This window comes from Labeo rohita, chromosome 13 (assembly GCF_022985175.1).
Source record: "Labeo rohita strain BAU-BD-2019 chromosome 13, IGBB_LRoh.1.0, whole genome shotgun sequence".
In the NCBI taxonomy this organism is placed as follows: Eukaryota; Metazoa; Chordata; class Actinopteri; order Cypriniformes; family Cyprinidae; genus Labeo; species Labeo rohita.
In genome coordinates, this window is record NC_066881.1 from 13,059,022 (window position 1) to 13,115,661 (window position 56,640).

A 56,640-nucleotide genomic window follows, 5' to 3' on the forward strand; every position below is an offset into this window, starting at 1 on the left:
ACGGCATGAGTATGAGTGCACGATGCCAGCATTTTCATGTATCCCTTTCAAGTTAATTCAAAAATGTTTTTTATTGTGACAGACTGGTGACACTGGTTTACTCATTTCAACTCCTTCACCCTTTTCATGCTCTTCCAATCCAAGCACAACAAACTGAAAACATCTCTCAGTAATTTCCCCCAAACTCTGCCCCGCTACGTTTTTCACAGTGACTGGTGTCCATTTATCATTTTCAGCATGTGTGAACAATAAAATGTGTGAATGTGATTCAGTTCCAGGCTTCAGAATTCAGTAGATTACTAAAACTGAGTCAAGTTCGCACATTTAAAAAACACAGTAATGGAAGTGCAGAAGATCTCCGAAGCACCCAGAGGCCCCTGCAGCTCTCCTGACGCTGTTGCTCCAGGGTTGGCCTCAAAGGACCTAAGAGGGATTTTGGATTATCCGTCCTGGCTTTAGGGATTGGAGCTGCAATGTGCTGGATAGCAGAAATCTTAATTCTGCATGGTAAATAGATTATTGAGCATGTGAGGCACCGACAGACATTCCAATTTAGATGCTGCCTTCCCTCTTCCCTCCTTCGTCTCATCTTTCATTGTTTCCTTTTTCTGTAAATCTTTTGAAAACTTTATCCCTCCCCTCTCTTTGACTTTTCTTCTCACTCTAAGACTGTATTGGTGTAAATGAGAAAAGAGAAGCGGGAAAAGACAAAGGTCTCAGATTTACAGCTGAAGTGGTCAGCACTAAATACAGGTGTAAACGGGGACCCAAAGACGGTTAGGTTTGAAGGTTAAATTTGTGCACCAACTCTAACCTGCCCTGATGCATCCAGTACGCTAGCAAAGAACTGTCTACTCACTTTTTTATATGGAAAAATCATATGATCAAAAAAGCACATCAGTTTGGCAGCACTCAGAGGTCAGAAACTTCGGCCTGCTCTGTTCAGTCAGATCCCCCCTAAGATGTTTTCTTTTTGAGAAAGTGTTATGCAACACTCATGTTTTTCTTCTCTCAGTACTCTCAAGGCCTTTTCACACCAAGACGAATGTTTGGTGTGTAAATGCGGTGCAATAAACAATTTAAATTTGAACGGACGGGGCTGCTTTTCCCAGAGGACGTTAGAGAAATTTGTACTTTGATGTACTTTGCAATTTTAATCCTATCCGAATCTGCCAAGTCTGTTTTTCTCACAAAACCTCTGTACAAATTCCAGAGCAAATTACCTAATGTTTTTCAGCAAACTCATCTAATCCTGTCCGAACACAAATGTCTGATATTGTACTATCCCAGCACTTCTCCTTGTGAGTTTTTGACTTACCTGAGCTACTGTTTACTCACCAGTCTTTCACCTTTCAATACAGATGGTCTCCAACAAAAATATAAAGTAATAAAATCAAGAAACTAATTGTGGAAGCTGCAAATACTGGCCATTTTATCACATTGCATCAGGTAAAATACATGTCTAGATTTTTCTGTTGTTTTATTGTAAGCAGCCACTTCTATAAACACATTTACTTATAATAAATTTGTTTATTTCTTGCAGCTGTGAGTCATATAGTCAGAATTGCAAGATATAAACTTGCAATTCTGACTTTTTTTCTCAGAATTGTGAGATACAAACTCGCAATTGCGAGTTGTAAAGTCCAATTTTGAGGGGGGGGGGGGAAGACTGATATAATCTCAGAATTGCAAGTTTAGGGCCTATGTCTCACAATTCTGACTTAAAGGTGCAGTAGGTGATTGTCTTCAGAAACACTTTTTGTTATGCTGGTTGAAAGTCTCTTCTAAACTTGGTCTAAATTTATTTAGCATTGTACATATTTATATTGTTTGTGGAAGGTGTAGGACCATAAAATGTTTGTCCAATCAAAATGTTTGGACCGAACATTACGATAGGCTGTCCTGCCTGCCTGTCAAATATGTATTTGCATACCTCTGCACACCCTGTCTGCGCAGACATGATAGATCATCAGCACGTTCCAGCGAGAATTAAAGGCGTTATTATTGTAATATCATGCGCTTTGTACTGTACTGTTTTGTAATGAGACATGAGGTAATCAGACAATGCTGCATTCAATCCTCCACTTCTCTCATCATGGTACGAGTTAGTCTCTTATCTGCCTGAACGCGTTCATGTGTTTTGGAGGCTTTGCAAAGCGATTATGCAGGGAGGGTGGGGATCTTGCTTTCAAAGCTGGCTTGTTATCGCTAGCCTTTCTGAAATCACTAACCCTACCTTTAATAACGTACAATTGCGTGTTAAAAGTCAGAACTGCGTGATATAAACTCGCAATTCTGAGAAAAAAAGTCAATTGCAAGATATGAACTTGCAATTCTGAGAAAAAAATTTCAGAATTCTGAGTTTATATCTCAGAATTGTGAATTCATGTCTCGCAATTCTGACTTTATAACTCGCAATTGCAAGTTTATATCTCACAAAGTGCAATTATGTGTTATAAAGTCAAAATTGTGAGATATAAACTCTGACTTCTGAGAAAAAGTCAATTGCGAGATATAAAATCAATTCTGAGGAAAAGTCAGTTGCAAGATATAAACCCTTAATTCTAAGAAAAAAGTAACTTGCGAGATATCTTAAAAAAAAAGTAAATTGCGAGATACAAACAAAATTTTGAGAAAAAGTCAATTGTGAGATATAAACACTTCTGAGAAAAAAGAAGTCAATTGGCGAGATATAAACCTAATTCTGAAAAAAAAGTCAATTTACAAGATATAAACACAATTGTTATATCACGCAATTCTGACTCATTTCTCAGAATTGCAAGTTTGTATATCACAATTCTGACTTAACATGCAATTGTGTTATAAAGTCATAATTGTGAAATATAAACTTGCAAGTTTGCGAGTTAATATCATGCAGTTCTGAGAAAAAAGTCAGATGTGTGTTTATATCTCACAATTCTGACTTTATAACATGCAATTGCGAGTTTATATCATGCAATTCTGACTTAATGTGCAATTATGTGTTATAAGTCAGAATTGCGAGATATAAACTTGCAATTTTAAGAAGAAAAACATTTGCAAGATATAAACTCTTAATTCTGAGAAAAAAGTCAATTGCGAGATATAAACTCGCAATTCTAAGAAAAAGGTAAATTGCGAGATAAATAAGGAAAAAAAGAAATTGCGAGATATAAACTAAATTTTGAGGAAAAAGTCGATTGTGAGATATAAACACTTCTGAGAAAAAAGAAGTCAATCAGTGAGATATAAACTTAATTCTGAAAAAAAAGTCAATTTACAAGAAATAAACACAATTCTGAGTTTATATCTCGCAATTCTGAATTTATTTCTCAGAATGTAATATTACGCAGTTCTGAGAAAAAAGTCAGATGTGCGAGTTTATATCTCACAATTCTGACTTTATAACATGTAATTGTGAGTTTATATCACGCAATTCTGACTTCATTTCTCAGAATTGTGAGTTTATATCTCACAGTTCTGACTTAATGTGCAATTATGTGTTATAAGTCAGAATTGCAAGATATAAACTTGCAATTCTAAGAAGAAAAACATTTGTGAGAAATGAACTCTTAATTCTGAGAAAGAAGTAAATGCGAGATAAATGAGAAAAAGGGTAAATTGCGAGATACAAACTCAAAATTTTGAGAAAAAGTCAATTGTGAGATATAAACACACTTCTGGAAAAAAAAAAAAGTAAAGTGCGAGATATAAACACAAATGTTATATCACGCAATTCTGAGTTTATCTCACAATTCGGACATTATAGATTTTATATCTCACAATTCTGAGCAAAAAAAAGTCATAATGGCCAGATGTAAAAAACGTAAGAATTATGAGATAAATGTCACAATTACGTTTTTTTTTTAATTCAGTGGTGGAAACGGGCTTCCATAGATCTCCCTTCCAACGCACTACAAAAAACTAACAAAAAAAAGGCCAACCAATAAAATGATCATTTTGGCCACATGTTCAGAGGTTACGGTTGTTACGGTTTCTGAATAAGCCTACTATCCTACTATATAGTAGTCAAAAACAGCATGCCAAAAGAGTAGTCTGTCCAAATTCACAGTATTCCAAAAAAAAAAAAAGTAAGTAAAAAGTACCTGGAAGACCAACTACTACTAGTAAGATTCTGAGGTGCACATCAAATGGACACTTTACTGTGTCCCATGATCATGAGGCCACAAGAGAGGAGCTACTAGCAACGCAGCTGACACTGGAAGGTCACTTGACAACATGGGATATGTACAGGGGTGCACATAAGTGGTGCACACAAAATAAAAAATGCAAAATATGTTCAATGACATGGTTGACAGCTGGTAATGCACAATGACCTTTTCAGATCGACTAACTATAATAATGTATTAGATTTCTATTCGAACTGAATGCAGAAATCTTCCGGTTTCAGAGCAAAACACAAGCACCACTGCATACGAAGCATGTGACATTTTCATTCTTACTAGCTATATTCATATTTCGGATACAGCTTTGGTGGCGCTAGTTTTCCTCAATGCGATGGAAAATAGATCAGAGCACCAATGCATGCAAATGTTTGTCTAAACATTAACAGAGAGCGTTCATTAAATGTAAAATGTCTGGAACAGAAATTAATCAAACCGAATTTGCATTTAACATTTGAGTTGATGTTAACAGGCCTTCAGTCTGCAACAAAACAGTTCTAAACTATATTAAACAGCAGTTCAAACCTCAAAAGCGCAAACGGCATAATCGTAAGACATCGTTCCCTGAGTAGCTGGGCAGGATTTAATAATTGATGGCAAAGGAAGAGTAAGCAAATGTGACTGTTGCAGAAAAACGAGAGGCTTTAGAGTACAGCTGGTCTGTTTGTTATGGCCTCTGAGGGAACAGCAGCACAGAAGACCCCAAAGCCTTTGTACAAACACGTCCACACCCTCAAATTCTCACACTCGAACTCTCTTACATGAAAAAAGATGACAAATCCCTATGTTTGGGGTGCTTTTAATATTCCTTTTCACTTCGGGCCTCAAATGCATCCCTATGCGATCACATGTATAGAGGAGTGGAACCGAGCAGCCTCTGTTGTGTTTTGCAATCGATCCTTCCGGCAGGCTACAGTCCTCCCACGGGCTGCAATGAGCCAGCATGAGCAGCCAGCGTGATTAGCATCATGGGACGGCAGAGCTCAGAAAAACAAACCCATTGTGGAGCTCTCGGAGCATATGGCGTGTCCACCCACAGCAAGCTGGGGGAAAAAAGAGGGTAGAATCCAGTCAGATTTCTAATTGGTCACAAAACATTGACTGTGCTGGTGTGATAGCACTGTAAAGGTGAATGTATGGGGTTTGTGGGAGGAGAGGGGCTGGAACGTTACACTTTATAAATAAATGATGAGCTGTTCTTCAAGCCTGATTACTTCCCCCATCCCCTTTCTACCCCAGCCAGCCCTGCGCCCCCATCCCACCATGCTTTAATGGAAAAATGTGACTGATGCCCCCATTGACCCATGAGGAAGCGCTGGAAAGTCTGGCATAAATCATGCTATATTTAAATGATTTAAAAGAGTCTGGTTTTTTTTTTTTTTTTTTTTTGGAAGCTACATATTTTTTGCCGGTAATGCCGTTGCTATCTTGTAAACAAATGATTAACTGCCTTACGAATGATTAACTTCCCTTTAAACATAACCTCCAAACCTGTTTTGATAATCAACAACAAGGTCTAGGCAAATAATCCAAGCCCAAGACGAACACGGCCATGCTTGATTTATGGGATTTCTTTGGATCCGCAACAGCAGAGATCTAACAATATGTAATCCCCGTAATCACACACAAGCACTTGATGCTTCTTTTTAACGAAGTGGCAATTATTTATGCCTAATAATGGTACTTAGTAACATGTCTTTTACCCATTCATGCATGAAAAATTTATGAAGCACATTCTAAAGTTTCAGATTGCTCATGTCACTTTAGAAAAGTGATCCTTAAACTTTTTGACTTCATTACAATATTGAAATGCCCCATGACTTTTCCAGTTATTTGATTTACTGGATAACGATTAGGTTCTTTAAAATATATTAGGACTGGCATGATTCCTTGGTTCCTTGGTGCGTGTAGGTGCATCTCAGACAATCAGTTATCACTTATATGTGTGGAGAGTCTCATCAGATTTGTAAGGTAAATCATTTATAAACCCATGCAAACACAGGAGATTTATGTTACCTCAAAACATGCTAACATGTTAACATGCTAAATGTTTATTGCGATTTCAAAATAAAAGCTTAAACAGAGTTTACACGTTTTGATGCCCACGTTCAAAACATGACAGTGGCTGTAGCATCGTAAAGAAATGGACAAATATTAAAGATTAAGTAGACGTTTGAATTAAATGTTGTTTAGTCAGTATTAAACGAGTATTAGATGGCACCCTCAGCGGTCTTGTCACAATGAGTAATGTATGTTACTTCTGTTGTTTACAATGCGTTACTTTCACATTATCTTTAGTTCAATAAAACCATATGATTACTTGCTTTTGATACTTTATTTAAAATTTGACTTTGACTTAAGTTTATTTGACTTTATTATATATGTACTTTAAACTATTTTAAAGGCAGTTGTTTGCTTAGGTTTAGGTTCTCAGAAAAATTATTATAATTATCCAATTACTCAATTAATCGTCAGAATAATTCACTGATTCCTCAATTACCAAAATATTAGTTAGTGACAGCCCTTATAAAATAAATATATTTTTACTCACAATTTCTGTTTGATAAAAGATTTCAGAGTTTAGAATGACTATACAAAAGGTAAAATGTCTAAGGATTTATAACAACCACATTACCCAACTGACCCTTTGCAGGGAGCTTGATTGACAGGTGATCTGACCAATCATAGTGCTGAATCTGCTATTTTGTCTGACAAACAAATCAGACATGAGAGTAGATTCAACGGTTAGTTCACCCAAAAATGAAAGTTCTAAAGGAGAAGTTCACTTCCAGAACGAACATTTTAAAGATAATATACTCACCCTCGTCATCCAAAATGTTAATGTCTTTCTTTCTTCAGTCGTAAAGAAATTATGTTTCTCGAGGAAAACATTTCAGGACTTATCTCCATATAGCGAACTTCAGTGGTGCCCCCAAGTTTGAACTTCCAAAATGCAGTTTAAATGCAGCTTCAAATGGCTCTAAATGATCCCAGCCTAGGAAGAAGGGTCTTATCTACCAAACTGACAATTTATATACAGTTTAACCTCAAAGTCTTGTCTAGGTCTATGTGAACTCTGTTTTTTCCAGGTCAGTACAGGGTATGTCGAAAAAATGATTTTGAAGTTGAAGAAGAAAATGAGATGGGAGTTTTTCGACCTACCCTAACTGTATTGACCCAGATTACACAGAGTTCACATGTGCATCGCAGAGATGAGACAAGACGAGCATTTGAGGTTAAAAAGTATATTAATTGTCAATTTGTTTCGAAAATGACCGGTCATATGGCTAGACAAGTCCCTTCTTCCTCGGCTGGGATTTAGAGCCGTATTGACGTCGGTTGAATATAATGCAGAGTGAAATAAAATACCTTCTGATGTCCACTCGTGTTTATTTCATGCTTTAAGTAAATATGAACTGAGGTGCTACCGTGATCTGTCACAACACATTAAAGAAAACGTTATTTGTTATATAAAATGGCAAAACTTGAAAGCTGAGACCTTGTTTCATACCAGAAGTAACCTGCTCTGACTTGTCTGTCATTGCATTGTCAGTTTCCTCTTTGCTCCTCGATGTATTTTTCACTGCGTGAGAGTGGCATGGCTTGTCAGACATAGCACCAGCATCAATTACAAAAACACACTGCGTACACTTTTGTTTAAACCAGCATTTAATACTCTTTTGAAGCACATTTATTTTCATTTCCAAATGTATGCAGTCCATTCGGTTTTCTTGTATAAAATATGTGAAAAAATGTCACCAATCGTCCTCTAGTCTCACTCAGTTGAGTCTCTTGGAGTTTCTGAGTGCACAGAAAGGCTTTCCTGCATGCCTACAGTCACAAACAGGAAGTTTTTCAGCATGTTCATGACAATCGGTGTTCCACGGTGACCACAGTCACCGTCACCGACTAAAACAGGAAGTATATCTACACCGTTATAAGACTGTGTAAGAGGTGTGTGTAGGCACCAATCATCCTGAACATGCTTCACATGTGCTTGAATGCAGGAAGTAACATTATCTGACAGGAAGCAGAATCCAGAAGTACTAGCTCATGACATGCTTGGTGGAAAATCTTTGAAGCCTGGATTGAGTTTTTGTACTGATCTTTTCCAACCTACCAAAAATTAATGAAAGTTTTAATACATAACTGTAAACATAACAGATAAACAAGATCCTCTGGCCTCTAAGGAATGTAAGTAACACGTCAAACCATAATCGGAGTTCCCAGTCACATGGTTACCTGTGGAGCGGTTCAGCAGAAACTTAAGCCCAAAACCGTAATGTGCAGTAGAGGTGATAAATAATAAACACACTCCATCCCTCTTTTTTTAATAACAATATTCCCCATCTACTATTAATAAAACTGTAGAAGTTTAATAGCAATGTTAAAAGGAATCTTTACCACGTCATAAAAACCAACCAGATTCCAGATGCCCTAAAGGCAGGAAGAGGGGAGGTGAAAGGAGTTAAAACTAACTCCATTTACAAGCGATCATTATCTGCTCCGGGTCAGAACCCTCTGCAATTATCCAAAATCTGTTTGTAATTTTCAAAACTCAACTGGGTCCCGCCTCCACATTTCTCAAAGAAAGGTTCCCTTATCATGTTTTACATAGGGACAGAAAGGGTTTTAATGCTTAAGTTGGAAGAGATCGGTGTTTTGAAGCCGAGAGGCTTGCATTGCATGCTAGAAAGTGCTGTCCTTTTGATTGTGATTTTAATAAGCCTGATTTCTAAAGACAGGCGGGAAAAAGGTCTAAAGGTGCGGTCACATTTGCCATTGTTTGGCAAAAATTGTGGGCAAAGTCCAGTCATTTTAATAGGAATCCACGCAATTGAGAATTTCGCATGAGGGTGGACCAGGGTTGCCAGGTTTTCACATTAAAACCCACCCAACTGCTACTAAAAAAAAACCTCAAAACTATCCCAAACGCATTTCGAGGGGGAGGTCCCCCATTAAAAATTGCATTCTAGGGGATAAAATACATTTGTCAGGGAACCGTGGGAAAAATGTGGACTTGGCAACACTGGGGTGGACAGATCTTGCTTCTCATCTCTATTGACAATGGACCTGTTTTTGCATGGAAAATTTTGCCTAAATTTCACAAATGTGACCAAACCTTAAGGAAATGGGCGAGTTATTGGAGATAAACCAGTGATGCAGTGGAAGTTAACTGGTGACGTATGGTTTAGTGGAAGATTGCCCATACAATCCATAGAAATCAGGGTGCCTGTGGCTCTGTGAGGCGTCGATCCAGTCGTGCATGGAGAGCCCCTGTAAAGGCTGGGACATTGAGGGAGTTGAGGGCAGGGGGTGGGTGTAGTCCTGTGTCCAAGGGAACGATCCCGAGCGCGGGTATGGAGGATGGCCGCGGTGATTCGATATGGAGGGGACACTAGAGCAGTAGCAGTTGTCCATCGTGCACATGAGAATCTTACGGCCGCCATACTGCGGCAGCATGGCCTGCTGGGACGAGCTAGGGTTGGGGTAGTCGGCAGGAGTAAAAACGGAGCTGGAATGATGGACAGACTGGGCGCTGCTGCTACTGCTGAGGCCTACAATGTGCTGGGTGGAGCTACAGGGAGCCATGGGCGGCTGCGATGTTGGCCCGTCTGTGGAGTTGGAACCTTGACCCAGGAACTGCTGTTTGCTCATGGGGCCGGATGAGGACTCCAGCAGGCTGGTGCTGCTTTCAGGGAAGGCCGTGGAGTGTTTGCGTTTCTCACCCCCGGCGGTATTCACACTGGAGGGGTGGACAGAAATGCTCTGGAGGAAGTGCGCGGGAGTACTGAATGGTGCTGGAAACAAGGAGGACAAAGAGTTTGATTTGTGGGAAAAACAGTTTGTTGAACAGAAATATTTTTACAAGCAAAATCGGTGATCTCGAATGGCTGTGCTTTAGGACCTAGAAGATTTACATGATGTGCAACCAAACAAACCAACAACCAAAAGCCCCTTTCACACAGTAATACCAGTAAATTGATGTCAAATTACTGAACGGCTATACTGGTAAATACAAAAATGCGCTGTTTATTCAGGTAATGATGTTCCGTCTTTTTACCAGTAAAGATCCATTCACATATCAGTTTCTAAATACCGGTAAAATCTGTGACATCATTAACCAGAAATGACCTCTAAACGGCTGCACCTCCCGGTGTTGTGTAAACATGGAGAGGTAAAACATCAGTGTTTTTGTTTTAATTTTTGTGTCAACGTTCACATTCATGCAGCTGCTTTTGGCCCAGAGACATCGTATTGGACAGCGTGGAGTAAATGTGTCAGCTGCTTCAGAATTTTATGATTGGCCCAGAACTGTTGAGTTTTAAATTTCAACAGCTCTTGATTGACCCAGCGTAGACATCTTACATCAGTGCGTTCTGAATTCGTACATGCTCATACCGGCAGATTACCGGAATGAATATACCGGTATTTTTAAAAAGGTCCGGTTCACTTAATGGTCTCTTAATGGTAATTTACCAGTAAAGACTATACATGTAAAAGGGGCTAAAATTCAGTTTAAAGTACAATATTTCTTGTTACTTGCATGTTTTTATTGTTTTTTTGTTGTTGTTTTTTGAGGATGATGGTCGATGGTGAATAAGATATAAAGAAACTGAAAAATAATTTAAAATCTAGTTTAAATCTAGTCAGTAGGGCTGCCCTTGACTAAAATTTTTACTGGTCGACTAGTAGTCATTCATTTTAAGCATTATATAATAATTATATAAGATATAATAATATAATAACAGATATAATAATTATGAATGTGTCATGGGAAAACATTTGCATTAACGTTTTAATAATTTATTGATAAACTAGTGCTTTTTTTGTTTTTCATCTTAAGAGATGAAGTCGGCAACACTGACTCGTCGTCTCCGCAGTAGTGATGCGCCTGTATGCATGTTTCAAATGGATTACTTAATCTGAGAATATCTGTTTTTTATTTGAATTGGTTTATTTAAAAGTAGACATTTCACTCTCTATAGATACATTTTTTCATGTCTGTAAGGCAAGTATACACGGAGTTCGTAGTTTCGCGCTCAAGTTCACAGAGGCCGAGACGGCAGAAAGCGCCTCCTGTTTGCCTGAATTATTTTACAAAAGCACGTTTCGTTGTTATTGTAAGTGCACACAAACAAACGTAAATAAACAAGTCTTTACAGATTCGAAAAATGTATTACTTCTATCTGTATGACCAAAAATGACAGAGTATTTTAAGAGCAAGTGACCGCACAGCGCCTCCATTTGTCATGCGGTGAGCATGCTACTGTTCAGCTTCCACACTCTGCATTAGATTGAACTGTGATGTAAAGTTGCTACTACATACATCTAGATGAAAAGCCATATTTAAGGATGATGAATGATAGGCGAGTGTTTGGATGTCCTGCCTGAAGTACTATATTACCACAAACACCAGCTGTTAACAATCTGTCCGTTATGGACCGCGTGACTTTGGCACTTCCTGGGGAATTTTTTTTCTGCGACTAAGCAGCTAATACAATTTTTTGTCAACCAAGCCTCTTCTCATCGACTAACGGTTGGTCGACTATTAGGGGGCAACCCTACTAGTCAGTGTAATTCTTGTATTCATGGTGGTTTCATATGGGGTTGACAAACCTTTTTTCAATATAATGACCCCAATGCCAGCTCCTGCGTTAGCAGTATCACACGCATGTTTTGATATCAATGCGCGTCAAAGACTTACAAAGAAGAAAAGAAATTGTTAAATAAAGCTGTTATTTTTGTTTTCTTTGCGCACAAAAAGTATTCTCATAGCTTCATAACATTACAGTTGAACCTACAGTTGTCACATGGATCATTTTATCGATGTCATTACTACCTTTATAGGCCTTGAAAGTGTCAGTTGCGTTGCCGTCTATGGAGGGCCAGAAAGCTTTTGGATTTCATCAAAAATATCTTAATTTGTTTTCTGAAGATGAACGAAGCTCTTACGGGTTCAGAAAAACATGAGGGTGAGTAATTCATGACAGAATTTTCATTTTTAGGTGAACTGTTTCTTTAGTGCATTAACTAATGTTAATAAATGGGGCCTAAATGTAAAGGTGTTACCAAAGTATTTTTACAAATACCATGAATTATAATAAGTATATACAAGTTTCTAGGGAGTTGCACAGAATGACATTTCACAACCTGAACTAACCTTGCTTTGTCATAAAAAGGTAAAATAATCTTATATTTAAGACAACTGCCCTGTATTTTATGCCATCAAAAATATCTAAATTAATTTTAATTAAGAAATTCCCTTTTTAAATTGCATTTTAATGTAAAGGTGCAAAAAAAAAATCAACATTAGTATGTTTACCTTGGCTTGCTTCTACCAAATGACATAAACGTGCTGAAAAACGTATTATGGCTAGTGGCATTTTGTTATCATTGTTTTATTCTAGAGTCCGCAATTAGAAAAGATGTTCGACCCTAAACCACTTAAGTTTTTCTTACCTTCCAGTATTTTTCTCAAGTTCTTTTCCTTTTTTGAGACTTCAGACAGGAATATTTTGGAATTAAGATGACCCACTTTGTACGGAGGCAGAACACTGCCTGTGCATGACTGTGATCTGTAAAAAAGACCATTACACATAACCAGATTACTACTTATTTAAAATGTGATTTGGTATTCAATTTATATACATTTCTGCACTTCGGCTCATACCTGTCCATGAGTATTTTTACTGGTTTTGTGTTCTGCAAAGCAAAAGAAAACAGAACAAAATATTAATCTCTTCTGCAGTCTACAAGCTGCTGCTTGACTGCCTCTTTGTGTATAAACACGGAAAAATCTGGAAGTGCAGATCTGCTGATAACAACCACACACAGACAGGGAAACATTTCACACAGGTATGGGCACATTCACACTGTGTGTTTATGAGAGTATGTGGGATGGGAGTGCGTTCAGGGAAATATTTACAGTGTCCGAAAACCAAGACAGCTGCCTTACTGCCCAGTCAGACAGACTGAGTTTTTATATGAAGGAAAGTGATTTCAGACACCATGACATCATGTTTAATAATCAAAAACAGGGAGCATATTTAATCACTCCACTGCTTTTTTCTCGCTAGGCATGGAATCATATGTGGAAAACAAAAGAATTCTGAACTAAAAGTTGTTTACATTAATCAAAAATGACATTTAAGAATGAATTTATTTCTTTCAAACACTTCATCAGACAGCGTTTTTACGCCAGCAGCATCCAAACCGCACACACAAAGGATTGTGGGATATCGTAGACAGTGAAGGACGAGCAGATGAAGGCATCTGTGAAGGGTGAAAGAGAGAGAATCGACCTCACCTTCATAATGTTAATATCCTCTGCCTTGTCAAACACAACTTGGACAGAGCTGAGCAGTTTCTTGGCCTCCTGGCGGCGTTCATTGAGCTGGAGGGTTTGCGTCGAGTTCTCCTGGCAGTATTTGGAGTGTGCTTTATCCAGCACCTCTAGAGTTCTCCCCAGGTCATCTTCTAAGAGCTGGTGCATTTTGTGATACTGCACACGCACCTCCTCCTTCAGCTGCCGTACCTTATCCTGCACAACACACACACACACAAGGACGCATACTGAATTTCTATAGTCTCCCTTATTGTAAACATTTAGACAGCTCTCTGTAGAAAAAGAAACTGAATACAACACTAAAGATATCTTTTTGATGTCTCAGTCACTTTAAACTGAAAGTAAATAAAGAGGTTTAATTTCTCTGTCATATGTTAACTCCAAGAAAAATCCCCAATTTCATGTTTCAGTTTCTAGTTTCAGAAAAGATTACAATGTCTCAAACTGTGCTCAGACTTTACTAAAGTATGCAATCAAAAGATATTTCACAAAAGAAATCAAAACAGATTTTAATATGAACAACTTCTTAAATATTTCTCCCAAAACCAAATGATCTGGGCTACAAATTTTAGGAGAAAACATAAGAGACAAAGTTGATTAATAAATGAACCTGAACTGGGTATCTGTGCTGTCTAAATTATATTTAAGAATTTTAATTACTTACTTTCACAACCTTTTTGATTTAGAAAAGCTTGTATACAGATAAACATTTTACTTTACCAACCATTAAACTGCATTTTGCTTAGATATGTGTCCTAATTTGATTATTTAACAATTTTTCTGTGCATGTTTCAGTGTTATTTATATACTCTTATAATATTTATCATTATTTCAAAATAGCTTTGGTTTTTATATTTTCAGTCTTGATTTTAATTTCAATTTAAGTTCTACTAATTTTGTTATTTGCTCTTGCAATTTAAAAAATAACTATTTAGTTTTATTTTATTTAAGTTTTAATCATTTCAATACTTCAACTTTAACTTATTCAGTTAGTTGCCAAGACTTTTTGGAGTTTAGGTATTTTATTTAATATTAGTTTATAATATTATAAATTAATTTTTAATAATTTAATAGGTACACTGTATTTTATTTCAGGTTTCCTTTTTAATTAATGAAAACTTTTTCATTTTTGTTTTCGTTAATGTTAACAACACAGTCATATTTATGTCGAAAGTGCAGGTTATTATGTCAGTTGAGATGAGTCAGTCATAAAAAGTTCAGATTTTGTTCCTGATAATTTTGTTTTCATAGCTTAATATGAAAACATTCCACGTGTGTCAGCACAACTTAGCTCTTTCTGTAATCTTTCACTTTTGTTGTTTTTTTCCCCCCATGTATGCAGGTTGAACGAAACATGTTTATGATTTGATTGCATTAGATTCCTTAGAAGTTCATTAGTTAATATTAGTTCACTACATTAGTTAACATGAACTAAGAATAAACAATACTTCTACAGCATTTATTAACCTTAGTTAATGTTAATTTCAGCATTTACTAATGCATTATTAAAATCACAAGTTGTTTATTAACATTAGTTAATGCACTGTGAACTAATAAGAACTAACACTGAATGACTGTATTTTTATTAACTAACATTAACAAAGATTAATAAATAGTGGAATAAATGTATTGTTCATTCATGATAGTTAATACATTAACTAATGTTAAGAAACACCATTTTTCTTTTCTTGCATATTTCTGATTTGTTTTTTTAAGTTCTCTTCAATATTATTTGTTATTTATATATTTTTTATCTAAATCCAAAACATGGAGAATTTCACCAAACCTCTTCTTGACAGTATTATTTTGTAGTACAACATACTTGTCTAATTCATTTTCCTTAAACAACAAAAAATAAAACTGCAGAGAGGGAGAAAAGGTCTTAAGCACAGACGCTGCCAATGTCATACCAAAAACAGCCTCTTACATATTCATTAGCTGCAGTAGAGGGTGAGGGGAGACACATGCAGACAGATAGACAGAGGAAGACAGAAGCGTGTGTGTGCATGCTCCTATCAACAGCTCCTTACCTCCACCAGTAGTTTGTCAGACTCCAACTTATACAGCTGCTCCTCGATGTCTTTCACTCGATCGTCAATGCGATCCTGCTGCTTCATTAACATATGCTGAAGGGAGGGAAAAACAACACAAATCAAACCTTTTTTCACAGATTTATGATCTGTCAAGCTTAAAAAAAAACAAAAAAAAAACAGAACGACTCCAGGATCAAGGAACGCCTGAACTATAAACTATTTTTAAAAATATTTTTCATTTTAAAGTCAAACCGAAGCTAACAAAAGCAATGCACTCTCCATCTACTCCCAAAATAAGACCAAACATCCTGCAGATGCACTATATAACATCATAGACAGATAGATGATAGACAGATAGACAGACAGACAGATAGATACATAGATAGATAGATAGATAGATAGATAGATAGATAGATAGAATTTTTTGTGAATACATCTTGCAGCTCTATACTGTAAATAATTTGAAATGATAAACAATCAAAATAAAATCTCAAAGGGGTTTACAAGGAAATATTTTGCTGTGTCAGATGGGCTCAGATGACCAAAAAAAAAACTTCAGGAGTCTGTGATCTATGAGCTGGTTGAAGGCTTTTTATTTTATTTACAAATGATGTGAATTTGCTAAAAATGGGGTGGAAATAAATACAAAATAAAAAAAAATAATACAAATTATATATACTATCAAATATTTTTGAACACTAAGATTTTTAATGTTTTTAAAGAAGGCTCTTCTGCTCACCAAGCCTGCATTTACTTGATCCAAAGTACAGCAAAAACAGTAACGTTTTGAAATATTTTTTACTATTTAAAATAAATGTTTCTATTTGAATATATTTTAAAATGTAATTTATTCCTGTGATTTCAAAGCTGAATTTTCAGCATCATTACTCCAGTGTTCAGTGTCACATGATCCTTCAGAAATCATTCTAATATGCTGATTTGCTTCTCAATAAAACATTTATTATTATTATTTTTTGAATTTTTTTAAGTAGAATTTTTTCAGCATTTATCTGAAACAGAAATCTTTTGTAACATTATAAATGTCTTTATCATAACTTTTGATCAATTTAAAGCACCCTTGCTAAATAAAATGGTTAATTTCTGCTATTTCTAAAAATATATATATGTACTGACTCCAAACCTTTAAATGGTATAGTGTATAATGTCACAGAAGCTATCCTGAAAAAAAAAAAAAAATTTAAATATTAATAATAATAATAATAATAATAATAATAATAAATGTTTCTTAAACAGCAAATCAGCATATTAGAATAATTTCTGAAGAATCTGACACTGAAGACTGGAGTAATGATGCTGAAAATGTAGCTTTAATTACAAGAATAAATTACATTTTAAAATATATTCAAATAGAAAGCAGTTATTTTAAATAGTAATAATATTTCAAAATTTTACTGCTTTTGCTGTACTTTACTTGGTGAGCAGAAGAGACTTCTTTAAAAACATTAAAAATCTTACTGTTCAAAAACTTTTGACTGGTAGTGCATCACTGTTGCACATCATCTTCATTTGAGGATAATGATTAAAAACATTTGCAGAGAAGGTAATCCCATAACGCACTGCAACAACTGAACTATGAACTATGTTTTGAAATATTTTTTCCCCATTTACATCAAAATACAGCCCCAAAAAACCTGCAGGCCCTCAATGTGACATCCAAAAAAATCTTATTACAGCAAATGAGGAAAACAAAACATGTCGGCAATGAGACTAATTCATCAGAATCGCACGCACACATTTGCTTTGTGATTCTGCCTGCTATTAGGTGTCTGGACAGGTTTTAAATTGGATTCAGAGGAAGCCACTAACCCCAAAGCTCCCCCATCCCCCAGCCAAATCAAAGCCTGACAGTGTGCTGAAGCTTTTATAATCCCCTTTATACTCGGTCTCACATGCCCACAAGAAGAACACTGCACCTCACCACACCAAAGTCCACAGGATGCTGAATAACAAGCCAATTTAGTCATTTAATCACACAAATGTCCGTGCAACATGCAATCGGCCGATTGCAAAGGGAGAATGCGGCTGTCACGACAACAATAACGCGCATTGTGCATGCACGAGTGTGCGCATTAATAAGTGTGGAAATTTGAAGCAGAGCGTGAGGGGGCAAGGCCGTCTCGGGCTCTCATTTTGCTCGCTATCTCTCCCTTTGTTTGCACGGGCTTCTTGCAGTGTCAGTGACAGATTGTCATGTTATCCCAGCATAGTGAGATGTGCACGGGACCGCTGCAGGATCTATAGGTCACATGAGAGGAGACACATTCTTGGGGCCTGCAGCAACCCAGGCTCCTGCAAACCCCTGCACGGGTGCCAGGCAAACAAACAGCATCTCTACAGTCAACAGTTAACAGCGGTCACTGGTCGCCATGGACACCGATAGAGCGCAACTGTGCGGAAGTAAAAATCACATTCATTTTCTCCATAGTGAAACAGACATGAGCTTCAAGCTCACAAGTCAGTGTCATTTCAACTTTTTTTTTTTAAACTGTTTAAATGGCAAATTAACAATGAAACACTACATTGCCCACAATTATGAAGTGAAATCCACCAATCAGGGAACTTGCTGTATTACTGATACATACATAGATATGGGGTTTTGTGAGTCGAAATGATAAATACATAGGGCTGCGCAATTAAAGGGGACATCAGATGCAAAATTCACTTTTACATTGTGTTTGCACATAAATGTGTAAATGCAACCACCCCACAATGATAAAAATCCATTCACTTTTTATTTTTTAATCTCCAAGAAACTTAAACATCCTCAATTATTAAGCCATTTTAATTTTATGCGCAATATGACATCACATTGCTCAGGCCCCGCCCACAACTGCTGACAGAATGTTCCATATTAGCACATTTCTGTCCTCAGCCAGCTGTAGTGACAACAATGACTTGTAAGCAATGCAGGTGTTTTGTAGTTGGATCTAAAAGGGAACATAAGAGTCTTCATTTTCTCTCGACATCAGAGCCACTGAGGACGCAGTGGATTAGTTTTGTTTTCGATGGTAACGTGCCACAGAATACACAAAAAATGGAAGAGAGGGGCGGGGCGAGCAGAGCTCATTAGCATTTAAAGAGACATGCACCAACATGGGACGCTGTTTTTAAAGAGCTGTTTTTGACCAAGTAAAAAGGGCGTTGTTTTACACTACCATTGAGGGATTTTAACTAAAGTATGTTACAGACATTTCATGAAGACCTGAGAAATCACACCAACTTGTGGAAAATGTGCATCCGATGTCCGCTTTAAAAAAAAAAAACCTGGAATATGACTTATTGTGATTATGAAATCACCAAAGGCTGCAGTTTAGTCTGTCTGAAATTAATGCGCTGTATTGATTTACAGCTTATTATCCAGTGTTTTCAGTGTCTCAAATCAGCTTGGTTTACAATAAATGCACACTGCTTATAACACAGCGTGTCAGGATCAATTTATTTTCACATTTGTATAATTTCCAACATTTTTGTAGACAGAAGTTTACAGCATGTTAACAGATTTGTAACAAGAAGCACTTATAAATCCCTCCAGTTTGTAAAATAAACCAATAAATAAATATGTGTAAGGTTTAACATTTAAAAGTGAAGAATTTATGACATATTTGTATTGTAACTTGTAGCAGAATATTTTTTACTTTAAGGCACAATTGCATTGTTACAGTAATTTATTTTTTTATAATTAAGAGTTAAAAATAATGGTACAGTTAGAGGTACAGTTATCAAGTATTTTTATTTTTGTATTTTTATTTGAAGCACATTGCATTGTTACAATTTTTACAGCATATATATATATATATATATATATATATATATATATATACACAATTTTTGAACAGTATGATCTTTAATGTTTTTAAAGAAGTCTCTGCTCACCAAGCATTTATTTGATCCAAAATACAGCAAAAAAAAGTAAAATTCTGAAATTTTTTTACTATTTAAAATAAGTGTTTTCTATTTGAATATATTTTAAAATGTAATTTATTTCTGTGATCAAAGCTAAATTTTCAGCATCATTACTCCAGTCTGCAGTGTCACATGATCCTTCAGAAATCATTCTAATATGCTGATTTGCTGTTCAAGAAACATTTATTATAGTACATTTTTTCAGGATTCTTTGATGAATAGAAAGATCCAAAGATCAGCATTTATCTGAAATAAAGAGTCAGTATATTTTTTTTGACAGAATGAAATTACAGAAATTAATACTTTTACTTAGCAAGAATGCTTTAAATTGATCAAGTGATGATAAATACATTTATAATGTTACAAATGATTTCTATTTCAAATAAATGCTGTTCTTCTGAACTTTCTATTCATCAAAGAAACCTGAAAAAATTCTACTCAGATGTTTTCAACATAGTAATAATAATAATAATAATAATAATAATAAATGTTTTCTGAGCAGCAAATCAGAATATTAGAATGATATCTGAAGGATCATGTGACTGGAGTAATGATGCTGAAAATTCAGCTTTGAAATCACAGGAATAAATTACATTTTAAAATATATTCAAATAGAAAACAGTTCTTTTAAATAGTAAAAATATTTCAAAGTTTGACTGTTTTTGCTGTCCTTACAGTGTTATGAAATTTTGTGCTTATGATCACTTCATTCACTTAGCAGCATGTTAATGCCAAATTCAAAGTCTATTGTAATTTGATCTGTCTTGAGCTTTGCGTGAGGAGATCTGTTTGTGTGGTGAGCAAAGCTGCTGCCCATGTAGAGCGTTCCATTTCAGTTAGCGTGCTGTCATTAAAGGCAGCTGTCTATGTAGGCAGCAGAACAGCTCACTACGGTGTGGAACAGATCAATAATTTTTAACAGATGTGTGTACCATTACTTTGGTCTTACATACTGGCATTTCGAGCACCATGTCAACAGTGGTATCAGACTGAGTCACTGATTACACACGGTTACGAGTACAGGAAACCGTACATCTTCAGCTCGACAATGGCCAAAGCCTCACGCAACACACCAGCAGGAAGTTACAGAAAATGACTGCACTCCTGGTGCCGTTGAGCTTATCAGCAATCAAAAGAGGACCTTTTATTTAAGGTTTTTAATTTGATACAATTGTTGGCGTGCATATGAATGTATCCGTGTACTATACATCTGTGCGAGCGCTTCTCGTTTCAAAACACGCAGATGTGCAGATACGATCTGTCAATCTCCTTTGATTGGGAGCACGGAAGGTAGCAACTAAAGAACCTACAGACGTCTACGGACAATAAACTGTTTCTGTGATAAATGTAAGCCATTTAATTGCAGCGACGCAAAGCCTGATGATAGGCTTGTTGATGGCTTTTTTAAGCTTTTAAAGGTGAAGAAGATTGGAGCTCAGACTGAGACCAGAATAATCTGGTTTTGTGGGGTAGTGTGAGGGGCGTGTGTGAATTTCACAGCTAAATGCTGGATTGAGTTGATTTATTTCCGCAGTTTGTAAGTGACTCAAAACAACCTACGTACAGCAAAGACAAAAGGTCAAGCATCTTGGCAGCTCGATGTGAAATCTGCAAACAGCACAGTGCTCTGAATGCACAGCGGTAACTTACAATTCACTTATAAATGGACAAAACCTCACGTGTACTTCACAGTATTCATTCATAAGCACAGATGAAAAACTGACAATTTTTTAATAAATGGTGCATGATTTCATGAAACAGATGAGAGTACATAACCTCTCAAAGAAAGGTCAGTATAGACACATCCTACCTACACACCTGACACTTTTCATGAATACAGTAACCTTTCCGTGTGAACAGAGTATTTTGCAGTGAGAACTATTTCATAAACTACTATCTAACATATAACTAACCTATCATCGAAAGTACCTAGATAATGAGCACGTTTATATTTACATCCCCTTTTAAAGTGATAGTTATTAATTCAGTCATTATTACTCACCCTCATGTCATTCCAAACCCATAAGACTTTCATTCATCTTCAGAACACAAATTAAGATATTTTTGATGAAATCCGAGAGCTTTCTGACCCTGCATAGACAGCAACACAACTGAATGCGTGTCAAAGACTTACACGGAAGAGAAGAAACGGTTTAATAAAGTTATTATTTTTGTTTTCCTTGCACACAAATAGTATTCTCGTACCTTCATAACAGTTGAGCCACTGTTGTCACATGGACTATTTTAACAATGTCCTTACTATCTTTCTGGGCCTTGAATGTGTCAGTTGCATTAATGCAGGGTCAGAAACCTTTTGGATTTCATTAAAAAAAAATCTTAATTTGTGATTAAGGTTTTACAGGTTTGGAACAACAGAATTTTCATTTTTGGGTGAACTATCCCTTTAAATGGTGATTATGGCCTGTCCCACGTCAGAGGTCTTGATCTTATGGACTGCATCCAACATTAAATCATACAACAATATTAACATTTTGACATACTACAGTTAACCAATATTCAGTTAATTGTAGAAAAACAATTAATTCTTAATCAACTTATTTAAAATGTAGACACATATCCCTTTTTTTAAACATGTCCTATAAAAAGGATGCAAAACTGAAATAGATCTAGGTTGCTATTAATAGAAATAGGTTGCTAAAAATGAATTTAGATTGATAACTATATACACCAACCACATATTGCTGTTCAACAATGGGGCTTTAATGTAAAAAGTCTAAATCACCTCAGTCGAGATGCTGTATTGTAACTAAGGACAGATTCAAACTATATATAACTGAATCTATTTAAAGCTTATTTGGAATTGCTGAACTGACTGTATTGGGCATCTATACATACTGAATATATTCATCTAATATACATTCAATCTTACTTTTACATGTGCTCTATGCTTACACAAGCATTTTTGTACTGTTTCACCACCCCTACAACAAATAAATGATATTTAATTTGAATTAATAATTCAAAAAGGATCACACAAACACAAGTTACCATTTTAACATTGGCCAAATTCTTCTCTGAATGAACTCACTTTATCAGACAAAGCGGTTAATGAATCAACATCTGATTTACCTACTAAACTGCAAGTTTTCATTATGCCTAAAAAATGCATCAAGTTTCATGTACCTTAACATTACCTGGTTGTTTACACAACAACACAGTTAATGATACACATTTTACTTTTGTAATAAATGCTATTTTAATAGTAAGAAATAAAGTCCATATGAAATCTAAACTGAAGGTGTTTTTAGCATGAATATGTTAGCTTTAAGGTTATCTATAAGCTAGTGCGCTCCAAAACAATGACAAAAATCGCAGTTACAAAATATAGGCATTCAAAACTTACAGTCTCTAACTGATATGTCACTAACAATTATAATCGAGTAATCTGTCGATTATTCTGGTGATTAATTGAGTAATCGTTTTTTTTTTTTGCAGTAATAAAAATCTGAATCTGATTAGACCGTTAGCATCCCGCTCAAAAATGACCAAAGAGTTTCGATATTTTTCCTGTTTAAAACTTGACTCTGCTGTAGTTACATCGTGTACAAAGACCGACGGAAAATGAAAAGTTGCAATTTTCTAGGCTGATATGGCTAGGAACTATACTCATTCCGGCGTAATAATCAAGGAACTTTGTTGCCGTACCATGAGTGCAGCAGGCGCGATGATACTACGCAGCACCTGAAAAGAGGCTAACTTTTGTCAACATAACCAAAGTGACCACAGAATGGTATAATTTACAGTGATATGGATGAGATTAGGAGGAGAAACGGTCTGACAAACAGCGCTGACGAGTAGAAGAGATAACACACTTTTTAAACCACACATCCTCAGCTTCACTATAATCACTGTTTTGCTTTAGTAACAGTTTCATATTCAATCTAAAGGCTGTCATAAGCTGTCAAATGCGGCTTTACCAAGCTCAATGGCTCTGGCCCAAGCTGTGATATAAAGGGAAGGCTACTGGTTATTTAAAAAGAAGGGTGGGGCTGCTCGATATGTCCCACCCTGTCTTCCTGTTTCAGTTGAAATTTCGTCAACATATAGAATAACACTGTGCGTTTCAAGGCACTTTAGCGGTTTGTTAAACATAAAGACAAAGGGTGGACAGAAATTACCTTGATGCAAAAACAGACATCTGTTTTAACCTGTTTGAACAGTTCATCTAATATTATAAAAAACACTAGAGGTCTGTTTATCTTGGCAGAGGCATGATGACAATGGGAAATGGCACGGCACCCAGCATGATGAAGCAAAGCACCATATTACAGTACAAACTGCTTCCACATAATCTCATCGTACATTCATCTGCAGCAGCAGATTTGTCCAGATGAATCGCCATCACAAAAGACATTGCCGGCAACGTGCCTAGCTGATAAGGCAAGCTTGCTTACGGCTCCACATCCTCCTTATTTTCCTACCAGACTCGTTTCACTCAAAGTTTGCTTTCGCAGTTCATTCCAGAACACTTTCTTCGAAATGATTACATGTTTATGTGATCCTATGCAGAACATGTCACGGGTGCAAACAGTGCATGGTATTCACCACTTTCACAATAATATGACTGTGATTCCAAACATCTGAAGTCACTCGACTGTACTGAACGTTTCTCAAGGCCGACCGAGAGAGTCGCATAACGCTGTCCGGGCTTGCCTGCGTGCAGCGGTGTGATAAGAATGGCCTCTCAAATTATTCAGTGACACCACAATCAATTTTCAAGTCTTGCTAGAGCAAAATCTGGAGGACAATTACATTTCGAATGATCCCGTCCAACCGAGAGCATGACTAATTTGCAGAAAATGGTCAAATGTGAACCGAGCCAGGCATTCACGCATAATTCCTCACCGCTTGTGTCCTATATTTAAAACGCATGGAGCGTGAATGTCATTGGATCATCCCAAAAAGTAAACAGGTTTCGAGCAGACTCCTGTGATAAAAAAGGGGAAAGAGATAGAAGGGTGATCCTCCGACGGATCTCCCATGATGTCATCGCTGCGAACAGGAGGCGGATTATTGGGAACGGAGCAGAGAGGGAACTGAGGTCACTCCCTTCCTGTGTCTGCCTGGAACCCACGTCCTATTCCTGAACAAGAGGCGAGGGAGCAAAGAAGGCCAGGCAGTTTTACTGTGGGACCACTTGAGTCACACTCTCTAAATTTATGCACTTGCGAAAGAAAGAACAGAGGGATGTGTGTGTCTTTCAACAGCAGCTGTGGGTAGAGCGAGCCTTGTGTCCATTTCCTCCCTCTCTTTCCCCCTCCTTTTACAGACACTTGGCTGCTTTAGGAGCCATGACACATTGGCCATCTAAAAAGCATTCCTCCACGCATCCAGAAGTCGGCCCTGCCAAGTCCAGCAGCAGCTCACCTCACAACAGTTCATTATTCTGCGAGGCAGCTGAAGGAACAGCGTGTTTTTTCACTCCTACACTGCAGAATGTCCCAGCTAATTTTCTCATTAGCATATCAATCACAGTTTAATTGACAGGTAAAACAGCTTTAATAAGTAGCTTTGGGAATCAAGACAAATTATTGCAGGAAATAAAAATAGAAAAATGTCTTTACACTCTTTCCTTTTACAAATTATATTATCAACGTAAGTTTGACTGAAAAGTGAACATGAATTTCTAATTGGGTTTGAGTTTTGAAGTTTTTGTAAAAACTGATGATCATGTTCTCCAGCATGATTTGTGACCCTGGACACACAAAACCAGTCATAAGCGTCAATTTTTTTGACTGAAAGCTAAATAAATAAACTTTCCAGTGATGTACGGTTTGTTAAAGGGGTCATCGGATGCCCATTTTCCACACGTTGATATGATTCTTTACGGTCTTAATGAAAAGTCTATAATATACTTTGGTTAAAAATTCTCAATGGTAGTGTAAAACAAAACTCTTTTTACCTTGCCAAAATCAGCTCTGCAAAAATCATTTCATTCTGGTCGAGGCTGCTTTAAATGCAAATGAGCTCTGCTCGCCCCGCACTCTCTTCTCTCTGTGGAGCGACGAGCCTGTTTACTATAGCCGCATTTAGCCGCGTTCAGCCGCTAAACTTGCTAACTAGCACTTTATTAGGAAAGGTTATCGCAAAGAATCATAAAAAAACCTTATACTCACTTCAGCTGTAAGTGAAGCTGGATCATGAATGATTCGCGCAGACACAGACGGATATATGTAGATCAGGAGGCGCATTCCCTTCACAAACAAACATAATCTACTGCATCTTCAGCAGCTCAGATGTCCGGAGTAAACGACAACCATTATGTTCATTATTACATCCAGCAACACAACACCTCAATCGCTCAATTGGAGATATACTTGTCTAACTTACATCCCTGCTCCGTCATCGAAACAATGGAGGTTGGACTGTGACAGCTGATCTGAGGTAAGACGCTCATGTCAATCAACTATCGTGGGAGCGGCCTCTGTCTGTGCGACGCCACAACGACAGATTTGAAAAAGGGGATATTATTATTTTTTGCAGATTAATTAAAAAACACTGCATGGATTTTTATCATTATAGGGTAGATGTGTACATATACTGCCAACACACATTAATGTTCAAACAACATGTAAAAGTGAACTTAGCATCCGATGACCTCTTTAAGATAGGACAATGTTTGGCCGTAATACAACTATTTGAAAATCTGAAATCTGAGGGTGCAAAAAAATCAAAATATTGAGAAAACTGAAAATATTGAAGTCGTCAAAGTTCTTAGCAATGCATATTACCAATCAAAAATGACGTTTTGATATATTTAGGGTAGGACATTGACAAAATATCAATATTTTTACTTAATATCCTAATGATTTTTGGCATAAAAGAAAAATTGATCATTTTGACCTATACAATGCATTGTTGGCTATTGCTACAAATATACCCGTGCGACTTATGACTGGTTTTGTGGTCAAGGGTCACATTTAAGATGATCCAAAGAGCATCACTAAAAGAGAAAAACCCAGACAAAGAGTCACATGATGAATGTCACACATTTACTTCTTTGATTAGTGACCTAGAAATCTGAAACATTACTCCATTTGCATCAGTGTAACTGGACTTTTGGACCCCACTGTATGTATTTGATTGTATATGATTATTAAACATTCAGTTTTCCAATATTCAAAAACTTGATGTTGAGATAAACCCTTCAGCATGACAAGTCTATGTAAATAGTCTCATCTATAAAGCAAACAAGATAACTATTCCTCTCTGAAGTGCTACTAAAGCCTGTTTTATGTACAAGCTCATTATTTCTTTCTGCTATTTGGCAATCAGTCTCACAGGAAAGAAGAAAATGTGTAGGTGGCGTTTGCAGTGAACATTTCAAATCAAGCACTCTCAGAATAAACCTCTTTGGAGCCAAAAAAAAAAATCTCTTCTTAGCATAGATTTAGTTTTTCTTCTTAATTTACCTTTAAAATGAGATCATTCGAAGTTGATAAACTTTTGGAACAGGTATAACCATTTTACTTGCCCTGAACAATAAGGCTACTGAACATTACAAATGGCTCTAAAGCTATTTTTTTGCACTTATTCTAACTCACTTTGTGCCCATTAGTCTCTGTTAACTTAATAAAGCAGAAGTCCCGATATTTCTCGCTCTGAAGAATGTTGACAGTCTCATTATACCGGCGTTAACATTCGGCTGACAAGGCAGAGAGACTCAGGATATGACAGAAGTAACTAGGAATGGTAGCAAAAAAAACTCATGTTCCAGCACAACTAGTGTTTCGAGAGGAAGTGATTGCTTCAGCCTTTGAAAGGAAGTTCGCTCCTCACCCCATCCATATCTAATAAGTCCATTCATGATGAAAAAAAATTATGAAACTGATTAGGCGGACAAAGTTCAGTCCTTTCAAGTCCTCAGTACTATACATCTAATTGAGGTTTTTGCTATAATTAGGCTACATTTTGCTCCTCATTAAGCCATTTCACAGTACTGTAATTAAATGATACAGTGTCAATATATATATGTAAAAGTATAAAGAAAAGTACTTTCTCTTTCTACTATTTATTGCTACAGTATAAATGGATAATGAATACGGACAATAAAACATTACTAAATAAATACAATTTCCTACACTATAATTATATTAAATGAATAGGCCTTCAAACCAGCTTTCAGAATGTTTCTGACATTTTGTTTAAATAAGTAATGCAATTTGTCAACCAAAAATATTTGACTGAAATGCCAAAAAAGAATTTCTGGTTTTAGCCAAAATAGTTTTGGAGGGCTGAAACCATTGGCCGAAATTGTGACATTTATTAAGCACTTCTCAAATGATGCATTTTGACACGTCAGTGTCTATTTCATGCACACATCAGATAAATTTGTCGACAATATTGATGCACTTCAGACCAAAAATGATGCTAAAGTGCACTATTATGCACTATTTCCTGTTTAATATTGTAAAGCTGCTTTGACACAATCTGTATTTTTAATACGCTATATAAATAACAGTGACTTGACTTGACCTAAAGTAGCAATACGTAACATTTGTTCAGCTAAAATACAGAGAATCGTAACTATGAATGAGAACACGACACCATTAATAGCTTTAAGAGTTCAATTACCTAGTGACCCAAATTTAACTACCAAAACTTTATTTTTGGTTTCAGTTTTCGGCTAAACGTGAACTTTAATCTTCTTTTCAGTTTTACCTGAAAAATGTATTTAAAATGTATAAATGCATCTTACGTGAACAATTCACCTATGCATACATACTTTTTTATTATTTTATCCCTGTAATTTTTAATAAAAATGTTAGTTCTGGGCAATGATAAAAGTTTTCATTTATATAATATATGTGTGTGTACTGTGTATATTTATTATGTATATATAAAGACATACACACACAATATGTATTTTGAAAATATTTACATGTATTTACATGTATATATTTATATTCATATAATTGATATTATATATAAATATTTTTAATATATAAACAACATTTTTCTTAAATACATAGCACTAAAAAAATGTATAACTTTTATCTTTCACTTAGTGCTGTCAAGCGATTAATTGCGATTAATCGCATCCATAATAAACGTTTCTGATTACATAATGTATGTGTATACTGTGTATATTTATGTATATATAAATACAGACACAGTATACACTTTAAAACATTTACATGTATTTACATGTGTATATTCATGTAATTTATATTATATATAAATATTTTAATATATAAACATAACATATTATTCTTAAATATATGTTGTATGTGTATTTATATATACACATAATAAATATACACAGCACACACACATATATTATGCAAACAGAAACTTTTATTTTTAGATGCGATTAATCACGATTAATCACTGCTCAGCACTAAAAAAAATTTATCTTTGGGTTAGCACTCTCAAGCGATTAATCGCATCCATAATAAACGTTTCTGATTACATAATATATGTGTATACTGTGTATATTTATGTGAATTTATGTAAATACACACAGTACACACTTTGAAAACATTTACATGTAATTACATGTATATCTATAAATATTTTAATATATAAACATAACATATTTTTCTTAAATATATACTGTATGTGTGTATTTATATATACATAATAAATATACACAGCACACACACATATATTATCTAAACAGAAACTTTTATTTTGGATGCGATTAATCGCGATTAATCACTGCTCAGCACTAAAAAAAGTATAACTTTTATCTTTCACTTAGTGCTGTCAAGCGATTAATTGCAATTAATCGCATCCATAATAAACGTTTCTGATTACATAATATATGTGTATACTGTGTATAATTATATTCGTATAATTGATATTATATATAAATATTTTTAATATATAAACAACATTTTTCTTAAATATATACATCCGTGTGTGCATTTATATGTACTGAACATAATAAATATACACAGTACACACACATTTATTATATACACACAAACTTTTATTTTGGATGCGATTAATCGCGATTAATCACTTTTTTTTGTATAACTTTTATCTTTCGGTTAGCACTCTCAAGCGATTAATCGCATCCATAATAAACGATTCTGACTGCATAATAAATGTGTATACTGTGTATATTTATGCAAATTTATGTAAATACACACAGTATACACTTTGAAAACATTTACATGTAATTACATGTACATATATAAATATTTTAATATATAAACATAACACATTTTTCTTAAATATATACTGTATGTGTGTATTTATATATACATACTAAATATACACAGCACACACATATATATTATCTAAACAGAAACTTTTATTTTAAATGCAATTAATCGCGATTAATCGTTGGACAGCACTACTTCCAGTGAGTTCTCTTTGATGACATACACAGGATCTCTTCAATCATTCAGTCCTTAGATTTGCCTCCATCCAATCAACAACACATAGACTAAACCCCGCCCTACATTTTTTTTCTTTTTTCAATAATCCCTTTCACTCAAAGGTGCTGCTACTTTGTTTTATCTAGGTGTTTCAGGCACAGTTAATGCACATTCACACTCCACACCTCCCTCAAAAGAAATTTCAAGAACCATGTATTTAAATTAATTAATAGATAATACACTAATTTCATAGGGGGTCTCGCATTTAACAGGGCTGTAACCCAGAGCACGAGCTAACCAAGATAACTTAATCCACAGTATACCTCTGATGTCTAAAATGGACTGTGGGCCCAGTCCCTGATGTTGGAGGAGTCTAGTTACACCCCTACAGAGAAGTTCAGTTCAGTAAGTACTCACCCTGATGTCATTGCGTCGTACTTCCACGTCGCACACCGCATGGCCGTGGTTGGGCGCACATCTGGAGAAGCAGCAGTACTGGCAGACCGCCACCTGTTCCACATCGCAGTGATACAGTCTGTACTCATCATGGTGCGAGCAGCTCCAAGCCCGGACCTCCTCAGCAGCCACCAGTAGGTGTCCAGGAGCGGGACAGGGCTGCTGGAGATGCGTCTGGATGTGAGACTGGCAGCAGGGCGCATTACAACGAAGACACACTTTCTGCGCTTGCATAGGAGGCCCTCGCCTACACAGAATGCAATGCAACACGGCCGGAGCTTTCTCGACATTCAGCGCGTTGAACTTTTCGACAATATTAGTCAGTTTGATATTCTTCTCCAGGTTTGGTTTCTGGTTGTACGCATGGTTACATTCCGGGCAGCGCACGTTGGCCGTGTCTTTGGCCCAGGCCTCGCTGATGCAGCCCCGGCAGAAGTTGTGCTTGCACGGCAGCTGCACGGGCTCCACGAACACATGCAAACAAATGGGACAAATGAGTTCCTCCTCGAAGCAGTTCCGCCAGTTCTCAGCCATCTCAACCAGTTGATCAGACATCCAGTTTTGAGTTAAAGGCAAACACCAAGTTCTAGCACCGTCTCAATAAGGTTTCGCTCATTTTTAAGACTCCTTCCTTTAGATCCAGGTGTTGAAGAACATACGAGCACAGAAGCCCCAGAGAAACAGCTGCCGATCAGACCCAAACATGCCAAGGGAGCGTTTCTGCTCCTGGCAAAGTTAGTCAGCAATCAAATACCACAGTCGGGCGTGAAAGAAGGAATCTGACGTGCAGGGTTCCTTTTTTAACGAGAGAAACTTCGACAATCTATGGACAAATGATAATAATAAAAGAAAGAGCACTAATTATGATAATAATAATTTAGGGTGAGCGAAACATGATTACTTTTAGTTTTACATTTATATCCGATAACTAAATAAAAGCAGTAATAGTAATAATAATTTATTTTATGCAAGTAGTTTGTGATCCATTTCTCTCGGGCTTTATCTGATGACTATTATTTAAGAAAATAGCAAAAATATAGATTACTAATTATGCTACTTTACCTGTAAACACCGTTACTGGACGCTATTCTTCTGAGGCACCGTAAATGAAGCCGTTTATCGGCAAAACCGAGTAGAAGCGTAAATATGTGTCAAAAAAACAATTACCAGTCTATTTGTGGCACCCAAAACCTCGGAGACAGACGGAGCACGCGTTAAATGCCTCAGTGACAGATGCCTCACGAAACTACTAGTTAAAGGCTGCGACGTCGTCTAATATCCAGTGTCAGTCAAGATAAGACCAGTGAGATCCAAATGAAAACGTCGTAAGGTCGGAAGCATGTATTTGCTAAGTTTAAAACAGGAAAAGGGTGACGCCACAAGTTCTTGAAGCGCAGAAAACGTCCTTTCGTAAGCAGCTGTATAGTCATTTACTGAAGCAGTCGATCACGCATTTGATTTGTGCCCAGGGCACATGACATTTGCCCTGCTGGAATTATAATAAAGTAGACCTGAGCCTCTGTGCTGCTCGTGTAACACTATCTCGATAGGATTTCTGCCCCCTACAACTATAAGAGAGGTGAAGCTAGAAAGACTATTTTATCTATTATAGTGACACGACTTTGAATGAACATACAATTGACGCGCATACATGTATGCCAACATCCTCTCGTAGCGTTAAACCACAAAGAGCTGCGATTTTATCATGATCTAAGCTATTCTCTCGCTATCTGTGTTGGTTAAACATTATAGAAAAATCTACAACCTGATCCCTGTCCATGTTTCGCCTGATGTTTACCTGGCCGCACTTAGCAGAGACGAATCGCATTCATTTTTAGAGCCTAATGTCATGTATTTTCATTCCCACAAAGCTAAGTCGCCTAAAATATTCATGCATTAAAGCCAGATACCTTTGTTGCTCTTAAAGGAGACGATATCGTTTGGCCCTTGTTATCGCTCATCAGCCATCTTGTTTTCCTGTTTAACGCGAATTAAAAACGACGTATCTATTTACTTTTCCTCTCATTTGTATGCCCTTTATATAGACGCCTCACGTAAAGCAAAAAAATATCCAGTTCTGCGATCGTCCAGGGATATCACGTCCTTTAAAATGTTAGTCCTGATTGAAAACAGATGCTTCAGCGCCGTATTCCAATCTGCGTCTGTTATTATTTATGATTTTTTTTCCTTTCAAGCTAATCCTAGATGAGAGGAATGCAGGCACAGGACTGCAACTCAGGATACAGTTCACATACTCCCCCTTCCCTGATCACGTGATCAGCGCGGACTCGATACATAAAACTGGGAGGAGTTATTAAACAGGGGCGGGGTTTGATTTAAAGGGACACACCTTTAGTTTTTTGTAAGCTGTCGGATGTTCAAATTTTGTTTCTCTCCAGCAAACAAGCCGGGGTTTTTTTTCCAACAGCGAAAGAAAAATTAAATTCTGTCATTAATTACTCACCCTCTCGTCCTTCCAAACCTTTAAGACCTTCGTTCGTCTTCAGAACACAACTTAAGATTATTTTAATGAAATTCGAGAGCTCTCTGACCCTCCATAGACAGCAAGGGTACTTCCACATCAGGTACCAAGAACACTGACAAAATAGTCTGTGTGCTACTGATGTAACACCCATTCGCCTTGTTTACGTTCAGAGGAAAGCACGCGCATGCCTCACGGTACTTTCCAAAATGGTGCTAGGGTAAGGTGTTTGCAAACATGACGTTTTTTTGTGGGCGGAGCCTATCCGACCGTTTTCAAGTTGCATTCTATGGAAGACGTGGAATAAAAGAATAAAAACGGTGAATTTGAGTTTATATTTCAAAATTTTGAATTTATTCTCACAATTCCAAGATTCTATCTCACAGTTCTGATCAGAAAAAGTCATTATCTCTTGAGTTCATATCCCCCCCCCCTTTACAATGGACAAACTTGGTATTGTTGAGTTGAATCGATTTATTAAATCCCAAATACGAGATATAAACTTGCATTTGTGTCTCACAGAATTGTGAGATAAAATAATAAATGTAAAATGTTATAGGTTTATATAGTATTTCATGCTGTAACTGTAGAGCTGACATAATATGATCTCTGCCTATGTGAGTATTATGTAGACCTATTATTTAAATCAAATGTATGCTTTAAAAGTACAGTAATCACGGCAGGTTTCCTTCATAAGTCTGTCTGTTTAGGCGTCTGCCTTTAGCTTCAAATGGCATCTTTGACAACAGTATTCTGTAAAAATTATTTGCATTCCGATTCTCACATCCAAAGGCACAATAATACAGGTGCATCTTAATAAATTAGAATGTTGTGGAAAAGTTAATTTATTTCACATTTAACAAAAACCCACCAATTCACTATCTCAACAAATCAGAATACTTCATAAGTATTACCTAAAAAATAGAATACCTAAAAAAATACATTTTTAGTGAATTGTTGGCCTTCTGGAAAGTATGTTCATTTACTGTATATGTACTCAATACATGATAGGGGCTCCTTTTGCTTTAATTACTGCCTCAGTTCGGCGTGGCATGGAGGTGATCAGTCTGTGGCACTGCTGAGGTGATATGGAAGCCCAGGTTTCTTTGACAGTGGCCTTCAGCTCATCTGCATTTTTTGGTCTCTTGTTTCTCATTTTCCTCTTGACAATATCCCATAAATTCTCTATGGGGTTCAGGTCTGGTGAGTTTGCTGGCCAGTCAAGCACACCAACACCATGGTCATTTAACCAACTTTTGGTGCTTTTGGCAGTGTGGGCAGGTGCCAAATCCTGCTGGAAAATGAAATCAGCATCTTTAAAAAGCTGGTCAGCAGAAGGAAGCATGAAGTGCTCTAAAATTTCTTGGTAAACGGGCGCAGTGACTTTGGTTTTTAAAAAACACAGTGGACCAACACCAGCACATGCCATTGCACCCCAAATCATCACAAACTGTGGAAACTTAACACTGGACTTCAAGCAACTTGGGCTATGAGCTTCTCCACCCTTCCTCCAGACTCTAGGACCTTGGTTTCCAAATGAAATACAAAACTTGCTCTCATCTGAAAAGAGGACTTTTCAGACAACAGTCCATTTCTTCTTCTCCTTAACCCAGGTAAGACGCCTCTGATGTTGTCTGTGGTTCAGGAGTGGGTTAACAAGAGGAATACGACAACTGTAGCCAAATTCCTTGACACGTCTGTGTGTGGTGGCTCTTGATGCCTTGACCCCAGCCTCAGTCCATTCCTTGTGAAGTTCACCCAAATTCTTGAACGGATTTTGCTTGACAAGCCTCTCAAGGCTGCGGTTCTCTCGGTTGGTTGTGCATCTTTTTCTTCCACACATTTTCCTTCCACTCAACTTTCTGTTAACATGCTTGGATGCAGCACTCTGTGAGCAGCCAGCTTCTTTGGCAATGAATGTTTGTGGCTTACCCTCCTTGTGAAGGGTGTCAATGATTGTCTTCTGGACAACTGTCAGATCAGCAGTCTTCCCCATGATTGTGTAGCTTAGTGAACCAAACTGAGAGACCATTTTGAAGGCTCAGGCAAAGGCACACCTTTGCAGGTGTCTTGAGTTGATTAGCTGATTAGCATGTCACCATATTCTAATCTGTTGAGATAGTGAATTGTTGGGTTTTTGTTAAATGTGAGCCAACATCATCACAATTAAAAGAACCAAAAACTTAAACTACTTCAGTCTGTGTGCACTGCATTTAATACACGAGTTTTCTTAATTTGAGTTGAATTACTGAAATAAATGAACTTTTCCACGACATTCTAATTTATTGAGATGTACCTGTACATTTGAACTCTTATTCCATGGATTTTTCTCATTTCACTTTTTTCACGTTTTTCTGCCACCACAAAACACGCACAGCCGCAAGTGACGTAACTGTGACGTCAACTCCAAATTGGTCTTTGTTGAATAAAGTTAGGGTGAGTAAGTAATGACAGAATTTTCATTTTTGGGTGAACTGTCCCTTTAAGAAGTGTTTAAGTACAGGAACATCCTCCAATTACATTTTTTAGAGGAAAAAACTAAAATGTTTATTTAGCTTACCTTTTTAAAAACACAGCTGGTTCAGAATTTATGTTTGAGGAGTTCGAGCATGTAATTTGATGTAGGCAGAATGTTAGCCACAGACCTCATTTTACTCAATTTACAATAAAATAAAATGAATGTCATGTAAACATTTGAAATGAAACCCATGGCCTGAAAATGCTAATTCTCTTCTGGGTTTTAGAACTCAACAGCTGTGTTTGAATCTGCCATCCAGCTTCTCAACAGCCCACCAGAATGCTGTTACTTATTTCACATGCAAAGAGGGCATTTACACTGAAATCTTAAAGAGACAGCATCAAAATAATTCTAGTCAAAGGCATGAGGATCTTTAGTGCCTGGTTGCCATCCAAGAATAGAGAAATCACTTAGGGTGAAATAATGATTATGTGCAAAGATGGAACATGGCAGTTTTTCAACATTTTTTTCAGGCCATGTAACCAAAACCATCACCAACATCCTGATTTATGTAAATAACTTTAATGCACTTAAGGGTAACAAAACCACAGGCAGTGTAGTGATTCTCCAGAATATAAAAAAATGCCAGGACACTAATTAAATTCATCTTTTAAAAAGCACTAATAGAGGTTCTTTTTTACACTTTGACCTATATTATTGAGCACATATCCCAAAAATAACAAATGCACATTCTAGAAAATAGATTGCCATCCAGGAACCAGTTTGTTTGCTTCCCTATGAAGAGGCTTGGAATGCAATCATAAAGTCAAATAAAATGAAATTCAATACAAGTAAAATACAAAAGAAAGATGGGGGCACTACGAGCTTCTCAACTTTACATTAGACACGAGGCTTAGAAAACACCCATACTGTACAGGCTTTGGTATTGTGTGGGTGAACTGACTAACCACCTCATGTTTGACAGCTAAATGCGGACTTTTTGAAATGTCATCAACTTTAAATAGGCACAGCTGTATTTTATATATGCAAATTAGTAAAACCAGTAAAACTAGATACTCTGACTTAAGTATTTTTTGTTGATAAACATGGCTAAAAAAGACCTTTGTATGCTTTCCTTCACATTACAAGCAGGATTTAGAAAAGCAATGTTCTTTTAAAATGAAACTTCAGTCCATTCTAAGATGAATAAAGGCACCAGTGCTTGCACATTGTCTTGTGCTGCTAAACGTTCAGCGAAATATAACGTGACCAGAAAAACAGAATATGTAGACCAATGCAAAGACAAGTGGTATAACGGACAATACAAAATGCTGCACATTTAAAAAAATGTTCTGTGTCATGTGCAATCATCTAAAATGTTCTCTGGGAAAAGAAGAAGTGTCTGAATGTCTATTTCCTTCAGCTGTCTGTAGGCACATGAGCCAGGCAAAAGAGTTGCGCTCCTTTCTGTAGTTGTAGGTTTGTAATCAGGGACAGTGAGCTCCCAGTCTTATTGCAGTGGGCTGTCAAACACTGTGTCTGGTAGGACAGAGATCTTTAGCTTCTTATCGGGCCAGCTGTACTCCTTCGGCAGCTTAGACTGGGAGACAGGGTAAAGAGATATAGCATGTTAAAAAAGTTTACAGTTTCAGTGAAACATCTTAATGTGAGGTGTAAAATCTTACCATCTCACGGGTGCTCAAATCCTGAATGTCAGCTAGCATCTGCTCTACAAACTCCTCAGTAAGTAGTATCTAAATAGAGGAGATCAGAACAAAGTCACACATGGAAACTGAACTTTATAGAAATTGTTCAACAAAAAAGAAAGGAAAATTTACTCACCACCAGGCCATCCAAAACAAGTTCATCAGAACAGATTTAAAGAAGTTTAGCATTACATAATTTGCTCACCAATGGATATATTATGAATAGAGGACTCGTATTTCAGCTGGAAGCATCTTGACTTTTCACTGCACAAAATGTTAATTGATAGACTCCAGTTGTGTTGATTGTAATGTTTTTATCAGCTGTTTAGACTCTCATTCTGACAGCACCCATTCACTGCAGAGGATCTATTGATGAGCAAGTGATCCACTGCAAAAAATGCTTTTCTTACTTAGATTTTTTGTCTTGTTTCCAGCCAAAATATTTAAAAATACTTAAATCAAGAAGGATTTTCTAGACAAGTAAAAATTATTATCTTGTTTTCAGAAAAAAAAAAGAAGTCAAAATTAAGGGAGTTTTTGCTTAGAACAAACTAAATAATCTGCCAGTGGGGTTATTAAATTAATCTTATTTCAAGGAGAAAACTAAATTACTTTGCTTACCCCATTGGCAGATTATTTATCTTGCTCTAAGCAAATACTCACTTATTTTTTACTTCTTATTTCTGAAAACAAGATCATTTTACTTGTCCAGAAAATCCTTTTTGATATAAGAATTTTTAGATATTTTGGCTGGAAACAAGACAAAAAAATCTAAGTATGAAAAGCATTTTTTACAGTGTGTAATGCTAATATTCTCAAAATCTGTTCTGATAAAGAAATAAACTCATCTACATCTTGGATGGCCTGAGGGTGAGTAATTTCAGCTCATTTTAATTTTTGGGTGAACTATTCCTTCAAGCGGTGTGTTACCTGTAGCCATGGTCCATGCGCAGCATACGGATGCTCTTCTGTGGCAAAGGCCCCTTCAACCCCAGTTGATACGAAGGTGATTGCTGTGTCTCCATTAATGCTTTTATATGTGAAATGTCGGCCATGAAGCAGACGGCCTCTACAAAAAAAAAAGATTAAAAAGCTGAATTAATGATTTACACAGACAACGATAAGTGTTGTTAACGCAAGCGGGAAATATCAAAGGCTAAAGCTATAAGTAACCTGATGTTCACTTTCTCCCTGCTCTCACTTGGACTTTAAACAAAGGCTTCTCTGTGAGCCTCGTCTCTGTTTCTGTCCAAACAAGGAGATTACATAAAACTCATATCCCACTCTTTCGGTGCCAGCAAAATCAGAGTTGTTAGCATTTCAGTGAGCTCAATTTGTATGTAAAACTGTAATATACTGTAATATGAACTATAATACTTGTGTGCAAATCAGCACACCAGTACAATGTGTACTTTTACTTCTCACTTCTGAGTGGAATCACAACCCCTGGCCATAGTCCTAAAGTTCATGCCTCAGCAAAGTAGATTTCAGGGTTGGAAAGTAATAGGGGCTTGAGGCAAAAATGCCACTGAAATGAAGAAAAAATGCCTCCAAAATTCAAGATAAAGGAGCAAAAAATGCCCCTAAACAATTAGACTAAATCTATTAAAGAGATGGTTTACCCAAAAATGAACATTCTGTCATTAATTACTCACCCCCATGCTGTTCCAACCCCGTAAGACCTTCGTTCATCTTTGGAACACAAATTAAGATATTTTTGATGAAATCTGAGAGCTTTCTGACCCTCCTTCCATGTTCAAGGCCCAGAAACGTACCAAGAACATCGACAAAATAGTCCATGTGACATCAGTGGTTCAACCATAATTTTATGAGTCCACGGGAATGCTTTTTTAAATTTGTGTTCCAAAGATGAACAAGGTCTTACGGGTTTGGAACAGCATAAGGGTGAGTAATTAATGACAGAATTTTCATATTTGGTTGAACTATCCCTTTAAGAGTGTCATGACTAAAATGAAATGGAAAAATGGAAAGAAAAAAAAAAGTGTGGTATTACATTTAGATTGGCTCATGTTGCATCAGGTTCAATGCTGAATAACTGAATAATTCTGCAATATTTGACAAAGACAGCACAAAAATTCCCCTGGAAATTAAGTGGAACTGAATTTGAATTAAATTAACAGAAAAGTCAATTACTGACCCTGGTGGATTTTAACAAAATGTACAAGGCCACCCACTAATATTGGGCACCCTTGGTAAATATGCGCAAAGGTGCCTGTGAAAATAAATCTGCACCATTTATCTTTTTGATCTTTCTTTCAAACAAAAATTCACAAAATTCTAAACTTTCACTGAAGTAAAACAATTGAAAGTGCGGGGAAACTCACTTATGAAAGAAATGTTTTTCTCCAATGCATGTTAGCTACCATTACTGGCACCTCTAGAAATTCTTATGAGTAAAATATCTCTAAAGTATATTCATTCATATTAACATTTTGTAGCACACCAGGGTGACTGAAATCCATCCATGGCTTCCTGTTCCAGAGGATTATAAATATGAGGAACACAAAGTCCACATTCCCTTAATCATCACAAGGAGTAAAACCAAAGAATATAGTTCTGATGTGCAGAACAAGATCGTTGAGCTTCACAAAAAAGAAAGTGGCTGTAAGACAAGAGCTAAAGCATTGAAAATCCCCATTTTCTACCATCAGGGCAATAATTAAGAAGTTCCAATCAACTAAAGACATTACATAACTGCCTGGAAAGAGGACATGTGTCTATATCGTCCTAATGCACGCTGAGGAGAAGAGTTTGAGTGGTCTAAGATCACAAGGATCACAGCTGGAGAATTGCAGAAATTAGTTGAATCTTGGGGTCAGAAAGCCTAAAAAATATATATATTAAACAGCCCCTAAATCACTACATGTTGTTCAAATGGGTTTCAAGAAAAAATATATTCAGTTGTCACGAAACTAAATGGGACTGGCTTCTATGGTCAGATGAAACATAAAAAATAGCTTTCTGGCAGCAAAGCAAGTACCCCATGCCCACGGCTAAATATACTGCTGGATGTTTAATGTTGTGGGCCTATTTTTCTGCCGGAGGTCATGGACGTCTTGTTCAGATACATGGAATCATGGATTCTATCAAATATAATCAGATTTTAAAAAATGTAAACCTGACTGCCTCTGTAAGAAATCTTACAATGGACCATGTTTGGATCTTCCACCAAGACAATGATCCAAAACAAACATCAAAATCAACACAACAATGTGTCACTGAGCACAAAATGAAGCTTCTGCCATGGCTGTCTCAGTTCCCCAACATGAACCCTGTAGAAACTGAGTGGAGTGAACTGAAGAGAAAAGCTGGGAATCTGAATAATCTGGAGAGATTCTGGATGAAGGAATGGTCTCTGATCTCTTGTCACGTGTTCTCCAAACTCATCAGGCATTATAGGAGAAAACTCAGAACTGTTCTTCTTGGGATCTTGGGAAAAGGACGTTGCAATAATTGGGTGCCAATAACTGTGGCTAGGTGAACTAAGAAAAACATTTATTTCACAATGAGTTTTCCCCCCACTTTCCATTGTTTTATTTCAATGAAAGTTTAGAATTACGTAATTGTTTTGAGTGAAAGATCAAAAAGATAAACATTGCAGCTTTATTTTCACAGCCACCTTTGCTCATATTTACCAAGGGTGCCAATATCAGTGGGTGGCACTTCGTGTCAAAACACCCTTATGCACGCAAGTACACTCCCTACAGAGTTCTGCCCTACCTGAGGCACAGTGGGAGAAGAGTCCCAGACTCCTGGTTGAACTTCAGATGTACACTTTCCAGCTGTCGCGTTCGCACCAACTCGTGAGGGACAATAGCTGCCGAGCTCTCGCTCTCTAGACTGTCCTTACGGCTCCTAGGATAACAGAAGAGGGGAAAAAAACATAAATAAGGACAATTTGTGTCCAAGTGCTCAATTTGAATATTTGGACATTCAGGCCACATTTGAGCTATATGTCATTGCATTAGACAACCACGTTGTAACCACGTTCATCACATTAACTATGAGCATAATCTACTAATGTTTAACTACCAGAAATGTTCCAAATACTGACAGTGCAATGATATTCATACATTTGTAGCGTCCAAATACTTTTTAAGGACTGTGCAGAGTGTTTCCTTATTGTTCTAACAAAAAGTAACTTTTAGACACTGTACTGAACACCCGTTTTCAAAGTGGAATAAAAAAAAAAAGAATAGTCTCCATAGCCCATTTGTTGGAGAAATAGTTTCAGTTTCACGCGTACTTGGCTCTTACCTTGATATCTGCTGGGTCTGGAAATGTCCAACTGATTGTCTATGGAGAAATTAGGGGCAGATTTGTACCACAGCGAAGTGAATGAATGCATTTACCACTACTGCCAAACGGCAAATCAATTTTATTCTTTTCAAAAGCCACTTAGAAAAAAGTAAACTTTTTCCTCTTTTAAGAGATTGGAAGAGTTTCTTTAAATGCATCTACATATCTGTAATTCTGGTAATTCATTTACTACTATACAGCCTTTTAAGCACAAAATGTTGGACATATGCATCAGTGGAGCAAGTGTGGCAAACACAGGTCGAGCAACTGATCAGCAACTGAGAAATAAATTCATGACACACTGAAAGTCTGTCAGCTAAAGTGATAGATCACCCAAAAATGAAATTTTGTTTTAATGATGTCCTTACTACCTTTATGGACCTTGAACATGGTAGTTGTGTTATTGTCTATGCAGGGTCAGAAAGCTTTTGGATTTCATCAAAAATATCGTAATTTGTGTTCTGAAGATGAACAAAGGTCTTACAGGTTTGGAATGACATGAGAGTGAGTGATTAATGACAGAAGTTTCATTTTTGGATGAACTATCCCTTTAAGTGTTCATAATGATAACTGACTGCTTTATTAAGAATAGAAACAAATAAATAAGTAGGCTAAATAAATAAAATTGCATGCAGGATTCAAATAATTTTCATCAAGGGGCTAAGTAATTAATGACTTACTGATACTGCAAGTCATTACTTTCATCACGACAAACTTGAAATTCAACACAACGACTTGATCACAAGTACTAAAAGAATCGTTAATGAAACTGGAATCGTTAAGAGGAATCTGAACCAGAATTGTTAAATTCTTTATGATTCTCAGTCACTGCAGAAGCCTGAAATCCTTTTCCTCTGTATAAAGAAAGTATGTACAAAAGTGGAGTTCTTTATAAGCAAATAAGATTATGTTTTTTACTCATCTTGATTATTTAGAACAAGCAACACAACCAACAGCAGCAGACAGTCAGGCTGAGCTCCAGGATGTATGTCTGAATCTCTGGCTGGGCTACAAGTAGCAGGGTGCCGTGAGCAAAACAAGGGGTTGCAGACAACTGGATAGTAAGATTAACCCAGACAAACCATGCACTGAGATGATCTGGATTGCACAGCGTTTAATGAGATGAGGATGAAGTGCTTAAAACAGTCACCCCAGCTAACTGCTACCATCACAGCCCTAATAACAAAGATGATATGCAACGTCTAATAGCGCAAATAGTCACGGGTCTACGCACAGTACAGTATAATACACTACCCAATTCAAAAGCACATTTGTACTGGGAGACTACTGGCACTTGAAGCTAATTTCGTAGCTAGTAACACTGCTGTACAATAGCAGGCCAGCTGGCAAGAGTCAGCACTCATGAGGACAAAGATTGAAGGGACAGGCTGTGTCTGAAAAATACCTGCAGGTAATTATCCACATACTGGACAGGCTTCTGAGCCGCTGTCAAACCAATAGTGATTTTGATATATATAGCGGTTAAGCTGAACCAACCAAAGTTCAGGAAATTTGTTCCTAACTCCGTTAAAAATTGCAGGCCTGTTTAACAGCCATTTTTCAACTGTGCACCAAATCGGGGTGGGCGGCATGACTAAAATCTTACATAACTGTACTGCATCACATAACGGTATATATCATGATCGGTTAATTTTGCAGAGTTTTGTCACATTGCTCTCTTGCGGTATGCATTGGGTACAGATTGGATGTCTAAGCATTCATTTTTGTGTCACCAAGTGAAATCTATGAAAGCTGAAAACTCATTAGGACCGCTGTTATTTAATAACTACAAGCAGTCCTAACGACTTTTTAACAATAATTAGTTTATATAGGCGTATAGAGTAATTTATAGGGGTGGACTGTATATATATATATCTCCCTTAAAGGAGAAGTTCACTTCCAGAACAAACATTTACAGATAATGTACTCATCCAAGATGTTCATGTCTTTCTTTCTTCAGTCGTAAAGAAATGATGATTTCTCTCCATATAGTGGACTTCAATGGTGCCTGGAAGTTTGAACTTCCAAAATGCAGTTTAATAGGGCTCTAAATGATCCCAGCCAAGGAAGAAGGGTCTTATCTAGCAAAACCATTGGTTATTTCCTTAAAAAAAAAAAAAAAAAAAAAAAAAAAATACAATTTATATATACTTTTTAACCTCAATTGCTCGTCTTGTCTAGCTCTGTGTGAACTGTGTACTCAGTTAGGGTAGGTCGAAAAACTCCCATCTCATTTTCTTCTCCAACTTCAAAATCGTCCTACGTTGCTATTTTAACTTTTTTTTTTTTTTTTTTTCATCATCTCGACTGGGTCGGCAGCGAACTAGGATGATGTTGAAGTTGGAGGAGAAAATGAGATTGGATTTTTTTGACATTTTTTGGACCCTAACTGTCTGAATACACAGTTCATGCAAAGCTAGACAAGACAATCATTTGAGGTTAAAAAGTACATAAAATGTATGTAAGTATGTATGTATGTATGTATCCATGTACGCATACATGCATGCATATATATATATATATATATATATTTTAGAAAATAACATTTCGTTTTGCTAGATTAGACCCTACTTCCTCGGCTGGGATTGTTAGAGCCCCTTGAAGCTGTATTTAAACTGCATTTTGGAAGTTCAAACTCGGGGCACCATTGAAGTCCACTATATAGAGAGAAATCCTGAAATGTTTTCCTCAAAAAACAATTTCTTTAGTACTGAAAAGATGACTTGTCATCTTGGATGACAAGGGGGTGAGTAAATTATCTGTTAATTTTTGTTCTGAAGTGAACCTCTCCTTTAAGTTGCAAAAAAGTTTTTACACTCACTTGAGGTGGTTTTTGACTTTGCAAAAAGGGTTACTGTGAACAATGGGAGATGGAAATGCATTTGCCGAATAAATTCATCCACACGCATCAAAAATGTCATATGACTGTGCTATGGGATGCCATAACCTGACTAACAAGCAGGCCGATCTTGTTGGAATGGATATTTACAAGGTACAGTACTTATTCATTTTTCTTAAGGAAAAAGTCTCTCAACTAAAGCTTTAAACTATCTAAAGAACCAGGTTAGTTGATATATTACCATAATATTAAAATTTAAAATGTGACCGTGGACCACAAAACCAGTCATAAGTAGCACGGGTATATTTGTAGCAGTAGCCAACAATACATTGTATGGGTTAAAATTATTGATTTTTCTTTTATGCCAAAAATCATTAGGATATTATGTAAAGATCATGTTGCATGAAGATATTTTGTAAATTTCCTACCGTAAATTTATCAAAACTTTATGTTTGAGTAGTAATATGCATTGCTAAGAACTTCATTTGGACAACTTTAAAGATTTTCTCACAAATTCAGGGTCCAGGGTCACAAATTTGGAGTCTGAACTACTCAACTCGACTGCTTTACTTAAAACTAATGTTTTATGTCTCTACTCCAATTCCTTGTTAAATTATAAACATTTCAACAATTTTTATAGGAAAAACATGTTTTCATAACAGACTTATTCAAACATACATTAAACAAAACAAAACTAACAGGTTAAATAAAAATATAATGAATATGTAATATATGCTTATATTTAGCAAAATGCTCCTAACTATCAAACTGTGATTAAATGGCTTTCCTGAAGTAAAATGTAACATTACGTTGTTTACAAGCTGTTTTACTGGTGTCTTTCCACTGTTGAAACATGTTGTATGTTATACATTTCAGTAAGGTTCTTTCAACATACCTTCTGATACCCATTTATGTTTTTTTTCTGTGATAAAACTAGTACTAAAGCTGAAGAGATGATTGGGGATCGGCCGATTATCAGTGCCGATATTAAGCATTTTTATGGTTATCGGTATCTGCCATTTTCATAACCGATTAGCAGATAAAATAATTTAAAAGCATTTAGAAAAGGTTTTTGTCAGAGCCCTTATTATTTTTAATTGTGACATATATGACATATTTGACATATACTGGACATATAATCAGGGCTCTATGATTACTTTTCTTTTTAGGAGCACTTGTGCTCCTAACTTCAAATATTTAGGAGCACAGTCAAAATTTTAGGTGTACCTTCTAATCAATAATAAAACAATCTGATCAAAAATTAGCCTTCCCATTATGAGGTGATATTTGACTCAAAATGATTTACAGGGGAATTTTGTTTTTACCTTTGCAATGGCATTTTTCTAACTTTATTAAAAGTATGTCATCTTTAATGTCAAATTTATGTCTCCCTTAAAAATCATTAAAAGCTGTCACTCATCGTAGTTCATCGTGAGTTCCATCCCCCCCCCATCGGTCAACCTCTACTCTCTACACTGCACAATGAATCTCTTAGTTACACTCACTCTACATTTAGTTTATGAAAGGATTCATGAGATATGTCTGTGATACATTACACAACTTTGCAAAAACACGTAAAAAACTGTGAAGCTCCCCTCCGCGCAAACACAAATATGCTGATCGGGTCAGTCACACATGGTGCTCCTGAATAGTTTTTCAGTCGCAAGCAGTAGTTTTCAGTTGCAGAGAGTATGTAATCAGAGCCCTGTATTGATCAGTTCAAAATATCGGTTATCAGTCTACTTGACCTGTAATAATCTGTTTCGGCCCTGGAAAACATATCGGTCGACCCATAGAGATGATCTGACATTACAAACAGCTACTTTTTAGTGCAGTTTTCTGTAAGCATCAACTGAAAACAGCACAGACTGACAGACCGATCTTGAAATTTAATTATCGATACTGGTTCAAAATGAAGATTAAAATTAGGATATCAATAGTGTCAATCCAGCCCTACCAGTTTACACATCTCCGCAATCATGCGCACAACAGAAATGTCTGTGATATTACATTGCTAAACCACTGCAAAAAATGGCAATGTGATTAATTGTGCAGCTCTGTGTGCTATAAACAACACAGTAAAATCTCTAAATGGTGACGCACTTTTTACACTATGTATATACGGTCATACCGCCCAGCCCTGGCACCAAACATCTTTTGTCTCCTAGCCATAAACCATAATGATACCATCCTGTCCTGAACAGGTGGCACAGCAAACTAAAACAATTTGGTGTCCTGAAACAAACTCTTCAACCTGCTACTCCCAGAATTAAGGTCACAGCACTGGGTAAACCATACTTCCGCTTGACCAGTATGATGACATGGACCTGAAGCACTGATTGTCATGAAAGGGCAGGACTTACTGCGGCCGGTCGTGACTGTGCCTCTGACTGCTGATGGGAGGCAGAACAGACTTGCTGTTAATCTCCAGTCCTTTCCTCAGGGCTTCTCTAATCTGTTCAGTGTCTGTATGAACAATACACAAACATTCATGACAACGACATAGTACAAAAACCTCGGAAGCATACGGAGTTCGGTGTCTTGTTTTTAAATCAGGCTACGCCTGTCCTTAGCACACCTCACCTTTGTCGGACAGCCTGCGTGGCTGTGACCCAATGCAAATGCTCCTGCTGTCGTCCTCATCCTCGGGAGGTCGGCTCAAGTCATCCCAGGCGCACTTGGCACTGACCCCGCTCAGGTTAGAGCCGTCCGTCTCTATGCCCTTATCCACTCGTTCCTGCTTGGGATGAGCAATCAACACACGCACTAATCAGCAGGAGATCAGCATGGCTGGACATGTGTCCGTCTCAGTGCAGAAAGCGAGGGGGCAGAGGACTAACAGCAGGTGGAGGTGTTGAGTTTAACAGCCACAGACTTAATTATACTCCATCTTTTCCCATCACTCCTGCAGCATCACAGTGTGCGCTATAACAGATGACCTTATTCGCCAGAAATGATTATCATTCATTACCAGAGGTGCAAAATATTCAGAGGACATGACAAGTTTAGCCTGAATAAATTTCACCAAAGTATGCATCTAAACATGGTTAATGAGGTTGTTCATTTTAGGGAACAATTCAGAGAATAATTAGCAATTGCACCGAAAATTCTGGCTGATACAGAAAAGCAAATAATTATTACGCTATGGTCAGTAATGATTAAATGGCTGATATTGAAATTCTAAACTATCTTCTCTAAATAAATAAAACACTAAAAATAGTCACATAAAACAATTTAGGCATCACAACTTATGTAAAGTATAGTATGTAACCGTATATTTATAGATCTGCTAAAGATTGCATCTAACTGTGTTATATCATTTAATAACTTTAAGTAATGACAAAAACTTACATCCAAAATGAAAACTTATCAGAATACTTCTAATAAAAATGTTTCTTGAGCACCAAATCAGCATATTAGAATCATTTCTGATGGATCATGTGACAATGAAGACTGGAGTAATGATGCTGAAATTCAACTTTGGAATAAAACCTCTAAAAGTCAGTTTTAATTTTACTCTATTTATGATCAAATCTTTTCAGCCTGGATGAGCATAAGAGACTTATAAAAAGAAAACAATAACAATTTTACCAACCTCAGACTAGCATAAAATGTAAAAATAGGTGAAATGTGCATAAACAATTAAATATTCAGTATTGTCTGACCTATATGTTATATCTATCAATACAGATAATTTTACTGAAATACTAAAGTTAAATTTGTGGGAAGAGCAGACTGAAATGTTAAAAATCAACTTCAAGCAAATAACCATGAACAGTTGTCATATGGTAGAGAGCAACATGTAAATTCTTAAAAATATTAGCCGTTTAGGAACAATTAGAGCCCTGTGAAATCTGTTTTATTTTTTCCAAAATTCTGTTTTATTCTTTTCCAAATGCAGTTTTTTCCATTTTAATTTGGATTTTTTAAACTAAAAAATATTAAATCAAAAATGTCTAATTAATTGAAATCATGAAACGTACACAATTTAACAGCAATTTGTTAAGTTTAACAAAAATGGCATTTTTATGGCCCTATGAAATACTTTATTTTTTTCTTTTCACCAAATTCTGTTTTCCATTAATTTTCTGAATTTCAGTTTAATGGTTTCATTAAATGTTAATAATTAAAAGCATCTTTAATTAATTATAAAAAAAAAGAATTTATAGGCTAAATTTTATTTATTTTTTGTGTGTTTACATTTTTCTGATAAATAAATCCTGATAAATATTCCTTAAAAAAAGAATGTTTTAATATTTTTTACTACTGCTATTATTACATTAAGTAATGTATTTCTGTCACAGTTTCTTCTAACCAAACATTTATTTTGACGGGTTGCTGTGAAGACCTTTAAGTTTTTGTATGTTTGTGGTAGATCATAAATCATAGGCCCCTAAACAATATCAGGATGAAAACAAGAGCATTTTCATTTGTGGATGAACTGTTCCTTTCAACAACATGCAAACTTAAAAAAACCTTACTTGCAAATGTGGATCGATGTCAAATATAGTTTCCCCTCTTCTCATGTCAGTGATCAACCATGGACCCCCAGCACTGCAAACAAAGACAAAACAAGACCCATTTCAGAATTCATGAAAAACAAGAACAGCACAAAGCATCTCAGTGCAAATGAAAGCTCCTGACCCACTTACTACAGAGTAACAACATTCAAAGTACACTGCTCTTATCTACAGCTCCCACAATACCTCAGCAAGAATGGAAAAGAAACATCATTTAGGAACATGACACATACTTTTACAGTAAATTTAATACAAACTTATGAGTTCAGCCATCCATAAACGCCATAGAGACAAAGTAATATATCAAGGGCATTCATTTAGTTTTTCAGCTGGTTAAATCAGTCCTGCCGTTTCTTTAAGGCAGTTTTCCCACCAATTGAGCATGAGTATGTCCTTGGCCTGTCTCATGGCTGGCTGTGGGATTACTCACATGTGCACTCCTCTCAGCAGGTCCAGAATGCCTTGACCGTTCCACTGCTGCGCTGCCTGCAGCTCCTCTGTGCAAACACCCACAATCTGATGAGCACAGAAGGAAAAACTTAATTTACACCAATCACAAGGAGAACACATGCATAGGAGGACAAGGTTAATAAATGTAACGTCTAAAACAGAGAAAGGTTACTTCAAATTGAGGCTCAGCTGAACCTAGATGGCTATATAAACATGTCTAAAATTAGAATCTAGAAACAAGTAAGAAAACTAAATAAATGTCGATTTTATATTAGCCTACAGTCAACAACTTGACATGTTGTGCCTGACCTGAAGGAAGCTGACGTGACCAAAGGGGGTCTGCACCGGGTGCATCTGGGGGTCCTCCGTAAGTAGCATATGCTGGATTCTAGACTCGCTGTTGTCCAACGGACTGTGCCACGAAATGTGATCGCCACTACAGAATGTGTTTTCTGTCACAGAGGAAATTATTTTTCTGAGAGGTCTGCATATTTTTGAGACAGTAACATTTCAGTATTTAACACTGAATTTAAAGGGGTCATCGGATGCTAAATTTACTTTTACATGTTGTTTGAAGTGAAATGTGTGTTGGCAATGTGTGTACACAACCACCCTATAATGTTACAAATCCACCCAGTGGGGTTTTTTAAATACCCAAAAATCATAACCCCTTTCTCAGATCAAGCCATTCTCAGATTCTTGGCTGTATGATATCACACAGATCCAGGCTGCTCCCACAATGGTGTTTTACCTTAGACCCGCCCTGAGTGAGCTGTAAACAGGAGCAGGAGTAGACAAGAATGGTTCCTAAGCGACTGGGGTGTTTTGTTGTTGTATGTACTAATGAACAGCAGTCGGCATTTACTCCTGACATTTGAGCTGCTGAAGATGCAGTAGATTACTTTTGTTTTTAAATGGAATACGCCCCCGATCTACATAAAAGCATCTATGTTCACACAAATCACTTGTGATTCAGCTTCCCCTACAGAAGAAGTGAGTATAAGGGGTTTTTTTAATGAATCTTTGTAAAACGCCTTTCCTAATAATGTGCTAGGTAGCACGTTTCGCAGCTAAATGCAGCTAAAGTTTACAGTCTCTCAGAGATCTGCTCATCACCCAACGGAAAAGAGGGGCGGGGTGAGCAGAGCTCGTTAGCATTTAAATGGACACACTAAAACGGGTAGCTGTAAACAGAGGTGTCTTTGACAAGGTAAAAAGGGTGTAGTTTTACACTACCATTGAGAAATTTTAACCAATGTATTGTTATAGAATTTTCATTAGGACTCAAAGAATAATATCAACTTGTGGAAAATGGGTATCCGTTGACGCCTTTAAGTTTAATTTTACTTTGACAACTATAATATATTGCATACTGTGCATGCAATAGAGTATAGGCATAGATACCTGCTATGGGACAAATCTGCCATTTTAAACTATAAACACAAAGAAAAGTTTGAATAAAAACAGCTACTAAAATACAGCAAAAAAGCCACATTCTACTAAATACAGTCCGCACATATTTAGATGTGTGATTCTACATGCTGCACCTCATATCACTGAATTCAATTCGCAGGTCTTATTTAATTAAACTGGAAGGAAAACAAAATCTTTTAGGCCTGATTTGAAGTGCAAAAATGTGTGAAAAATACCTATTTTGGCAGTTTCTCTTTATCCTGTGACACCACTTTACTTCTTTAGAAATCCTTTTCATCATATTATAGCATTACTGTTATAAAGGGATGCAGCTAACTTTATTTCAAGACTTTATTTTACATTTGCAAGTACCACTCAAGCTTGATTTTTTATAGCTGTAAAACAATAAAAGTGTAGATTAAAAGCATTAAAGGTTTATATTATCAGGCTGAGAAATGATCATGAAAAACTAAATTAAGTGTTCTTGGTGAAAAAAAAACATGACTAGCATTACAAGCACGCATCAGGGAAGAAGTGAAATCATATATAATATAATATATAGTACCTTTAAAGGGATAGTTCACACAAAAATGACAATTCTGTCATTAATGTCCCACCCTCATGTCTTTCCAAACCAGTAAGACCTTTGTTCATCTTTGGAGCACAAATTAAGATATTTTTGATGAAATCTGAGAGCTTTCTGATCCTGCATAGACATCAACGCAACCACCACGTTTAAGGCCCAGAAAGATAGAAAGAACACCTTTAAAATAGTCCTCTCGCAAAAGCATGTTGAAGAATGACACGGTAAACTCAAAACGTATTCTCGTAGCTTTATAAAATTAAGGTTGAACCACAGATGTCATAGGAAGTATATAACAATGTCCTTACTAACTTTCTGGGCCTTGAATGTGTCAGTTGCGTTGATGACTCTTGTGAGTTTGGAAGGACATGAGGGTGAAGAATTAATGACAAAATTTTCATTTTTGGCCCATTTAGACCAGTTATATTAAATGACTTTAAAACTGTTAAAGCTAAAAACAACAGCTACTACACTGTTTTAAAATTACAGAAGGAATACTTCCAGGAATTATAAAACTCGTACCCCTTAAGAGTGGGTACAGGTACAGTACCTGATTGAAACACGTATCGAGCCAAGCCTTGCATGAGCTCAGCTGGCCAGGTAGGGGGTGCCGTCTCTCCTGCTTCTCTCTTCAGGCGAAATGTGAGCTCAAAACCAAAACCACTTGGGCCCTCTTGACCTGTGAATCTATAAAGAAGCAGAACACAGCTGAAATTCAATCACCGCCAGCCTACATCAGCACAAATCTGCATATAAAACTAAACATTCAAAATTTATTCAACTGCTGAAACTTCTAGCAAGTAAACACAGCATGTAAACATGACTGTAAGTTGTAACAACACTGTCATGTAAAGATCTCATAATCTGTCATTCTTACTCATGAACTCTGTTGTCCCCATACAAGTCACTTAGACCCAGGCTAACATAGTGCCAATGTTCTGGTACATCTTGTCCAGGACATCCCAAGTTTCTGTACATGCTAATGTAGTCCAGAGGATCTGGACCCCCTAACCTGAAAAAAGAGGATTATGGGAAGAAAAATTGAATCACTGAGATGGAAAAGTACATTTGAAAGTTTATTTGCCTGTTAATAGTGTTTCTGATGACTAAAATGTAATTATCATCTTTGATCACCACTCAGTGTTATAATAGTAAAAACTAACGTAAGTTATGAACTACTTACAACTACTCTTTGATTAAAATTCAGTTTTATTTAGTTAGTTTTTATGTGTGCATATCAAGCAACGGCATTAAATACGAATGCTTCAGACGTCTCACCAATACTTCACAATGGCTGTGACTTGCAGCGGGTTCGCCTGATCGGGATACAGGCGCCTGCATTCCCCATAAATGGCCTGCAATCCCGGGGGAAAGAGCGAGGCGAGGCCGAGGTGCGCTGCTGCTCCGCTGCTAGGCCGCATCTCATCCATCCCCACACGGCCGCACCAAACAGTGAAGAAAGTTGTCGAAAATCAAGGGGAAAAGCGTGTTCTTTTAAACTTACGATAAAGAAAGACGATTCAATCACTGATATTGGAAAAACGATTTGTAACACTTTCCCCCCTTATGTTTAGTCCCGTTGCAGTTTTTCCTCTGTGGTTTGATGTCCAGAAAGGGGACGTGTCTCACGCTTTGATTGACACTTGATCCACCCAATCAGAACGGGCGTTAGAAAGAAACGACATGAGAGCCGTGATGCGGTTGGACGAATGTATTGTGATCAATGAATTTGTTAGCTGTTGATCCATGTGGAGGTGGGGCTCGGTGGTCTGCTATAGACACATCTATATCCAACATGCCATTCACAGAAACAACTTACTTGTTACTTATTCTTTTTATTACATTTAGAGACATTTAGAGACGAAATTGAGTATTTGTTAACGTATTATGTCTTTCAGTTCAATACATTTAAATCCTTCTGTTAACATTCCAATCATTTTCATAGACACAATGATGTTGAATTTTAGTTTTTGCCCACCACATACATACACTACCAGTCAAAAGTTTTAAAACAAAGTTTTTAAACAGTAAGAGTTTTAATGTTTTTTAAAGAATTATCTTCTGCTCACCAAGACTGCATTTATTTGATCCAAAATACAGCAAAAGCAGTAATATTGTAAAATATTTTCACTATTTAAAATAACTGCTTTCTATCTGAATATATTTTAAAATGTAATTTATTTAAAATTTTCAGCATCATTGCTCCAGTCTTCAGTGTCACATGATCCTTCAGAAATCATTCTATTGAGATTTGCTGTTGAAATGTATTATTATTATTATTATTATTATCAATATTTAAAACAGTCGAGAACATTTTTTCAGGATTCTTTGTTGAATAGAAAGATCCAAAGATCAGCATTTCTTTGAAATAAAAAGCTTTTGTAACGTTATACATTACATCATTCAAAAGAGTCTGTATACATTTTTATTTATTTATTTTTTATTTAGCAAGGATGCGTTAAATTGATCAAAAGTGTTGATAAAATCATTTCTAATGTTACAAAAGATTTCTGTTTCAGATAAATGCTGTTCTAATGAACTTTCTATTCATCAAAGAAACCTGAAAAATTCTACTCAGCTGTTTTTAACATAATAATAAATGGGTTTTTTTAGCAGAAAATCAGAATATTATAATGATTTCTGAAGGATCATGTGAGAGTAATGATGCCAAAAATTCCGCTTTGAAATCACAGGAATAAATTACATTTTAAAATATATTCAAATAGAAAACAGTTATTTGAAATAGTAAAAATATTTAAAAATGTCACCGTTTTTTGTACATTAGATCAAATAAATGCAGGCTTGGTGAGCAGAAGAGACTTAAAAACCATTAAAAATCTCTTTGGTAACTAACTTTTGACTGGTAGTGTAGCTTAAATTAATATATATCTATATTTTAATTTGCCTCTTTTTTCATTTTTTTACTATTTCATTTCATTAATACTTTTTAGATTAGTTATTTTTTTTCTATTCTTTATTCTGCTGTTTCAGTCATTTATGTCTAATATGCTACTTAAATGTATTTTTCTATTTTTCATTATTTATCTATTTGTTTCATAAATCTATTTCATTTTAGCTTTCTACTGTTATCTCAAATTCCTAAATTTGTTTGTAAAGCTACTAACTAGTACTTCCAAAGTAGATAAAGGTTTAGTGCCACCTTTTGGGCAAATAATTGACTGCACATGCGCCTACACGCGGTGTCATCATCAATCACTTGGCACTGGACCGTATATTATACAACACTGCATTTTTTAAAAATATATTTGCAAAAGACTTTTCGTATTGTTTACGTTATTGATTTAAATTTAAATTTGTTATTGATTTAAATGCACATCATAAATAAGAGGATGAATTATAGCTCATTCTTGTTTAATAAATGATCTGTGTTTTTAGATTTATATCTTGGCCTTGGTTTGGTCTAAGATAAGACCAAGGTGTCATGAGTTCTGGAAAGTGATGTAATTAGTGCTTCACTGCTTCACACAAATGAAACAGCCACAGCAGTCAGATAGGTCAGCTGATGGTCTCATGAGGTCTATTAGTCATTATGTTGAAAGCATTGTCTTATGTTGTAATATGTTTGTAATGAAATAAACATTGTTTTCTTGACAGCATCCATATAATCCATCTTTAGCCACAGTTTTATTTAGTAGATTTAGTCTTTCTGCATTCTAACAATATGCTTATGGCCAAAAAGAAATAAGAAAACATTCAGAGATTAACAACCATATCTTAAGAAAATCAGTTACGATACAGCTTGTCAGAATGGATTATTTATGCTCAGTATATGAGGCATGTTTATGGTAATTATGACTGATAAGACATAAGCTACGTTGTTGATGTTACATGGTGCTTGGATACCAAAAACTCTTTGCTATACCATATATTGCAAGTGATATTTGTGTCTTCAAATGGGTAAGTATTTAATTTTTTCAAGCTTCATGACATGATTAATTAACACTGAATTGTTTAATCAGAAGCAGCAGAAAATTGATTTCTTGATTATATGAAAAAAATATACCCCAATTTGTAGCTGATGTAATAACTAGAAAATTCCCTGATTTGTGTACAGAGTTGCTCAAATTTACACATTTTTTAAATATCTTTAGCAGAATGATGTGTATATTACACAGTTTTATTTTAGAGTTTACCATTAGTGTATTTATTTGTCAGTGATGTATATTTTTGCCAAAAAATTCCAAAATATTCAAATGTACATGTAATCCGGACTTTTCTTATGCAGCATTTTTAATCAGACCTTGTCTTCCAAAATTACATAAACAGAACCATCACATTGGGGTTTTTACTAATATTCCAATTTTGTATGTTTTCCCTTTAAACTGTGTTCTTATTATTCAGACAATACCCAGAATTGTTCTACTTTTGGGGAATTTATGGTTTATTCAATCCATTACATACTGAACATATTTTATCCAAACTTATATTAGCTTAGCTATGCCTTTTTCACTTTGGCTCCTCACTTATTGAACAACTTCTTGCCTCCAGCCATATGTCAGGACCAGTGACCCTTCACTCACAGAGTATCCAGAGCTATCAGGACACCGCTGAGCATGTGGATTACCACCATTTCTATGGACCAAACCAAAAAGTTTCTTTTATTCCTATTCGGTACCATCAATCAAGTGTGCTTCCTCTGCCAAATCCAAGCCCCAAGATTCAGTCACCATGAGATGCCCAATGAAGCATGGCCGGAAGGGTTCACCCTGAGAGGGGAGCTGCGCTGGGGGAAACTCCAGAGAGTGCTCTGTGTGAACCGAGAGCTTCCAGACTTGGTGAAACAGGATCTGAGGCGGGTGTATGGCACTTACCCCAACACATCTGTGAGGATCAGCTAGCAGGAAGGGGAGTTTTTAGTGCGAGGGAACCCTCGTGTGGGTGAACAGGAATACAAGGTGGAAACAGAGGTGCTGTGAAAGGAGACAAGGCTTCCAGAGGGGCATAGTGTGAGTGAAATAAAAAAGACGAAAAACAATGGGTGGTCATCTTATAGTGTGACTTTATTGCTAAAATGTTTAGTGCTAACTACTGTCAGCTTCTAGTGTGTAAATAAGAATAAATTTAGTTTGTGAAATTAAAATATGATAAAGTTTTTCACATTTAGAAAGTGCTAGTAAAACAAAGAAACTGCTAGTAAAACAAATAATTACAAAGAAACGCCATGTACTTGAATAATCGGTTGTAATGGAAATCCTCTCCATTATAAAAATCTCATTATACAATATCAGTATTATTATTATTATTATTATATAATGTAAAATTCTTTGTACGTAAATGGATGCATCACATTCTGATGTTTTGATAGAGTTTTTGTTTAACCACAATTTAATTTAACACTACAATTATTCTTGTTTACACACGCAACACTGTAAAACTGATTTTCGTAGTAAATAAAACAAAGATTACTGAAATATGGTTTAAAAGTTTTTCTCCTATTACTTTTGTGTTACTTTGCATTTCCTTGTAATTATTTGTTAAATCTACTAGCAATTTTTGAGTGAAAAATGGTTTCAAAGTAAATCCCACAATTTTATTTTCAGTGAAACACACACACACACACACAGAATAATTATA

General features: G+C 36.3%; 2 protein-coding genes across 7 annotated transcripts; both read right to left on the reverse strand.

Annotated features, from left to right (window-relative positions):
• Window positions 1-9,100: 9,100 nt before the first annotated feature.
• Window positions 9,101-32,549, reverse strand: trim8a (tripartite motif containing 8a). Of its 3 annotated transcripts, none has more exons than XM_051125935.1 (7): window positions 32,185-32,549; window positions 30,236-31,097; window positions 15,543-15,638; window positions 13,474-13,707; window positions 12,838-12,869; window positions 12,627-12,742; window positions 9,101-9,964 (listed from the first exon to the last, which is right to left on the reverse strand). In XM_051125935.1, the coding sequence occupies exons 2-7, from the start codon at window positions 30,827-30,829 to the stop codon at window positions 9,336-9,338; spliced, it is 1,701 nt and encodes a 566-aa protein (XP_050981892.1). In that variant the 5' UTR covers window positions 30,830-31,097; window positions 32,185-32,549; the 3' UTR covers window positions 9,101-9,335. The 3 variants fall into 3 exon arrangements, with proteins under 3 accessions (XP_050981892.1, XP_050981891.1, XP_050981890.1); XM_051125934.1 differs by having other exon boundaries at window positions 31,337-32,549; XM_051125933.1 differs by having other exon boundaries at window positions 30,236-32,549.
• A 3,327-nt stretch (window positions 32,550-35,876) lies between these two features.
• On the reverse strand, window positions 35,877-52,686 carry sufu (suppressor of fused homolog (Drosophila)). Of its 4 annotated transcripts, none has more exons than XM_051126223.1 (13): window positions 52,324-52,686; window positions 51,923-52,057; window positions 51,596-51,732; window positions 49,359-49,501; window positions 49,030-49,115; window positions 48,561-48,633; window positions 46,663-46,816; window positions 46,443-46,545; window positions 41,199-41,237; window positions 40,662-40,796; window positions 37,851-37,989; window positions 36,900-36,968; window positions 35,877-36,814 (listed from the first exon to the last, which is right to left on the reverse strand). In XM_051126223.1, exons 1-13 carry the CDS (start codon window positions 52,473-52,475, stop codon window positions 36,725-36,727), a joined length of 1,455 nt encoding a protein of 484 aa, XP_050982180.1. In that variant the 5' UTR covers window positions 52,476-52,686; the 3' UTR covers window positions 35,877-36,724. The 4 variants fall into 4 exon arrangements, with proteins under 4 accessions (XP_050982180.1, XP_050982179.1, XP_050982182.1 ...); XM_051126222.1 differs by having other exon boundaries at window positions 46,663-46,819; window positions 52,324-52,685; XM_051126225.1 differs by lacking the exon at window positions 41,199-41,237.
• Window positions 52,687-56,640: the final 3,954 nt, after the last annotated feature.

Excerpts from the sequence above, each read along its gene's own strand:
- trim8a (XM_051125935.1), bottom strand. The coding sequence starts at position 30,829 with ATGTCTGATCAACTGGTTGAGATGGCTGAGAACTGGCGGAACTGCTTC. Across the intron at positions 13,708-15,542 it reads CTGACAAACTACTGGTGGAG|GATAAGGTACGGCAGCTGAA; the intron begins GTAAGGAGCTGT and ends TGTGTTGTGCAG. Across the intron at positions 9,965-12,626 it reads CTTGAGAAAAATACTGGAAG|CACCATTCAGTACTCCCGCG; the intron begins GTAAGAAAAACT and ends CCTTGTTTCCAG.
- sufu (XM_051126222.1), bottom strand. The coding sequence starts at position 52,475 with ATGGATGAGATGCGGCCTAGCAGCGGAGCAGCAGCGCACCTCGGCCTC. Across the intron at positions 49,116-49,358 it reads GTCACGTCAGCTTCCTTCAG|ATTGTGGGTGTTTGCACAGA; the intron begins GTCAGGCACAAC and ends TGTGCTCATCAG. Across the intron at positions 36,969-37,850 it reads CGCATGGACCATGGCTACAG|ATACTACTTACTGAGGAGTT; the intron begins GTAACACACCGC and ends TCCTCTATTTAG.